We start from the raw sequence: 72,089 nt of genomic DNA, 5'->3' as shown, positions 1-72,089 counted from the left end.
TGGTTCCGCACATTAGTTTAATAGTACCGAAAATTCGATTGATCGGTACGTCACATTCGATCGATCAGAACCGCACATTCGATTGATCGATACCGCACATTCGATTGATCGGTACTGAAAATTCGATTGATCGGTACCGCACATTCGATTGATCGGTACCGCACATTCAATTGATCTGTACCGCACATTCGATCGATCGGTACCGTACATTCGATTGATTGGTACCGCACATTCGATTCATTCATACCGCACATTCGATTGGTCGGTACCGCACGTTCGATTGATTGTTTCCGGACATTCGATTGATCGATACCGCACATTCTATCGATCTGTACCGCACATTCGATTGATCGATACCGAACATTCGATTCATCGGTACGGAACATTCGATTGATCGGTTCTGCACATTCGATCGATTGGTACTGAACATTCGATTGATCGTTAACGCACATTCGATCGACCGGTTCCGCACATTCGATTCATCGGTACCGCACATTCGATTGATTGGTTCCGCACATTCGATTGATCGGTCACGCACATTCGATCGATCTGTACCGCAAGTTCGATTGATCGGTACCGCACATTCGATCGATACGGTACCGCACATTCGATTGATCGGTACCGAACATTCGATCGATCTGTTCCGAACATTCGATTGATCGATACCGCACATTTGATCGATCGGTACCGAACATTCGATCGATTGGTATCGCACATTAGTTTCATCGGTAACGAACCTTCGATTGATCAGTACCGCACATTTGATCGATCGGTTCCGCACATTCGATTGATCGGTACCGCACATTCGATTCATCGGTACCGTACATTCGCTTGATCGATACCGCACATTCGGATGATCGGTACTGAAAATTCGATTGATCGGTACCGAACATTCGATTGATCGGTACCGCACATTCGATTTATCGGTACCGCACATTCGATTGATCGGTGCCGCACATTCGATTGATCGGTACCGCATATTCGATCGATCGGTACCGCACATTCGATTCATCGGTACCGCACTTTCGATTGATCGGTATGGAACATTCGATTGATCGATGCCGCACATTCGAGCGATCGGGTCCGCGCATTCGATCGATCGGTACCCAACATTCGATTGATCGATACCGCACATTCGATCGATCGGTACCGCACATTCGATTCATCGGTACCGCACATTCGATTAATCGATACCGCACATTCGATCGATCGTTAACGCACACTCTATTAAATGTTAACGCACATTCGATTGATCGGTACCGCACATTCGATTGATCGGTACCGCACATTCGATTAAGCGTTACAGCTCATTCGATTCATCGGTACCGAACATTCGATTGATCGGTAACGCACATTCGATTGATCGTTAACGCACATGCGATTCATCAATACCGCACATTCGATAGATCGGTATACCGCACATTCGATTAATTGGTACCGCACATTCGATTCATTCATACCGCACATTCGATTGATCGGTACCGTACATTCGATTCATTCATACCGAGCATTCGATTTATCGAAATCGCACATTAGTTTCATCGGTAACGAACATTCGATTGATCAGTACCGCACATTTGATCGATCGGTTCCGCACATTCGATTGATCAGTTCCGCACATTCGATTGATCGGTACCGCACATTCGACCGATCTGTACCGCACATTCGATTGATCGAAACCGCATATTCGATTCATCCGTACCGAACATTCGATTGATCGATACCGTACATTCGATTGATCGGTAACGCACACTCGATTAAACGTTAACGCACATTCGATTGATCGGTACCGCACTTTCGATTGATCAGTACCGCACATTCGATTAAGCGTTACAGCACATTCGAATTATCGGTACCGAACATTCGATTGATCGGTAACGCACATTCGATTGATACTTAACGCACATTCGATTGATCGGTACCGCATATTCAATAGATTGGTTCCGCACATTAGTTTAATAGTACCGAAAATTCGATTGATCGGTACGTCACATTCGATCGATCAGAACCGCACATTCGATTGATCGATACCGCACATTCGATTGATCGGTACTGAAAATTCGATTGATCGGTACCGCACATTCGATTGATCGGTACCGCACATTCAATTGATCTGTACCGCACATTCGATCGATCGGTACCGTACATTCGATTGATTGGTACCGCACATTCGATTCATTCATACCGCACATTCGATTGGTCGGTACCGCACGTTCGATTGATTGTTTCCGGACATTCGATTGATCGATACCGCACATTCTATCGATCTGTACCGCACATTCGATTGATCGATACCGAACATTCGATTCATCGGTACGGAACATTCGATTGATCGGTTCTGCACATTCGATCGATTGGTACTGAACATTCGATTGATCGTTAACGCACATTCGATCGACCGGTTCCGCACATTCGATTCATCGGTACCGCACATTCGATTGATTGCTTCCGCACATTCGATTGATCGGTCACGCACATTCGATCGATCTGTACCGCAAGTTCGATTGATCGGTACCGCACATTCGATCGATACGGTACCGCACATTCGATTGATCGGTACCGAACATTCGATCGATCTGTTCCGAACATTCGATTGATCGATACCGCACATTTGATCGATCGGTACCGAACATTCGATCGATTGGTATCGCACATTAGTTTCATCGGTAACGAACATTCGATTGATCAGTACCGCACATTTGATCGATCGGTTCCGCACATTCGATTGATTGGTACCGCACATTCGATTCATCGGTACCGTACATTCGCTTGATCGATACCGCACATTCGGATGATCGGTACTGAAAATTCGATTGATCGGTACTGAACATTCGATTGATCGGTACCGCACATTCGATTTATCGGTACCGCACATTCGATTGATCGGTGCCGCACATTCGATTGATCGGTACCGCATATTCGATCGATCGGTACCGCACATTCGATTGATTGGTACCGCACTTTCGATTGATCGGTATGGAACATTCGATTGATCGATGCCGCACATTCGAGCGATCGGGTCCGCGCATTCGATCGATCGGTACCCAACATTCGATTGATCGATACCGCACATTCGATCGATCGGTACCGCACATTCGATTCATCGGTACCGCACATTCGATTAATCGATACCGCACATTCGATTGATCGTTAACGCACACTCTATTAAATGTTAACGCACATTCGATTGATCGGTACCGCACATTCGATTGATCGGTATCGCACATTCGATTAAGCGTTACAGCTCATTCGATTCATCGGTACCGAACATTCGATTGATCGGTAACGCACATTCGATTGATCGTTAACGCACATTCGATTCATCAATACCGCACATTCGATTGATCGGTAACGCACATTCGATTGATACTTAACGCACATTCGATTGATCGGTACCGCATATTCAATAGATTGGTTCCGCACATTAGTTTAATAGTCCCGAAAATTCGATTGATCGGTACGTCACATTCGATCGATCAGAACCGCACATTCGATTGATCGATACCGCACATTCGATTGATCGGTACCGCACATTCGATTAAGCGTTACAGCTCATTCGATTCATCGGTACCGAACATTCGATTGATCGGTAACGCACATTCGATTGATCGTTAACGCACATGCGATTCATCAATACCGCACATTCGATAGATCGGTATACCGCACATTCGATTAATTGGTACCGCACATTCGATTCATTCATACCGCACATTCGATTGATCGGTACCGTACATTCGATTCATTCATACCGAGCATTCGATTTATCGAAATCGCACATTAGTTTCATCGGTAACGAACATTCGATTGATCAGTACCGCACATTTGATCGATCGGTTCCGCACATTCGATTGATCAGTTCCGCACATTCGATTGATCGGTACCGCACATTCGACCGATCTGTACCGCACATTCGATTGATCGAAACCGCATATTCGATTCATCCGTACCGAACATTCGATTGATCGATACCGTACATTCGATTGATCGGTAACGCACACTCGATTAAACGTTAACGCACATTCGATTGATCGGTACCGCACTTTCGATTGATCAGTACCGCACATTCGATTAAGCGTTACAGCACATTCGAATTATCGGTACCGAACATTCGATTGATCGGTAACGCACATTCGATTGATACTTAACGCACATTCGATTGATCGGTACCGCATATTCAATAGATTGGTTCCGCACATTAGTTTAATAGTACCGAAAATTCGATTGATCGGTACGTCACATTCGATCGATCAGAACCGCACATTCGATTGATCGATACCGCACATTCGATTGATCGGTACTGAAAATTCGATTGATCGGTACCGCACATTCGATTGATCGGTACCGCACATTCAATTGATCTGTACCGCACATTCGATCGATCGGTACCGTACATTCGATTGATTGGTACCGCACATTCGATTCATTCATACCGCACATTCGATTGGTCGGTACCGCACGTTCGATTGATTGTTTCCGGACATTCGATTGATCGATACCGCACATTCTATCGATCTGTACCGCACATTCGATTGATCGATACCGAACATTCGATTCATCGGTACGGAACATTCGATTGATCGGTTCTGCACATTCGATCGATTGGTACTGAACATTCGATTGATCGTTAACGCACATTCGATCGACCGGTTCCGCACATTCGATTCATCGGTACCGCACATTCGATTGATTGCTTCCGCACATTCGATTGATCGGTCACGCACATTCGATCGATCTGTACCGCAAGTTCGATTGATCGGTACCGCACATTCGATCGATACGGTACCGCACATTCGATTGATCGGTACCGAACATTCGATCGATCTGTTCCGAACATTCGATTGATCGATACCGCACATTTGATCGATCGGTACCGAACATTCGATCGATTGGTATCGCACATTAGTTTCATCGGTAACGAACATTCGATTGATCAGTACCGCACATTTGATCGATCGGTTCCGCACATTCGATTGATTGGTACCGCACATTCGATTCATCGGTACCGTACATTCGCTTGATCGATACCGCACATTCGGATGATCGGTACTGAAAATTCGATTGATCGGTACTGAACATTCGATTGATCGGTACCGCACATTCGATTTATCGGTACCGCACATTCGATTGATCGGTGCCGCACATTCGATTGATCGGTACCGCATATTCGATCGATCGGTACCGCACATTCGATTCATCGGTACCGCACTTTCGATTGATCGGTATGGAACATTCGATTGATCGATGCCGCACATTCGAGCGATCGGGTCCGCGCATTCGATCGATCGGTACCCAACATTCGATTGATCGATACCGCACATTCGATCGATCGGTACCGCACATTCGATTCATCGGTACCGCACATTCGATTAATCGATACCGCACATTCGATTGATCGTTAACGCACACTCTATTAAATGTTAACGCACATTCGATTGATCGGTACCGCACATTCGATTGATCGGTATCGCACATTCGATTAAGCGTTACAGCTCATTCGATTCATCGGTACCGAACATTCGATTGATCGGTAACGCACATTCGATTGATCGTTAACGCACATTCGATTCATCAATACCGCACATTCGATTGATCGGTAACGCACATTCGATTGATACTTAACGCACATTCGATTGATCGGTACCGCATATTCAATAGATTGGTTCCGCACATTAGTTTAATAGTCCCGAAAATTCGATTGATCGGTACGTCACATTCGATCGATCAGAACCGCACATTCGATTGATCGATACCGCACATTCGATTGATCGGTACTGAAAATTCGATTGATCGGTACCGCACATTCGATTGATCGGTACCGCACATTCAATTGATCTGTACCGCACATTCGATCGATCGGTACCGTACATTCGATTGATTGGTACCGCACATTCGATTCATTCATACCGCACATTCGATTGGTCGGTACCGCACGTTCGATTGATTGTTTCCGGACATTCGATTGATCGATACCGCACATTCTATCGATCTGTACCGCACATTCGATTGATCGATACCGAACATTCGATTCATCGGTACCGAACATTCGATTGATCGGTTCTGCACATTCGATCGATTGGTACTGAACATTCGATTGATCGTTAACCCACATTCGATCGACCGGTTCCGCACATTCGATTCATCGGTACCGCACATTCGATTGATCGCTACCGCACATTCGATTGATCGGTCACGCACATTCGATTTATCGGTACCGCACATTCGATTGATCGGTGCCGCACATTCGATTGATCGGTACCGCATATTCGATCGATCGGTACCGCACATTCGATTCATCGGTACCGCACATTCGATTGATCGGTATGGAACATTCGATTGATCGGTACCGAACATTCGATTGATCGGTACCGCACATTCGATTGATCGGTACCGCAAATTCGATTGATTGATGCCGCACATTCGAGCGATCGGGTCCGCGCATTCGATCGATCGGTACCCAACATTCGATTGTTCGATACCGCACATTCGATCGATCGGTACCGCACATTCGATTCATCGGTACCGCACATTCGATTAATCGGTACCGCACATTCGATTTATCGGTAACGCACACTCGATTAAACGTTAACGCACATTCGATTGATCGGTACCGCACATTCGATTGATCGGTACCGCACATTCGATTAAGGGTTACAGCACATTCGATTCATCGGTACCGAACATTCGATTGATCAGTAACGCACATTCGATTGATCGTTAACGCACATTCGATTCATCAATGCCGCACATTCGATAGATCGGTATACCGCACATTCGATTGATTGGTACCGCACATTCGATTCATTCATACCGCACATTCGATTGATCGGTACCGCACATTCGATTCATTCATACCGAGCATTCGATTTATGGGTATCGCACATTAGTTTCATCGGTAACGAACATTCGATTGATCAGTACCGCACATTCGATTGATCGGTACCGCACATTCGATTCATCGGTACCGCACATTCCATTCATCGATACCGCAAATTCGATTGATCGGTACCGCACATTTGATCGATCGGTTCCGCTCATTCGATTGATCGGTTCCGCACATTCGATTGATCGGTACCGCACATTCGATCGATCTGTACCGCACATTCGATTGATCGAAACCGCATATTCGATTCATCCGTACCGCACATTCGATTGATCGATACCGTACATTCGATTGATCGGTAACGCACACCCGATTAAACGTTAACGCACATTCGATTGATCGGTACCGCACTTTCGATTGATCGGTACCGCACATTCGATTGATCGGTAACGCACATTCGATTGATACTTAACGCACATTCGATTGATCGGTACCGCATATTCAATAGATTGGTTCCGCACATTAGTTTAATAGTACCGAATATTCGATTGATCGGTACGTCACATTCGATCGATCAGAACCGCACATTCGATTTATCGATACCGCACATTCGATTGATCGGTACTGAAAATTCGATTGATCGGTACCGCACATTCGATTGATCGGTACCGCACATTCAATTGATCTCTACCGCACATTCGATCGATCGATACCAAACATTCCATTGATCGGTAACGCACATTCGATAGATCGTTACCGCACATTCGATTGATTGGTACCGCACATTCGATTGATCGGTACCGTACATTCGATTGATTGGTACCGCACATTCGATTTATTCATACCGCACATTCGATTGGTCGGTACCGCACGTTCGATTGATTGTTTCCGCACATTCGATTGATCGATACCGCACTTTCTATCGATCTGTACCGCACATTCGATTGATCGATACCGAACATTCGATTCATCGGTACCGAACATTCGATTGATCGGTTCTGCACATTCGATCGATCGGTACTGAACATTCGATAGATCGTTAGCGCACATTCGATTGATCGGTACCGCACATTCAATTGATCTGTACCGCACATTCGATCGATCGATACCAAACATTTCATTGATCGGTAACGCACATTCGTTAGATCGTTACCGCACATTCGATTGATCGGTACCGCACATTCGACTGATTGGTTCCTCACATTCGATTGATCGGTACCGAACATTCGATTGATCGGTACCGCACATTCGAGAGATCGTTACCGCACTTTCGATTGATTGGTACCGCAAATTCGATTCATTCATACCGCACATTCCATTGATCGTTCCCGCACATTCGATAGATCGTTACCGCACTTTCGATTGATTGGTACCGCACATTCGATTCATTCATACCGCACATTCGATTGATCGGTACCGAACATTCGATTGATCGCTATGGCACATTAGTTTCATTGTAACGAACATTCGATTGATCAGTACCGCACATTCGATCGATTCGTACCGTACATTCGATTGATCGATACCGCACATTCGATTGATCGGTACTGAAAATTTAATTGATCGTTACTGCACATTCGATTGATCGGTACCGCACATTCGATTGATCGGTACTGCACATTCGATTAAGCGTTACAGCATATTCGATTCATCGGTACCGAACATTCGATTGATCGGTAACGCACATTCGATTGATCCTTAACGCACATTCGATTGATCGGTACCGCACATTCGATAGATCGGTACGGCACATTCGATTGATTGGTACCGCACAATCGATTCATTCCTTACGCACATTCGATTGATCGGTACCGCACATTCGACTGATTCGTTCCTCACATTCGATTGATCGGTACCGCACATTCGATCGATCGGTACCGCAAATTCGATTGATCGGTACCGAACATTCGATCGATCTGTTCCGAACATTCCATTGATCGGTACCGAACATTTGATTGATCGGTAAGGTACATTTGGTTGATCGGTACCGCACATTCGATAGATCGGTACCGCACATTCGATTTATTGGTACCGAACATTCCATTGATCGAAACCGCCAATTCGATTGATCGGTACCGAACACTCGATTGATCGGTACCGAACATTCGATTCATCGGTACCGCACATTCGATTCATCGGTACCGAACATTCCATTCATTGGTACCGCACATTTGATTGATCAGATCTGCCCACTCGATTGATCGGTTCTGCACATTCGATTGATCGATACCGCACATTCGATTGATCGGTACCGCACATTCGATTGATCGGTACCGCATATTCTATTCGTCGGTACCGAACATTCGATTCATCGGTACCGCATATTCGATTAATAGGTACCGTACATTCGATCGATCGGTACCGCACATTCGATCGATCTGTACCGCACAATCGATTGATCGGTACCGAACATTCGATTGATCGGTAACACACATTCGATTGATCGGTATCGCACATAAGTTTCATCGTACCGAACATTCGATTGATCAGTACCGCACATTTGATCGACTGATACCGTACATTCGATTGATCGATACAGCACATTCGATTGATCGGTACTGAAAATTCGATTGATCGGTACCGAATATTCGACTGATAGGTACCGCACATTCGATTGATCGGTACCGCACATTCGATTGATCGGTACCGCACATTCGATTCATCGCTACCGCATATTCGATTCATCGGTACTGCACATTCGACTCATCGGTACCGCACATTCGATTGATGGTTCCGCACATTCGATTTAGCGTTACATCACATTCGATTTAACGTTACCGCACATTCGATTTATCAGAACCGCACATCCGATTGATCGGTACCGAACATTCGATTGATCGGTCCGCACATTCGATTCATCGGTACCGAACATTCGATTCATCGGTACCGCACAATTGATTGATCAGTTCTGCCCACTCGATTGATCGGTTCTGCACGTTCGATTGATCGATACCGCACATTCGATTGATCGGTACCGCACATTCGATTCATCGGTACCGCATATTCTATTCGTCGGTATCGAACATTCGATTCATCGGTACCGCACATTCGATTCATCGGTACCGAACATTCCATTCATTGGTACCGCACATTTGATTGATCAGATCTGCCCACTCGATTGATCGGTTCTGCACATTCGATTGATCGATACCGCACATTCGATTGATCGGTACCGCACATTCGATTCATCGGTAACGCACATTCGATTGATCGATACCGCACATTCGATTGATCGGTACCGCACATTCGATTGATCGGTACCGCATATTCTATTCGTCGGTACCGAACATTCGATTCATCGGTACCGCATATTCGATTAATAGGTACCGTACATTCTATAGATCGGTACCGCACATTCGATTGATCGGTACCGAACATTCGATTGATCGGTAACGCACATTCGATTGATCGGTACCGCAAATTCGATTGATCGATACCGCACATTCGAATGATCGGTTCCGCACTTTCGTCGATCGGTACGGAACATTCGATTGATCGGTCACGCGAATTCGTTTGATAATTACCGCAAATTTGATTCATCGGTACCGCACATTCGATTGATCGGTACCGAACATTCGATTATTCAATACCGAACATTCGATCGATCGGTACCGAACATTCGATTCATCGGTACATCACATCCGATGGAACGGTACCGAACAATCGATTGATCGGTACCGCACATTCGATTGATCGGTACCGCACATTCGATAAAGCGTTACAGCACATTCGATTGATCGGTACCGAACATTCGATTGATCGGTAACGCACATTCGATTGATCGTTAACGCACATTCGGTTGATCGGTACCGCACAATCAACAGATCGGTACTGCACATTCGATTGATCGATACCGCACATTCGATTCATTCATACCGCACATTCGATTGATCGGTACCGCACATTCGATTGATTGGTATCGCACATTAGTTTCATCGTACCGAACATTCCATTGATCAGTACCGCACATTCGATCGGTCGGTTTTGAACATTCGATTGATCGTTAACGCACATTCGATTGATCGGTACCGCATATTCGAATGATCGGTACCGCACATTCCATTGATCGGTACCGAACATTCGATCGATCGATACCGAACATTCGATTGATAGGTACCGCACATTCGATTGATCGGTACCGCACATTCGATTGATCGGTACCGCACATTCGATTCATCGGTACCGCATATTCGATTCATCGGTACCGAACATTCGACTCATCGGTACCGCATATTCGATTGATGGTTCCGCACATTCGATTTAACGTTACATCACATTCGATTTAATGTTACCGCACATTCGATTTATCAGAACCGCACATCCGATTCATCGGTACCGAACATTCGATTCATCAGTACCGCACAATTGATTGATCAGTTCTGCCAACTCAATTGATCGGTTCTGCACATTCGATTGATCGATACCGCACATTCGATTGATCGGTACCGCACATTCGATTCATCGGTACCGCATATTCTATTCGTCGGTATCGAACATTCGATTCATCGGTACCGCACATTCGATTAATCGGTACCGTACATTCTATAGATCGGTACCGCACATTCGATTGATCGGTACCGAACATTCGATTCATCGGTAACGCACATTCCATTGATCGGTACCGCAAATTCGATTGATCGATACCGCACATTCGAATGATCGGTTCCGCACTTTCGATCGATCGGTACGGAACATTCGATTGATCGGTCACGCACATTCGTTTGATAATTACCGCAAATTTGATTCATCGGTACCGCACATTCGATTGATCGGTACCGAACATTCGATTATTCAATACCGAACATTCGATCGATCGGTACCGAACATTCGATTCATCGGAACCGCACATCCGATTGAACGGTACCGAACAATCGATTGATCGGTACCGCACATTCGATTGATCGATACCGCACATTCGATAAAGCGTTACAGCACATTCGATTGATCGGTACCGAACATTCGATTGATCGGTAACACACATTCGATTGATCGGTATCGCACATAAGTTTCATCGTACCGAACATTCGATTGATCAGTACCGCACATTTGATCGACTGATACCGTACATTCGATTGATCGATACAGCACATTCGATTGATCGGTACTGAAAATTCGATTGATCGGTACCGAATATTCGATTGATAGGTACCGCACATTCGATTGATCGGTACCGCACATTCGATTGATCGGTACCGCACATTCGATTCATCGCTACCGCATATTCGATTCATCGGTACCGAACATTCCATTCATTGGTACCGCACATTTGATTGATCAGATCTGCCCACTCGATTGATCGGTTCTGCACATTCGATTGATCGATACCGCACATTCGATTGATCGGTACCGCACATTCGATTGATCGGTACCGCATATTCTATTCGTCGGTACCGAACATTCGATTCATCGGTACCGCATATTCGATTAATAGGTACCGTACATTCGATCGATCGGTACCGCACATTCGATCGATCTGTACCGCACAATCGATTGATCGGTACCGAACATTCGATTGATCGGTAACACACATTCGATTGATCGGTATCGCACATAAGTTTCATCGTACCGAACATTCGATTGATCAGTACCGCACATTTGATCGACTGATACCGTACATTCGATTGATCGATACAGCACATTCGATTGATCGGTACTGAAAATTCGATTGATCGGTACCGAATATTCGACTGATAGGTACCGCACATTCGATTGATCGGTACCGCACATTCGATTGATCGGTACCGCACATTCGATTCATCGCTACCGCATATTCGATTCATCGGTACTGCACATTCGACTCATCGGTACCGCACATTCGATTGATGGTTCCGCACATTCGATTTAGCGTTACATCACATTCGATTTAACGTTACCGCACATTCGATTTATCAGAACCGCACATCCGATTGATCGGTACCGAACATTCGATTGATCGGTCCGCACATTCGATTCATCGGTACCGAACATTCGATTCATCGGTACCGCACAATTGATTGATCAGTTCTGCCCACTCGATTGATCGGTTCTGCACGTTCGATTGATCGATACCGCACATTCGATTGATCGGTACCGCACATTCGATTCATCGGTACCGCATATTCTATTCGTCGGTATCGAACATTCGATTCATCGGTACCGCACATTCGATTCATCGGTACCGAACATTCCATTCATTGGTACCGCACATTTGATTGATCAGATCTGCCCACTCGATTGATCGGTTCTGCACATTCGATTGATCGATACCGCACATTCGATTGATCGGTACCGCACATTCGATTGATCGGTACCGCATATTCTATTCGTCGGTACCGAACATTCGATTCATCGGTACCGCATATTCGATTAATAGGTACCGTACATTCTATAGATCGGTACCGCACATTCGATTGATCGGTACCGAACATTCGATTGATCGGTAACGCACATTCGATTGATCGGTACCGCAAATTCGATTGATCGATACCGCACATTCGAATGATCGGTTCCGCACTTTCGTCGATCGGTACGGAACATTCGATTGATCGGTCACGCGAATTCGTTTGATAATTACCGCAAATTTGATTCATCGGTACCGCACATTCGATTGATCGGTACCGAACATTCGATTATTCAATACCGAACATTCGATCGATCGGTACCGAACATTCGATTCATCGGTACATCACATCCGATGGAACGGTACCGAACAATCGATTGATCGGTACCGCACATTCGATTGATCGGTACCGCACATTCGATAAAGCGTTACAGCACATTCGATTGATCGGTACCGAACATTCGATTGATCGGTAACGCACATTCGATTGATCGTTAACGCACATTCGGTTGATCGGTACCGCACAATCAACAGATCGGTACTGCACATTCGATTGATCGATACCGCACATTCGATTCATTCATACCGCACATTCGATTGATCGGTACCGCACATTCGATTGATTGGTATCGCACATTAGTTTCATCGTACCGAACATTCCATTGATCAGTACCGCACATTCGATCGGTCGGTTTTGAACATTCGATTGATCGTTAACGCACATTCGATTGATCGGTACCGCATATTCGAATGATCGGTACCGCACATTCCATTGATCGGTACCGAACATTCGATCGATCGATACCGAACATTCGATTGATAGGTACCGCACATTCGATTGATCGGTACCGCACATTCGATTGATCGGTACCGCACATTCGATTCATCGGTACCGCATATTCGATTCATCGGTACCGAACATTCGACTCATCGGTACCGCATATTCGATTGATGGTTCCGCACATTCGATTTAACGTTACATCACATTCGATTTAATGTTACCGCACATTCGATTTATCAGAACCGCACATCCGATTCATCGGTACCGAACATTCGATTCATCAGTACCGCACAATTGATTGATCAGTTCTGCCAACTCAATTGATCGGTTCTGCACATTCGATTGATCGATACCGCACATTCGATTGATCGGTACCGCACATTCGATTCATCGGTACCGCATATTCTATTCGTCGGTATCGAACATTCGATTCATCGGTACCGCACATTCGATTAATCGGTACCGTACATTCTATAGATCGGTACCGCACATTCGATTGATCGGTACCGAACATTCGATTCATCGGTAACGCACATTCCATTGATCGGTACCGCAAATTCGATTGATCGATACCGCACATTCGAATGATCGGTTCCGCACTTTCGATCGATCGGTACGGAACATTCGATTGATCGGTCACGCACATTCGTTTGATAATTACCGCAAATTTGATTCATCGGTACCGCACATTCGATTGATCGGTACCGAACATTCGATTATTCAATACCGAACATTCGATCGATCGGTACCGAACATTCGATTCATCGGAACCGCACATCCGATTGAACGGTACCGAACAATCGATTGATCGGTACCGCACATTCGATTGATCGATACCGCACATTCGATAAAGCGTTACAGCACATTCGATTGATCGGTACCGAACATTCGATTGATCGGTAACACACATTCGATTGATCGGTATCGCACATAAGTTTCATCGTACCGAACATTCGATTGATCAGTACCGCACATTTGATCGACTGATACCGTACATTCGATTGATCGATACAGCACATTCGATTGATCGGTACTGAAAATTCGATTGATCGGTACCGAATATTCGATTGATAGGTACCGCACATTCGATTGATCGGTACCGCACATTCGATTGATCGGTACCGCACATTCGATTCATCGCTACCGCATATTCGATTCATCGGTACTGCACATTCGACTCATCGGTACCGCACATTCGATTGATGGTTCCGCACATTCGATTTAACGTTACATCACATTCGATTTAACGTTACCGCACATTCGATTTATCAGAACCGCACATCCGATTGATCGGTACCGAACATTCGATTGATCGGTCCGCACATTCGATTCATCGGTACCGAACATTCGATTCATCGGTACCGCACAATTGATTGATCAGTTCTGCCCACTCGATTGATCGGTTCTGCAAGTTCGATTGATCGATACCGCACATTCGATTGATCGGTACCGCACATTCGATTCATCGGTACCGCATATTCTATTCGTCGGTATCGAACATTCGATTCATCGGTACCGCACATTCGATTAATCGGTACCGTACATTCTATAGATCGGTACCGCACATTCGATTGATCGGTACCGAACATTCGATTCATCGGTAACGCACATTCGATTGATCGGTACCGCAAATTCGATTGATCGATACCGCACATTCGAATGATCGGTTCCGCACTTTCGATCGATCGGTACGGAACATTCGATTGATCGGTCACGCACATTCGTTTGATAATTACCGCAAATTTGATTCATCGGTACCGCACATTCGATTGATCGGTACCGAACATTCGATTATTCAATACCGAACATTCGATCGATCGGTACCGAGCATTCGATTCATCGGTACCGCACATCCGATTGAACGGTACCGAACAATCGATTGATCGGTACCGCACATTCGATTGATCGATACCGCACATTCGATAAAGGGTTACAGCACATTCGATTGATCGGTACCGAACATTCGATTGATCGGTAACGCACATTCGATTGATCGTTAACGTACATTCTGTTGATCGGTACCGCACATTCGGTTGATCGGTACCGCACATTCAATAGATCGGTACTGCACATTCGATTGATTGGTACCGCACATTCGATTCATTCATACCGCACATTCGATTGATCGGTACCGCACATTCGATTGATCTTTACCGAATATTCGATTGATCGTTACCGCACATTCGATTGATCGGTACCGCACATTCGATTGATCGGTACCGCACATTCGATTGATCGGTACCGAACATTCGATTGAATGGTACCGCACATTCGATTGATCGATACCGCACATTCGATAAAGCGTTACAGCACATTCGATTGATCGGTACCGAACATTCGATTGATCGGTAACGCACATTCGGTTGATCGGTACCGCACATTCGATAGATCGGTACTGCACATTCGATTGATTGGTACCGCACATTCGATTCATTCATACCGCACATTCGATTGATCGGTACCGCACATTCGATTGATCGGTACCGAATATTCGATTGATCGTTACCGCACATTCGATTGATCGGTACCGCACATTCGATTGATCGGTACCGCACATTCAATTGATCGGTACCGCACATTCGATTAATCAGTACCGCACATTCGATCGATCGGTACCGCACAATCGATTGATCGGTACCGAACATTCGATTGATCGGTAACACACATTCGATTGATCGGTACCGAACATTCGATTGATCGGTATCGCACATAAGTTTCATCGTACCGAACATTCGATTGATCAGTACCGCACATTCGATTGATGGTTCCGCACATTCGATTTAACGTTACATCACATTCGATTTAACGTTACCGCACATTCGATTTATCAGAACCGCACATCCGATTGATCGGTACCGAACATTCGATTGATCGGTACCGCACATTCGATTCATCGGTACCGAACATTCGATTCATCGGTACCGCACATTTGATTGATCAGTTCTGCCCACTCGATTGATCGGTTCTGCACATTCGATTGATCGATACCGCACATTCGATTGATCGGTACCGCACATTCGATTCATCGTTACCGCATATTCTATTCATCGGTATCGAACATTCGATTCATCGGTACCGCACATTCGATTAATCGGTACCGTACATTCGATAGATCGGTACCGCACATTCGATTGATCGGTACCGAACATTCGATTCATCGGTACCGAACATTCGATTGATCGGTACCGAACATTCGATTGATTGGTATCGCACATTAGTTTCATCGTACCGAACATTCGATTCATCGGTACCGCACATTTGATTGATCAGTTCTGCCCACTCGATTGATCGGTTCTGCACATTCGATTGATCGATACCGAACTTTCGATTGATCAGTACCGCACATTCGATCGATCGGTTCTGAACATTCGATTGATCGTTAACGCACATTCGATTGATCGGTACCGCACATTCGATTTATCGGTACCGTAGATTCGCTTGATCTGTACCGCACATTCGATCGATCGGTACCAAACATTCAATTGATCGGTAACGCGCACTCGATTAAACGTTAATGCACATTCGATTGATCGGTAACGCACATTCGATTGATCGGTACCCAACATTCGATTAAGCGTTACAGCACATTCGATTGATCGGTACCGAACATTCGATTGATCGGTAACGCACATTCGATTGATCGGTACCGCACATTCGATAGATCGGTACCGTACATTCGCTTGATCTGTACCGCACATTCGATCGATCGGTACCAAACATTCAATTGATCGGTAACGCGCACTCGATTAAACGTTAATGCACATTCGATTGATCGGTAACGCACATTCGATTGATCGGTACCCAACATTCGATTAAGCGTTACAGCACATTCGATTGATCGGTACCGAACATTCGATTGATCGGTAACGCACATTCGATTGATCGGTACCGCACATTCGATAGATCGGTACCGCACATTCGATTGATCGGTACCGCACATTCGATTGATCGGCAGCGCACATTCGATTGATCGATACCGCACATTCGATTGATTGATACAGCACATTCGATTGATCGGTACTAAAAATGCGATTGATCGGTACCGAATATTCGATTGATCGGTACCGCAAATTCGATCGATCGGTACCGAACATTCAAATCATCTGTACCGAACATTCGATTGATCGGTTCCGCACTTTCGATTGATCGGTACGGAACATTCGATTGATCGGTAACGCACATTCGTTTGATAGTTACCGCACATTCGATTCATCGTTACCGCACATTCGATCGATCGGTACCGAACATTCGATTGATCGGTACCGCATATTCGAATGATTGGTACCGCACATTCCATTGATCGGTACCGAACATTCGATCGATCGATACCGAACATTCGATTGATCGGTACCGCACATTCGATTGAATTGTATCGAACATTCGATTTAACGATACCATACATTCGATTAATGGGTACCGCACATTCGATTGATCGGTACCGAACATTCGATTGAACGGTATCGCACATTCGATTGATCGTTAAAGCACATTCGGTTGATCGGTACCGCACATTCGATAGATCGGTACCGCACATTCAAATGATTGGTACCGCACATTCGATCCATTCATACCGCACATTCGATTGATCGGTACCGAATATTCGATTGATCGTTACCGCACATTCGATTGAACGGTACCGCACATTCGATTGATCGGTACCGCACATTCGATTGATCGGTATCGCAAATTCGATTGATCAGTACCGCACATTCGATCGATCGGTACCGCACAATCGATTGATCGGAACCGAACATTCGATTGATCGGTAACGCACATTCGATTCATCGGTACCGAATATTCGATTGATCGTTACCGCACATTCGATTGATCGGTACCGCACATTCTATCGATCGGTACTGCACATTCGATTGATCGTTACCGCACATTCGATTGATCGGTACCGCACATCCGATTGATCGGTACCGTACATTCTATAGATCGGTACCGCACATCCGATTGATCGGTACCGAACATTCGATTGATCGGTAACGCACATTCGATTGATCGGTACCGCAAATTCGATTGATCGGTTCTGCACATTCGAATGATCGGTTCCGCACTTTCGATCGATCGGTACGGAACATTCGATTGATCGGTCACGCACATTCGTTTGATAATTACCGCAAATTTGATTCATCGGTACCGCACATTCGATTGATCGGTACCGAACATTCGATTATTCAATACCGAACATTCGATCGATCGGTACCGAACATTCGATTCATCGGTACCGCACATCCGATTGAACGGTACCGAACAATCGATTGATCGGTACCGCACATTCGATTGATCTGTACCGCACATTCGATTGATCGGTACCGAATATTCGATTGATCGTTACCGTACATTCGATTGATCGGTACCGCACATTCGATTGATCGGTACCGAACATTCGATTGATCGGTATCGCACATAAGTTTCATCGTACCGAACATTTGATTGATCAGTACCGCACATTTGATCGACCGGTACCGTACATTCGATTGATCGATACAGCACATTCGATTGATCGGTACTGAAAATTCGATTGATCGGTACCGAATATTCGATTGATAGGTACCGCACATTCGATTGATCGGTACCGCACATTCGATTGATCGGTACCGCACATTCGATTCATCGGTATTGCATATTCGATTCATCGGTACTGCACATTCGACTCATCGGTACCGCACATTCGATTGATGGTTCCGCACATTCGATTTAACGTTACATCACATTCGATTTAACGTTACCGCACATTCGATTTATCGGAACCGCACATCCGATTGATCGGTACCGAACATTCGATTGATCGGTACCGCACATTCGGTTCATCGGTACCGAACATTCGATTCATCGGTACCGCACATTTGATTGATCAGTTCTGCCCACTCGATTGATCGGTTCTGCACGTTCGATTGATCGATACCGCACATTCGATTCATCGGTACCGCACATTCGATTGATCGGTACCGCATATTCGATTCATCGGTACCGAACATTCGATTGATCGGTACCGCACATTCGAGTCATCGGTACCGTACATTCGATAGATTGGTACCGCACATTCGATTGATCGTTAAAGCACATTCGGTTGATCGGTACCGCACATTCGATAGATCGGTACCGCACATTCAAATGATTGGTACCGCACATTCGATCCATTCATACCGCACATTCGATTGATCAGTACCGCACATTCGATTGATCGGTACCGCACATTCTATCGATCGGTACCGCACATTCGATTGATCGGTACCGCACATTCGATTGATCGGTATCGCACATTCGATTGATCAGTACCGCACATTCGATCGATCGGTACCGCACAATCGATTGATCGGAACCGCACATTCGATTGATCGGTAACGCACATTCGATTCATCGATACCGAATATTCGATTGATCGTTACCGCACATTCGATCGATCGGTACCGCACAATCGATTGATCGGTACCGAACATTCGATTGATCGGTAACGCACATTCGATTGATCGGTACCGAACATTCGATTGATCGGTATCCCACATAAGTTTAACCGTACCGCACATTCGATTGATCGGTACCGCACATTCGATTCATCGGTACCGCATATTCGATTCATCGGTACTGCACATTCGACTCATCGGTACCGCACATTCGATTGATGGTTCCGCACATTCGATTTAACGTTACATCACATTCGATTTAACGTTACCGCACATTCGATTTATCGGTACCGCACATCCGATTGATCGGTACCGAACATTCGATTGATTGGTACCGAACATTCGATTCATCGGTACCGAACATTCGATTCATCGGTACCGCACATTTGATTGATCAGTTCTGCACACTCGATTGATCGGTTCTGCACATTCGATTGATCGATACCGCACATTCGATTCATCGGTACCGCATATTCTATTCATCGGTACCGAACATTCGATTCATCGGTATGTGCGGTATCGATCAATAGAATGTCGGCACTCATCAATCGAATGTGAGTTACCGGTCAATCGAATGTGCTTTACTGATCAATCGAATGATCGGTGCTAATCAATCGAATGTGGGGTACCGTTAATGTGCCGTATCGGTCAATCGAATGTGCGGTACCTATCTATCGAATATGAGGTACCGATCAAACGAAGATTCGGTACCGATCAATCGAATGTTCGGTACCCATTAATCGAATGTGCGGTACCGATGAATCGAATTTGCGGTACCGATGAATCGAATGTGCCGTACCTATTATTCGAATGTGCTGTATACCGATGAATCGAATGTGCGGTACCGATCAATCGAATGTGCGGTACCGATCAATGGAATATGCGGTACCGATCAATCGAAAGTGCGGTACCGAAGAATTGAATGTGCGTTACCGATCAATCGAATGTGCGGTACCGATCAATCGTATGTGCCGTACCGATCAATCGAATGTGCGGTACTGATCAATCGAATATGCATTACCGATCAATTAAATGTGCGGTACCGATCAATCGAATGTGCTGTACCGATCAATCGAATTATCGGTACCGATCAATCAAATGTGGGGTACCGTTAAATAGAATTTGCAGTTCCGTTGAATCGAATGCCCGGTACCGGTCAATCGAATGTGCGGTACCGATCAATCGAATGTGCCGTACCGATCAATCGAATGTGCGATACTTTTAAATCTAATGTGCGGAACCGATGAATCGAATGTACGGTATCGTAGTATCGAATGTGCAGTACCGTTAAATAGAATGTGCGGTACCGTGAAATCGAATGTGCTGTTCCGTTGAATTGAATGTGCGGTACCGATCAATCGAATGTTCGGTACCGATCAATCGTATGTGCACTACCGATGAATCGAATGTGCGTTACGGAGCAATCGGATGTGTGGTACCGATTAATCGTCTGTGCGCTACCGATTAATCGAATGTGCGGTACCGATCAATCGAATGTGCGGTACCGATCAACCGAAGTTTCAGTACCGATCAATCGAATGTTCGGTACCGATGAATCGAATTTGCGGTACCGATGAATCTAATGTGCCGTACCTATTAATCGAATGTGCTGTACCGATCAATCGGATATGAGGTACCGGTCAAACGAAGGTTCGGTACCGATGAATCGAATGTGCGGTACCAATGAATCGAATGTGCCGTACCTATTAGTCGAATGTGCTGTACCGATCAATCGAATATGCGGTACCGATCAATCGAATGTGCGGTACTGATCAATCTAATGTGCGTTATCGATCAATCAAATGTGCGGTACCGATGAATCGAATGTGCTGTATCGATGAATCGAATGTGCGTTACCGAGCAATTGGATGTGTGGTACCGATCAATCGTATGTGCGGTACCGATTAATCGAATGTACGGTACCGATCAATCGAATGTGCGGTACCGATCAATCGTATGTGCGGTACCGATCAATCGAATGTGCGGTACCGATCAATCGAATGTGCGGTACCGATCAATCGTATGTGCACTACCGATGAATCGAATTTGCGTTACCGAGCAATCGGATGTGTGCTACCGATCAATCTTATGTGCGGTACCGATGAATCGTATGTATGGTACCTATTAATCGAATGTGCGGTACCGATGAATCGAATGTGCGTTACCGAGCAATCGGATGTGCGGTACACATGAATCGAATGTGTCTTATCGTTAAATCGAATATGCGGTACCGATCGATCGAATGTTCGGTATCGTATAATCGAATGTGCCCTGCCAATCAATAGAAGGTACGGTACCGATCAATATAATGTGCTGTACCGATGAATCGAATGTACGTTAACGTTAAAACAAATGTGCGGTACCCATTAATCGAAGGTGCAGTACAAATGAATGAAATGTGCGTTACCGATCAATGGTATGCGCGTTACCGATCAATCGAATGAGCGGTACCGATCAAACGAATTTGCGGTACCGATCAATCAAATGTGCCGTCCCGATCATTCGAATGTGCGGTACCGATCAATCGAATTTGTGCGGTACCCATTAATCGAATTTGCGGTATCGTAAAATCGATTGTGGGGTGCCGTTAAATCAAATGTGCGGTTCCGTTGAATCGAATGTGCGATACCGAACTAACATATTGGCCATTTTTTCCCTTGTATAATTGTAATTTGTGAGTTATTAAGGACTTCTACAGATATTGAGAAAAGCGTTTGTCTACAGTTACACCAAACCCACTAGTTTGATTTAACCAATCAGTGAATAGTTAACATGTTTAGTTATGAGCCGTTGCTAAATATAGCTTCAAAAAGTTGCTTTAGTACCATGCACTGTCATAGACAAAATATACAAATAAACCATGGTGCTATTTTACGTATTGGTCAATGAAGTTCAGAGTCTAATCGTAGGGGTGGGGTTTATTGCGCTCATAACGGAAAATATTTTCGAGAAAAATAACGTTGGATGTTGTAAATTTTTCGCCTTCCATGGCCACCATTTGAAGTAAAATTTGAATAGATAAACATCGTGGAATTAGTGAGGTTGAGAAAAATCATTTGAAAAGGACGCAAAATGCTGCTTTTTTAAAGTATTGAAGCAATCTGATAAAAATAGAATTCTGATATCAGAATTTGTAATAAAGGGAATTCATAAACATTCATCACCACCCAACTTGACTAACAGCATCTGTTCGGCCAGTGTTCAACCATTAGCATTGCCTTTACATTCTGCCCTTTGTATCCATACTACAAACTTATTTTAAAATAACCCTTCACATGTTACTAGGTCTCGTGTTAGATCTAATGCTGCATTAACAGACTTTCTCAAGTGTTGGTGTGCACACAATGAGGCATAAGTTCATGTCCTGCACGGCACACATATTTACTTTGCTCCTCTCTAACATGTCTCAGCACAAAAATTGCACTCTGATGCAAAGAAATGTGGTAACCTTTTAAACACTGCAAAACCGTCGTCCGACACATTCTGGAACAACTCCCCTTTCTCTTTCTGCAATTAGTCTTAAAAATAAGTATAAATCTCAGTCAGTATGTCAAACACCCGCGCAATGCATTTTCATAATTCAAGCCCTACTACACAAAGCATAAATATAATAAATCAATTAAGCTTGGTTCTTCCTTGAATATCGAGTGCACAAATGAAAAATGTGTTGAGTTGAATTAATCATATGGCTAGTGTTGTGGATGCTAAATATATGGCCCAAATCACTTTACATCAGTTTGTACTAACAAATAACAATTACGGTATAATAATAAAACTATGAGTCTTAAGACTTGGACTCAAGTCCAACTAGAGGTGTAGTTTGAGACCTGAGACTTGCCTTAAAGCTATGAGACATGACTTGGGATGAGCTCACAGACTTGATACTTGACTTGGGATTTGTCTTTGAATACTTGTAGACATCTCCTACAAATATTGGTGATATTTTAACAACATGAACTCTTCCAGAAATTTATGTTTATGACGTCATATGTTTATTGTTTACTCGTAAAGTATTACCTCTTTTAGCATCCAACAACTCTTCAAGTATTCTTAGGACATTTCTTCACATCATCCAACCAACAAACCTTGGTTCTAAATAGGTTTAGTAACATTTAAAAACTATTATCACGTTGCTGTGGATAGTCGTTGTTGATTTTTAATTTAGCCCACACTTCATAGTGAGGAAATTTGTTGTTTACCCGCGAGATAACATCTCTCCAAGCATCCAACAACTCCTAATATAATCTCAGGACATCCCTCTATACCTGTCAACAAAAACATCTTGCAAGGGTTCTAGTAAGTTTAAATGCATTTAAATGCCATTTTCATGTTGCTGTGACAATGAACTGCTTTGTTGTAATCGTCGTACACCGTATAAGAAGTCGTCATATGTTTGTTGTTTACTCGAAAAAATAACACCTCTCCAATCATCCAACATCGCGAAAAATGTTCCCAGGACATCCCTCTACAACTTCCAACCAACAAACCTTGGTACTATAAATATGTGCAACGAAAGTCTTTTTTTAAGCACATTTTGACGCCTGCCCAGATGGACATCCCATTACCATGAACATGCTACGACTAGCATCACAATGTTCTATCCTGCATTTGTATCTGGTTATATATACATGTAACAATTATTACCAACATATAAATATATCGTGCTTTTTGTAACTTTTTAGTGTACATTTCTAACCAGGAGATCTCAAAATTAAGAAAATTTAAATAATTAAAATTGCACAACAGCACTGGCATTAGCCTGTCCATATTTGGAAAGCGTAGTTAACATGATATGTTTAAGTGGAAAAAATATGGAACAATACAAATATGTAAAACCCATTTTAGCTAGCATAATTGAGCATATCTCACACTGAGATATGTACAATAATGTAATAGTGTTGGTTATAGGTATAGGCCTACTGACTTGATAGAATATTAAATTTAGCTAGCATAATTGAGCATATCTCACACTGAGATATGTACAATAATGTAATAGTGTTGGTTATAGGTATAGGCCTACTGACTTGATAGAATATTAAATTTAGCTAGCATAATTGAGCATATCTCACACTGAGATATGTACAATAATGTAATAGTGTTGGTTATAGGTATAGGCCTACTGACTTGATAGAATATTAAATTTAGCTAGCATAATTGAGCATATCTCACACTGAGATATGTACAATAATGTAATAGTGTTGGTTATAGGTATAGGCCTACTGACTTGATAGAATATTAAATTTAGCTAGCATAATTGAGCATATCTCACACTGAGATATGTACAAAAATGTAATAGTGTTGGTTATAGGTATAGGCCTACTGACTTGATAGAATATTAAATTTAGCTAGCATAATTGAGCATATCTCACATTGAGATATGTACAATAATGTAATAGTGTTGGTTATAGGTATAGGCCTACTGACTTGATAGAATATTATATGGCAGATGAAGTAGTTACAGAAACCCTTTATTCTTGTTTGGTTGGTGAAATGGTAATTAAGTGGAGTGATCAGATGGCAGGGAGGTTCAGGCCATTCCTTACTGTCGACACACCAATTAAAGAGAAAATGGCTTTGCTGTCTTGGTAACACATGCAATACAAATACTATTTTTTGTGTCATATATATTTCTTAGAGGTGCTTTTGTTAAGTTCTGTAAATGATGTTTTGTAGCAAAATGTCAACATTGGGATACATAATTTATTGAACACAGCATAATGTAAGTGTCTCAGATAGTATCCATTTTTTAATTTACTTATATTTTCACAGAGGGGAAGCCCTATATTTACCCGTGTCTTAATGCAAACAATAATGGATATACACTGGAAGGAACCCTTGCGAAGACAGAAAGAGATGGAAGTATGTTATAAACTATCCAGTGAATGTATGGCATATTGATTCTATCATCAACAAGACAATTTGCACCATGTCAATTCACCTTGCTGTCGTTTTTATACAGTAGTTTCTTACTGTGACTACCTATTTAAATATTGGTATGGCCATTTCACCATGGCCAAGTCGAACTGTAATTCATCAATTATGGTCCATAGATTGCCTTTGTTAAGTCAGTGTAACGTTGTGTTGTATAATTAATATGTATATGTCTCATTAATCTGAAAAAGTACATATCAATGGTGAATAATGTTGTTCCAAATATGCACTGAGGTAATCGACATGGAAACATTATGAAAGGGTGGTTACTACGAAGGGGCCTGTTGATCGATAGGGCAGAGCCAACATAGTCTGTCCTGAGAGATTTAAAGGTCAAGTGACACGTAACAGATTTCCTTCAAACTTACACAAATTGAAAAGCTTCATATCAAAACCCTATATTCCAAATTTGGAGTTCCACAATTGTTTCTTTGCTGTTTTAATTAAGTTAATAACCAAGCTAATTCCGAAAGATAATGACATCACGGGGGGAACCGCCAATGTTACCAAAACTAAGTATGCCTTATATGCTAACCGAGATCAAAGCCGTAAACAATACGTCACGAACAGTAAACAAAATATCAGATGAGAATGGGTGCACAACAGTACAAGAAAGTTTCGTGTTCGTCAAACACTGTATACAGCGATAGCTTAGTACCAGTGCACTCAGCCAGCCTAGCTGCCTATAAGTAAAGATTGGCTTGGACCTTCGAGCGAATCTTATGTGTGCAGTGCGCCCTTCACCAGTTAAAGTTTCGATTCCTATCGCCTATCCGCGCAACTTGGACTTGGAACACCAACAGCTCGCCGTCTACAAGACAATGCCGTTCCTTCTCTATTTGGAGAAAGTATCTTCAAATCTCGAGGAGATATAGAAACAAGTAGACCAGTAGTTGCGAAGCTGGATCGGAAAAGAGTAAGTGTATTTTCTGGCCTAGGCCTACTACAACAATGACTAACTTTGTATTATTACTATCTTACAGTAGGCTAATTCTTATAATTTAGTTAGGCCCTAAATTAGGTACGGCGACGATAAAGTTAGGCGTAGGCTAGGGCTATATTAACTTTCATTTGTGGTACATCATGAAAAATCCAGAATAACAAGCATAAGATGTTTACATGTCATTTTGCCCAATATTATAATGTGCTCCCACCTATCTATATACTCAGAGTCATAGCTCATATGTTTCACAGTAAATGACATCCTTATATTTTGCCATTTTTGTTGGTAGGGCTGCAATTTTTGTTGCAAAAGAAAACGCTTGTGACAGGTACTTTCAAACATATCAAACTGCTTTCTTAAATGAACTTTTATAACTTCCTTGTTATTTTCTTTCCCAATTTTCAATATTTAGATTAATCTAGAAGCTGTTCCCCAACCAACTGCAGTGAAAATAAAGGCAGGATTCTGCAGAATGTACATCTCCATCTAAAGGTAGCATGATCTTATAGACATGTGCTTGATATTACCGAAAAACAGCTGGGAAATGGGGGAGGGGAGGGTGGTGACAGGCATTAAAGATTTAAGTAGTCAGATTTGAACGGGATACAAGGAGTCTCCACCAGTAAAACATTGAGGCATGTATATGGGGGGGGGGAAGCTACCAGACAAAAAGGAGTGGCGATGATGGTCCGTGTGCTGCTGTGGCATCCACATCGGGATACACCGAAAAACCGCCAGGTAGTCCGGACTACACTCCATCAGTTAACTCATCTGAACATGACAAAGATGACCCTTCAAGGTAATTTTCAAGATTGATAGTAGATTAGTCTGGAAAATCAATTGGTGCCATAACTTTCTGGAAAAAGGATCATTTTTAATTTTGACACCAACACTGTGGGGCAGTCTGGAATGTGTGGTGAGGCCATCAGTCTTTACTTCAATTAGCATATACATACTGTATCTGGTAGAGTTGTCACAGCTGTATGTGAACAAGAAATAAAGGCACAAACAAGTAGTTGGATTTAACAGAGTATATTATATCTTCACTTGGCTGGATATCTGCTACTGAATACAAATGGTGAAAGTTGCATCTTATACACTCTCTTACCATGGATTACAAGGGGATGGGACAGGATGTTACTCTGTCCACATGTTTACTTTACTACATAAACAGTGGTTAAGCTACTGAGACAATGACCACACATCCTGCTGAAGATTACATAATTCATAATATTAGGTGCACAAACAGGTGTAGGGTTTTGTTGTAATCAGTAAAAAATATATTGGAATTGTTCAGGCACAAGTTGTCAGGTAAAACCTGACCCATGTATCCACACCAATTGAGGTGTACTCAGCTGTCGCCTTAGTTGGGCATCCAAAGACTTGACCGACAACTGTACCATGCCTATTGACCGAAATGGAGTGATTGGAATGCCTCTATCTAAATGGTATGTTTTTTATGAACTATTATTATATTATTCTTCATATCTTTACTATTCTACAGATTATGTATGGGAACTTCTTGACTGCTTGCAACAACTTCTGCAGAAGTGGAACTCTGGGAGAGGAGTGTCCTGTTCCTGTCAGAAAAGAGCCCCCACCCCTTGCAAGCTCCTATGTTCATCCGAACAATGAGGATGCCATAAAACAACACCGAAGCAGATTTCAAAAGCTTTGCTGAAGTACTGTAGTTGATGGCCTCCCAAGTTCTAATTTTGTTTCAATGTAGTGGGGAGCAATCGACTCTGTGAATCGTCTGTTCACATGGTGTATGGCACAGCTGCAGAGCAGTGTTAATTAACAGGTCGCTACCAGCCTTTAGGGAAGTTGCTAAAGTTTTACATTCAAGTTTTACTTACATCTGGTTTCCATTGTAACTAACTATTAGTAATGATAACATTATATTTAAAAAAAGGTCCAATGACAAGTATTCCTTTCTAGAGAGCTCAGACTTTATAAATATAAATTTCATGCTGACTTACTATTTGTATGCAACTTTGGTGTTTCAAACATGTTGCCAGTTTTTTGTTTTTCTCGAAAAGAATTGACAGAAATTTGCTGTTTGTTCCCCGCATGGGATAAAATGTGATTTTTTTATATCTCATTTATGATCAAGTATCCTTGATATTCCATGGATTAATGAACAATTTCAGATTGATTCTCATTACACTTTTATTAATGAAAGCCTAAGCTCTCCAGATCCCATTGACATAGTGGTTTAGGGTACTTTATTCAAACTATTCTTCTATTTTAACCTAGTATATTTGAGATTTCAATCATCCAGATTTTGTTGGCAGGCTACTAGAAGTGACAGCTTTGCTTACAAGAGAGAATACATACAAAACATTAACTTGAGTTTTTATTATTTATTACTGTTATGTACTTCCCAAACTTGAAAATGTAAAATTTCATCCAAGGTTGTAGTTAATACCATGAACCAGAAAAATGTAAGCTGGAATTCCAAAATGTTCACCATTCAGCCACAAAACAGACAGGACTGAACCCTGTTTCTATAAAACTTTGCAAAAATGATACTATGACTTGGCATAAACAGTCCACATTCTCACAGTCTTGATAATTTAAATCCTTCATACTGTTCAGATGGTAAAGCTTCTCTGATCCTCCTTACTGCATAGGATGGGAGAACAACACAAATCTCCTTCCCTAAAAACTGCTAGCTCATCCGTGCAAGTTGTCTGTATGCTGTGTGTCTGTATTTCCTGTAAAATAATCATATGAAAACCAGCTATAAAAGATGAAGACACACAAAAGCTTGGAAGCCATCTGGAGACGTCAATTTTAAAATAAATTTCTATATGATTTCCAGAATTTGCTTGGCCCCTAAATCTGCCTCCCCTAAAGTAAGCCTAGCTATGCCATTTATACAAACTGATCATTGTATCTCGGGGACTAAAATTTGTAAATGGATCGTGCACAAGCATGGTGGACATTTTTTGTGTGGCATTTGGTTCCATGGCTCAGTCTTAATGACTAATATGTCAGTCAGCATGATAAGGGTTAACCTCATGGGCATTACACCAGTTTTTGGACAAAATGACCTAATCAGAAGCAGGTTTTGAACATGGTGCACAAATTTTCTTGATCAAATCTATATCTTAATGTTATTCCTTTCACAACGAAACAAAACTAAACTATGAATACACCCTCTGTATTGTTACATCTTTCAACAGCAGGTCAGAGCAATGAATAAAGGTATACAACAAAAATAATGTATTCTATACTTACTCTTGGATCCTGTTTTCCTGTGCACGTCCACCATACTGTTGACGGTACATGTAGTAGGCTGTCTGAAGAAACAATGGGTTCAGGCACATAGCTTCAAAACCTGGGTGTAAGGTGATGCATGCAGCACCTTCTTCATCCATCACAGTCCTTACTTATCTATTTCGCTGCAGCATCTACACTCCCTTGCTGTAGGCATCACAGCACATTGGCCACAATGACACCTGTAAACAATACAAACCAGTTCAAATAATAAAGAGCCAATTCAATGACTTCATGCCAACCTCAGTTATTGGGGCATATTGTACTAACATGTCAAAATAGAAAAAGGGGCACCTCTGAAGGGCAATCTACCGTTGAAGCTCCTTACAAGTAACATCACTAGTAAGGAGGGGGTAGTGTTACGAGGGCCCATTGTAGCCTAACGCTAGTCACTGCTAGTGAGGAACCTAATGTTATAATATAGAAAGTATTTGAAATTGCCTACGTGATAAATCAGTATTTGAGAAATTAGGTCCGGTTACCGTGTCAGAATGTTATAATACACGATTGTTCTGGTATATTCCTTATGATGACGTGCTGGTCTCGGGTTAACGTCGGTTTACGTGAAATCGCGTGTAAGCTGTGCACGCATCTTCGTGGATTCTCTGGAATGTTCGCGAGATATGCAAAGGACTTCCGCGAATAGAGAGGCTGGGTCGAGATTTTACTCAGGTGTATCGAGAAAGATCTAGATGATTCTTGACCTGGCGAATCGTATAAAAACCCGCCCAGATCGGAGAGTTTCTCAGTTTCTGAACGAATACAAGCGACGACACATAATACACCATTCTACTATATATCGTCAGTGCTCAACTGCCAGTAGTTTCTGAAGGATTGAGATATCGATACCAAGATTGATTCTACACTTCCATTCAGAAGTTTGAAGAGGACTTTGCTGTGAAAGTACAGTTTTCCAGTCGTTATTTCGGAGAAGGTGAAGAGTTTCTGTCTCCGTTGAGGAAGTTCGTTACGCCAGGAGTTGGTGGCTATAAAGCTGATTTTGGACTGACTCTGGTAATATTTAGTCGGCGAGAAGTTCGACTTGTGCTTCACTCGATTGTGGCTGGAAGTCCGTCTTCTATTTTGGAGCATCGCCGGAAAGAAGGTGACTGCTGTTTCTGGGATCGCGAGAAACTTCTTCGAGGACCAGTGAATTTCGCGGTACAACGGACCGAGAATCGTCGTCATCAAGGTCGTGGCCGCTGAGGGATATCGCCGTTGGAAGAGACCAGCGTGTTTCAAAGTGTATCCTATCTTGTTAAGTTTGTGAGTAATTTTCTATATATTTGTAATTACCACTTGTTGTTGTTGGTTCGAAATCCATTGTTCAATATAGTTTACGTTCTCATTCAAATTCTCTAGACTCGTCAATTTGTCTGTGTTCCTTACGGAAACGAACCCAGGCTTGTGTCTCGTTAAAAATTAGTTATCGAGACCTCTCGTTTTCCAACGTAACAGTAGCCTCTTCTTAGAAGTCTTGCCTCTGTTGGGACAATGCTGCAAAGGAAAATAAAACAGGCCGATGTTGCCTCGTTTCCAACTCTTTCCCACTTCTGAATCCATTCCCTAGATTGAGAAAATCTGGTTATGAAATTAGCTCAAGCGGAAATGACAAAAAGCTGGTGTGAGGTGCCACCTTCTCCCTCCACCCACCCTTTCCCTGATTTGTGGTAACTTCACTAATTTGCCACTAGGCCTACAACTGCTAGGAAATTAATAATATGCCACCTCTGAATTTGTTGTGCACTCTTCCAATTGGCTCCTTCAATCTACTAACCAAATAAGATATGTCTATGTGACATGTTCCTGGGGCATGTGCTGCCACAACTTTTAAGGAAAATAGTAGCTTCCTTAACTTAACTCGACCGCACATTTTTGTTAATTTTGCTGCCCCATCAACAAATTGGCTAGCTAAGTGTATGAGCAAAGTTAGGAAGCATTTATCGGTTCTAGGCCTAACTAGTGACACAACTATCCTATATACAGTATAGTACGCTTGGCGTAACGTTACCGTTATATTCCGTCAAGACGATCAATTTCGACATCGCTGTCCGATCCCGCTTCCTCTTCGCTGGTCTCCGGTTCGAACATGTAGGGAAAAACTTCCCCACGATCGTCCACCATGTCCTCCATTTCCCTTACTTCTTCGCCGTTGCTATCTAAATACTGTGTGTCAATGCCACCGGCAGCCATTTCGCGATATGTATAAGCTATGCTGTGCTGTGTATATATGCGTACTACAGTGCGTGTATAGAAACTGTATGTGGCACAGCAATAAGCATGCAGTTCCAAGCGACGATATCATGCACTTTCGACTTGGTAAACAAATGACGTCATTTGTTTTCGGCTTTCCCTGTACGAGTCAATCTAGTCGATTTTTGCGGAGTTTATGTTGCTTGATAGGAAGAAAATGCAAAGAATTTATGAAAATAGAAGTCAATGGATGTTTTGTTCGATGTCTTATGTATCAATTTGTGTTTTTTCATCTTAATCCAAATCTTAACTTTCTTGTAACAGACTGCTGAAAAAGGTAATATTTTCGAGAAGTTTGAGATTTCTCCATACCCAATGCACTACGCAGAACATATACAGTTTGCACTCTTCTGCGCTCCCCCCGTGACGTCACTGAATCTATTACGTAATAGTACTTTTTACCAATTTCTACCCCTTTGGAGACGGGAAAAATTCGCGGTGTTGGGTTTTTGTTAATGTAAGAATTGTTAAGTTTAATATTATGTAAAGTCAAGTCTACGTGTCGCTTGACCTTTAAATTTATTTAAGAGCTAAAAGAGTATAGTTGATGATGTTTTGGCGAAAAATTTTAATGGTTCATTTTCAAAGGTTTAAATTCTCAAATTCATTGGAATAAAGAATGATTATATTATAGCTAAAGGACTATAAAGTTTATGATCTGCTGAAAAACATTGGTATGAATTTTTTTCTTCTTCTATAAACAAGGAAATATTAAGCATAACATATGTAGGTAATTAAGTTTTTGCCCTTCTTAGTAAGCATTAATGTTTATTAAGTACTTTACTTGTAGTCTCTACAATAAAAGGTTAACATTGGATACTAATGTAACCTACAAAGATGATGTTGCTGCCATTACGGTTTATTACAAGATTACATTTGTACTTTAGAACCATTACCTACATTATCTCTGCATGATTTTGGCATATTTCGCGCATATTGATTTGCTTTTTGCAGGAAACTCGGTATTTGACAGGGCCGGCCAGCATCTACTTTTGCTTGCTGCATCTGCCAGGAAAACTGTCTCCAACCCAAGTCTTGCAGATGAAGAAACTCTCGGAGATGGCAGGCGGAGTGAAGGAGTTGTATACAGACAGTTCCAGGCTGAGATAGTCAGTATGGATTATTCTCATGTCAGTCTGCCATTGTGCAAGCCATGGATTGTGCCTCACCAGAACCAATAGAATATTTAGACTTGACAAAGCAGGATCATGTCCTGTTCACAGTTTAAATACAGACTCAGCATTCTGGCAATATACATTACTCCTATGTCCAATGGGATTGCAGCATGATCAAAGTGGTTCATTCAATAACTGGTGAAGTAGCTCGGTTAGAATAATACTTTCATGACATGGGTGTAAGCTACTGTAGGTCTTGCTGCTGTGTCCCATGGAAAGGTAGCAGACTTATGGAAGGTGCTTCTCAGTTGATTTCCACGCTTCTAAAGTTTGCCACATTAGTGATACCTTGAAATCCCTAGTCTGCTGGCTGCCTATTCAACAAAACAATTTAAAAATAAGTTAACTTAAAAGTTCTTGCAACTTTGCAACTAATTAAGGACTTTGTATGATATGATTGATATTAACAGACATCATCCTGTGGTTTATGCGCATGTTCGATGATTCTTCTACAAAGAGTCAGGGTATTAATGTTGTGGGTATATGCATGGATTTGTGAAGGCTAGCATTTATGCTTGTTTATTTACACATGTAATCTGTGTAAGGGAGAAATGCTATAGAAATGATATTCACGTGGATAGTCCATGCAGTCAAGCAATCATGGCATTTAATCCCGACTGACATTGCTCCAATCATGTGGCTGTGAATTCGAAGAGGAATTTCTGGTTTGGCGGCAATTATACTATATTCCATTTGCACCATTTCAGGAAAATCATGCAGGAAGAGTTATCACTGAGCTGTTAATTATCTTTGTAAATTAGCCATTTAAAGTTAGCTTGATTAGTATGTTGCTATTAATATGTTGCAATTAATATGTTGTCGTGTTTTTCTAATATTGTTGCAATTGTTCTTGCTGTTATAGTTGTTTTTATCTGTAATTTATTTTTAAATTCTCTGTTCTTCTCCTATTTAGCTATCATTTCTTGCCTAACATGCTGTGACATTGGTTGGTTTGGAGGAGTGCTATCAAAACAATTCAGTAACATTGCCTCCATGCAGACAAGCCATCTTTGGAGAAGTTCTCACCTACCATTTCAATGTTCATATACTTTACTTTTAATACAATATTTATTGTCTTGAGTAACATATAACAGGGCACGTCCACTTGGTATAAAACCAAGCCTAGTCCAACTCACCATGTACTGAGTATGTGCCATATGTTAGAGTCAGATCAGTGAAAACCCAAACCAAAATATCCAATTACAAGTCAAAGAGTACAGCTGAAACACAATTTTGATTTTGTTGCTCAAAACAAACTTGGCTTGCCTTGAGGTATTTCTTGTAGTTGTGTGATTTTATTTGCGACATATTTGATTACCACTGTGAATAAATGGTAAGTATGGACAACTCAACAAAGTAGCTGCTAGTGGTGATTGGGATAAAACAATATCTTAAAGTCTTGCTTATCTACAGTAAGTATCAACGAAGCAGTCTTTAACTCATCTATTATCAGTTCTCATTTTCCTATTGCATATGAGGGGGCAGGTATAAGAAATTGTGGCTGTAGGGGAATGGTGGGTATTGGTTTGATTAATGGCTATGGGGATGATGTTGCTGCTATATTTGTTGTGTTGCTGATGCAGTATTATTTTTATCTGCCAGATCTTATTTCTGTCTTTTCTTCTTTAATCGATTTCCCTTCCTTGCGCAACATGCTGCTGTAGCATTTGTTTGATTGGAAGAGTACTTTAAATGATGTGCTTCATCATTGTATGTAAACAATTATTTTGTGGCAATCCAATATTTTGGAAATATCTGAGTACAATGCCAAACTTCAGTAGCGATAACTCCATGCCAGCTAGGTTTGAAGAAAATTTGATTTAAGTTTATAACCTTATTAACATCTATGGTATAATCATTATACATTGAGGGAGAGATACTATAGCTTCCAGTTAAAGTCAAGACTTGGGTTGTCACAATGTAAATAAAAAGGAATGGTTAGTATATGGACAATGGTAAGTATATGGACAATGGTAAGTATATGGACAATGGTGAGTATATGGACAATGGTAAGTATATGGACAATGGTAAGTATATGGACAATGGTAAGTATATGGACAATGGTTAGTATATGGACAATGGTGAGTATATGGACAATGGTAAGTATATGGACAATGGTAAGTATATGGACAATGGTAAGTATATGGACAATGGTTAGTATATGGACAATGGTTAGTATATGGACAATGGTAAGTATATGAACAATGGTAAGTATATTGACAATGGTTAGTATATGGACAATGGTTAGTATATGGACAATGGTAAGTATATGGACAATGGTTAGTATATGGACAATGGTAAGTATATGGACAATGGTAAGTATATGGACAATGGTAAGTATATGGACAATGGTTAGTATATGGACAATGGTAAGTATATGGACAATGGTAAGTATATGGACAATGGTAAGTATATGGACAATGGTTAGTATATGGACAATGGTAAGTATATGAACAATGGTAAGTATATGGACAATGGTTAGTATATGGACAATGGTTAGTATATGGACAATGGTAAGTATATGGACAATGGTTAGTATATGGACAATGGTAAGTATATGGACAATGGTAAGTATATGGCCAATGGTAAGTATATGGACAATGGTAAGTATATGGACAATGGTTAGTATATGGACAATGGTTAGTATATTGACAATGGTTAGTATATGGACAATGGTAAGTATATGGACAATGGTTAGTATATGGACAATGGTTAGTATATGTACAATGGTAATTATATGGACAATGGTTAGTATATTGACAATGGTTAGTATATGGACAATGGTAAGTATATGGACAATGGTAAGTATATGGACAATGGTAAGTATATGGACAATGGTTAGTATATGGACAATGGTAAGATTGTTAAATTTTCCCATCCCAAGGTGGGGAGGGGGAGGGAAGCTTACCATTTGACATCCCAATTGACTTTGGACTGTATTGTATATTATCACGTTTACCCCCTGCCTCTCGCACTTGTTAAAATAGGCAAGGGCTGGGGGTTGGGGGCTATTTAAATCGTCCTGAAATGTCTTTCGGAAGGTAACATTGTGGTAAGATTTGATGTTTTGTTATGTTTTGTTCTTTCTTTCTTTCTTTCTTTCTTTCTTTCTTTCTTTCTTTCTTTCTTTCTTTCTTTCTTTCTTTCTTTCTTTCTTTCTTTCTTTCTTTCTTTCTTTCTTTCTTTCTTTCTTTCTTTCTTTCTTTCTTTCTTTCTTTCTTTCTTTCTTTCTTTCTTTCTTTCTTTCTTTCTTTCTTTCTTTCTTTCTTTCTTTCTTTCTTTCTTTCTTTCTTTCTTTCTTTCTTTCTTTCTTTCTTTCTTTCTTTCTTTCTTTCTTTCTTTCTTTCTTTCTTTCTTTCTTTCTTTCTTTCTTTCTTTCTTTCTTTCTTTCTTTCTTTCTTAGTATTTATTATTGTTTAGCCTTACCGTTTATATAGAGTACCATCCATTACCTCCGTCACCTCAAACCTTTAAACCTTACACGGCATTGCGTCTTAAAAATGCAAACAGAGGTACAACAAATTCACTGCTGAGATCGTTTTATTAGCCAAGAAAAGAGTTCCCAATCACCAAACTACTCTACCACTGATTGGATTTCAATTTTAGAACTTATTCATTATTATCATCCTAGTATTCACAGATGAATGCCCGGCTGTTGCCGCATCCTTCATCATCCCATTTTCCGTAATCAGTAGATGTTTTCCAAATCACCGCACAGTGCTGACGGCTTCCGGCATTGTCCGGCTGACCACTATCCCATCTGGTGTGAGAGCTAGTACTTCCATCGATCCACCGCCATCTTCCCTCTGAACCACTGTCAGTGTAACCGATTCTGACTTGCTTTTTAAAAGATATTATAACGAGAACTTGTTAAGAAGATAGTCCAGAGGAAAACTTTACAATTTACAGATGAGACAGGAATTAATATTATAAGCATCCTGGTGAAATTTGCATTCGGTTCCTAGCAACATTTTGCAGCAGAAGTGAACTTGAAGTAAGCAGGCGTAATGTCACTCTCTTAAAATGATAGACTGAAGAATTCAGTCTTCTGTGAGACTGAAATTTTTTTCAGTGTTAAACACTGAGCTTAGACTGAGAAACACCTACTTAGACTATATTATCAGTTACACCGTTCAGTCGCTGTTTTGGACTGACTGTATTAACCAATCAGCTAATCACATGTGGCATGGCATCTTACCATTTTCAGTCTCTGTATTCCACTGAAAAATGTATCCAATCAGAGAATATAAATGCGCCTACGTCATCCGAAAACTTGCAAATACGCCGCACAAAAATAAGTGACAACGAGCGCTACAATTTGGGAACATATATACCAGGGTTGTCCAACCTACGGCCCGCGGGCCACAGTCCGGCCCGCCGCAGGGTTGCGTCCGGCCCGCCAGAGATGCTCTACGGTGCGAAATTTTAGTGAGCAGATTTATTGATAACAATTTGAAGCTATATAATCAATCATTCGAACCTTCTGGGTCCAAAAAACTGCATACAGGTCAGTTTGTGTGACACTCTCTTAGCGGAGGTGGGGGGGGGGGCGGCTGAACTTTATTCATCTGTTTTATCAGGAAGGAAAATAAATCAGTGCGCTCCGCGCGCAGTGCTCACATTTTGTTGCCTTGGGCTTCGGGCAAAAATATCGAAAAATCGAGCGTAGGGTTCATGCGGCCCCCTCCTTCATCATAATCATTCCATGTGGCCCTCCTCTGCAAAAGGTTGGACAACCCTGATATATACTACTATATTCTTCGCTTAGCCAGGTACTCGATGTACTGTACGTACGCACGCCGTACACACAGCTAGGCATGAACGAGACAGACGACCGTATGTCTAAGCTAGAGTAAAGGTTATAAATTAGCAATGGCTGAGTCTTTAAGAACTTTTCTTACAAATAAAGGTTTCCACGAAGAAGTGATAACAGTGTTCGAGGGTATGTATGTATTTTTTTCTCTCCAATTAATACAGAATAAAAGCTTGACAGTTCGTAACGTTGGTTATTCTAGGCTTGTGCGCGAGGTAGGCCTAGCTAGGCTGCACTATAGCAAATAGGGCCTAGGCTATTGTTATAATTGGTGGGGCCTATCTACATGATCGTCGGGCGAATAAGCATGCCGGTCCTGCATATGTTCCCGATCGTCGGGCAAATCAGCCCGCCTGTCCTGCATATGTACCCGATCGCCGGGCGACTAAGCACGCTTGTCCTGCAATATGTAGGCCTACTCGATCGTCCCAAAATGAATCTAGCCTAGGCCTAGGCTAGGTTAACCTCATAACAAATACTTGAACATAATAATGCTCAAGAAATTACCCAACTGCTGTTGGGCAAACTTTGCCCATTTTTTGAGCGGTTACATATGTACCCAGTGTTGGTTGAAAGTTGGTCAATATTTTTACCCAACTTTTTAAGAGTGTACAGCCATTACAGCATGAAGCTATCATGGTACCAGATCGTCGGGCAAATTAGCCCGCCGGTCCTGCATATGTACCCAATCGTCGGGCGAATAAGCACGCTTGTCAGGACTGCATTATGTACTCGATCGTCCCAAATGAATCTAGGCTAGGTTTACCTCATAACAAATACTTGAACATAATAACGCTCAAGAAATTGCAAAACACAGTACTATTATGCATAGATTGTACGCACCTTTAATTATTTGTAAAATGTAGTTACTGCTACACTCTTAAAACGTTGGGCAAAAATTTGTTGGGTAGAGATGTTTTAAGAAAATGTTGGTTTTTTCCATTCTTTAACCATTATGGGTAAAATGGTGTTGGAAACATTTATCCAACGTTTATCCTGTATATATACGAGTCCATTTGCCCAACGTCTGGGCAATGTTCCCGCCAAAATATTGTCGTACAATTCGCACTGCAATGTGATCATTGCGTACGTACATCCGTGTATACTAACTACGCTGGCGTACTAGTGAAGGCATGTTGCGCGCTGCGACGTGATGCACACTTCTACTAGATACGGTACATATGGATCGAAATAGAATATGCAATAGAATATTCTTGAGTATATTCATGAGTATATTTTGAATTATGTCTTTCTCGTCGCCGGTTGATGATGGTGATGTGTTGACACTTTCAACGAAGTTGGGGGTAGAAGACTTGAAGGAATCATTTGAAGGTATAGTATAATGTATTCATACCCCCAAACGGATTTGCTAGTATTACTTGGCCTAGCCTAACGTTAGGATGTGTCCATCTACAGACTTGGAAATATCCAAACGTTAGGTCAACAGTATATATTGTGTTCGTAGCCCAGACTAGCCCGTGCGTAGGCCAGGCCTAACTCTGCTGCACAAGATAGAGCGCGCTTTGCGTGTATGTTAGGCTACGGAGGTAAAGCGTTATGCTTGTGTTTGGCGTGGGATAAGTAATGTTGATGACACTTGACAGTCCTAGTCTCACATTTGTCAGTTTTCAGAACAAAGTTAAGAAAACTATTAAGATGTCACTAAGGATAGGCCTAACTTAGTCCACTTCATACTAGCTTGCAGAAAATTGTTTTGGAAAACTTAGTTTGAGTGTCATATATTACTTAGGCCTACAGTACTATTACAAATATAGTTGTGTCATATATTACAAATATAACTTAAATAAATGCTAGTATTGCCTGGGCCATATTGATCACATTTGTATAAATAAAATAGTTTCTCGTCCTAACTGTTCAGAAAAGTGAGGGTGCAGGCAATTAACCTACAGAGAGTGTGGTAAAAATTTGGGTAAATTGGTTGTTCAAATTTGAAAATTAAAAAAGGGAAGGAAATTGACCCAGTGGGCAAAAGGATGTAGGCAGGACAAGAAACTACTAATTTATACCTCGCCATAGTATAACAAATGTTTATTTTTATTGGGGGTCACAATATTCATAAATTTATGGTTTAAGTGTAGATCCTACGTCTGCAAAATTTCCACAAAACTGGTACAGTAGGCGTATCTGTAGGCCCGAGACTATGTGATCAGAAAGACAAGACATTGACATGTAAAAATATGTCTCATCCTTCTATCATTTTCTTTTTCAGGTATAAATGAATTGAGTGATAAAACTTAAAGGGGCCTATGCTAAGGCTAGGTGTATGCATTTATCCACAATATTAAAACCATAATGAACTTTTGATGACCTCTTGGTTTGGTTAACCAAGTTGTGTGGCATAATAAAAAAATTGTTTGGTAATTTTTTGTTGATATATTTCAATTTCCAATCCCAGCCGTGTCCTACCAAAACTGTTATGCATGTTGATGTCTCGCTTGACCTTCACTGCAGAGTCTAAGTATTTGGTTGAGGAAAAACTAGTAAGATTACTGTAATGTATGAATGTTCAAAGTTGCTACATGAAATAAATACTAAAATGGCATCATGGCCAAAAGGTTATTCTCAATCTGTTTAAAGTTGCAAGGTCACTTATTTTATGAATGTGAATTTACACCTATTATGAGAGAAAATATCTTGTGCTTAATGTGACGGAAATTCCAGGTTCTCATAATTTGTCTATTCTGGAATCTGGTCAGAGATGCTGTTACAGTAGCTGTGTGTGCTCAGCAGTTACATTCTTTCTTGTCCTGTCTAACTAAGGTTAGTACTTAGTAAAAAGGTGTCACATCCTGATTTGCATTTTCTTTGATTTGAAATGTCCCTGTCACAGATAGGAATAAATTACAGTCACAATCAGGAATAAATGGTACCTTTTCTTTTATACCTGTAGGAGGATGTTGCCATAGAAGAATACGCAAAGGACTGTCGATGTGGACATGACGCCACAGCCCTTTGTAGTGTGCAGAGGCACCAACCTAACACCATCCCAGGCCTATGTTATTCTCAAGAGACATGCTCTGCCACAACCATCCCTACTGAAAGCAATAGGTGTTTGCTTTAAAGGGTGTGAAGACTCGCGCAAAAAGAAACGTCTAATGCCGGTAATCTGACCTAGTTTCGAATGAGGTGTAACAGAAGTGTTAGGCACCACCATCGATCCCAGAAAATACACACACAGCTTGCTACCGTCGGTAATTAGACACTAGTATACAGTCAGTACATACAGCTGTGGTCATTTTCTAACATTGAGCCATATTTGTTTCCACTACCAGTTATATCTATATAATTATCATGATATAATTATGAGGACTTGCCATTTCCTGTTGAACTTCTTGCTTCTGTGCTCAAATTTCTTAGCACTTAATGGAGTGTGTAGTGAAAACAATCACCTATAACTGCTAAAAAAGGCTCAGCTGTAAACAACACTTGTTACAAATTGGTCAGTGGACAAGAACCAAACAATGTTGTGTATGTTAAGGTTAATTCTATCCATGAAGAGAATAACTTGTAGTTTCATGATGAACTTCTAAGTCAATATTCATGTTCCAAGTCCTAAAGCAAATTTGCAAAGCATATATTGATACATTTTCATAATGAACATATTGACACAATATGATATAAAGTAAGTTAATAGATTACTGCAATCAACAATACCATGTTGCTAAATTTTGTGAAACCATTTTATGTGTTGTTAGTTCTAGTGAAGCTTTTTGAAGCTGTTTTCATCAATAAAATGAGAATTTAATACTATTTTATGTGTTAATATATTAAAACCCTAGTGTACTTTTCATTCATCGACCAATATTGGGTAACAAATTGCCCAATTTAACTGTATCAATCAACCAACATTGGGTAAAATCACTCAAATAAAATTTGATTCATTAACCAATGTTGGGTATCAAATTACCCAACTAATTGTAACAATCAACCAACATTGAGTAAAAACAATCCAATACAATTTCATTCATTGACCAATCTTGGGCAACAAATTGACCAACTAACTTTATGGATTAACCAATAATGGGTAAAATAATTTACCCAACTACATGGTAAATGCATTACCCAACTGCTGTTGGGCAAACTTTGCCCATTTTTTGAGCGGTTACATATGTACCCAGTGTTGGTTGAAAGTTGGTCAATATTTTTACCCAACTTTTTAAGAGTGTACAGCCATTACAGCATGAAGCTATCATGGTACCAGATCGTCGGGCAAATTAGCCCGCCTGTCCTGCATATGTACTCAATCGTCGGGCGAATAAGCACGCTTGTCAGGACTGCAATATGTACTCGATCGTCCCAAATGAATCTAGGTTATCTAGCTAGGTTAACCTCATTACAAATACTTGAACATAATAATGCTCAAGAAATTGCAAAACACAGTACTATTATGCATAGATTGTAAGCACCCTTAATTATTTGAAAAAAATGTAGTGACTGCTACAGCCATTACAGCATGAAGCTAACACGATTCTGTTAAACCATTACCATTGTATTTAAATCATGTTGAAACTGGAAAAGAATTGGTATGCTTTTGTTATTTTATTAAACATATAGTGGGCCATCAGTCTTTATTATAAGATTTTACAGTAATATTACCATCCACTAATCTTATGAAATCAGTTTCTTTTACAAGCAGATAGACATATTAGTGAAACCAGTCGGCTAAAATGTAAATCATATTCCTTGTTCACTGGTTTTCTATGCTGATGTAATAGAATCAGGAGATGTCGTGAACAATTTATCCTTAAAAAGAGAAATTTCTGAAAACAACTAATAACAAACCTTGCTTGGTAACCATGTACCTGCCAAAATCAACATGATAACCCGTAAATGTTAGGTTGAATTTGAATCCACCTTCACACAACACATCTCACCCGCCATGGATGACATATTGCTGCCTATCGTGAATTGATATATCTCCTTCGTACAATGCCAGTCATGTTCTTGTTTCTCCATTCTCTCCTTAAAATTATTCTAGTCTAGTCCACATCGAACTCTACCTCTCAACATATCTTTTTTAAGAATGTTTTGATTTATACCATTTTGCTTTCTCACATTTATTTTTATCTTCACCAAACAGGAGGGCACAGATATTGAGAGCGCAGCACAGGGCAGACAAGGACAATATTGGCAGCCTTTCATCCTATCTCTCGGACCAGAATTGAACCTCAAACAATTCTTCATTGTGGCAGATAAACTGGCCATTCCAGCAGGGACAGAGGCGTAGAACATACATTTAACATAGACTTTGCTCCCCCTCTACAACACTAGTTTTGTGAGTTTCATGCTTCCATGGTGTATGGAATTTTGCAACCAACAGAAGTGAAGTTTCTCGTCCATATCCTTGCCACATCTATAAGGGCAACCAGCATGGAGTAACTTCAAGGAGTGAATGTTACTTTTTTATTGCTCTGTAGTTCTGAACCACGTGTGTCAGCATGGACTAGCTTTAAAAGGGTGTGAAGACTCGCGCAAAAAGAACGTCTAATGCCGGTAATCTGACCTAGTTTCGAATGAGGTGTAACAGAAGTGTTAGACACCACCATCGATCCCAGAAAATACAAACACAGCTTGCTACCGTCGGTAATTAGACACTAGTGTACAGTCAGTACATACAGCTGCGGTCAATACCCACATGACAGTGTATAAACTATACAGCGATGAACATCTCAGGTCCAGCTAAAGATATCAAGGTATCACGTTTCATTACTGTCTGTCTTTTTTAGCGACACGAACAAACATCACTTGCAAGCAAAAGAAAGTTAACTTTTTCAGATGGCTGCATGCTGTTGGGACAACAGTCTTCAATGCCTTTAAGGAGTAACTAACACATACCCTAAAACGTTAAATTGATTACCCGGAGTTTACCAACAGTTTTATATAAATAGGGAGGGCTCCAGAAATGCATATTTAATTGATTTTTGGTTTTTAAAAATGTTTTTTAATGATACTGATCTAATTATGAATGTAATTAAACAAACACCTAGTTGCCAAAAAAACTTTGTTGTATGATTTTTCGAGCATGTTATTTTAATGTTTACTTTAATGTGTCCACATTTCACTGCACTCACTATGTTGAAGGTTTATTTAATTAAGCAATTAATTAAGCTAATATTATTTATTGTGCACAATATTCCATAATTTGTTCCATGAAAAGCAAGTAACCTGATTATTATAAAGTCAGTAACTGTAGAAAATTCCATTTGAGAATATCCTTTCCTCATTATTCCCCCGCCCCAATTTTTTTTTAAAATTTTAGTGATGTAATGAGTCAAAACTGTTTCAATTTTTTAGTCGACTCTCGAGTGACATTTCTTTTTCAGCTAGAGGCCGACATTAAATGATTCACGTCAGATAATTTATAAAACTTCAAAATTTGATTAAAATCCCAATCACAATCACTATATATGATTACTATCAGAAAGTTAAGAAATAATTGAGGGTGGTATAATAGTCACATGTACTGTTTTTGCATACAAATTTGCTTTATATGAATGCCATATCATGAAATCGTGAATGCAGTATATAATAATTCATGTTTATCTAATAGCCATTATGAAGTTAGTGCCATTCTGTCAACTGCTTGTAATATTTTGTTTTGTGTGTGCTGGATAATGACTTTCAGCAATCGCCAATCTATATCATTGAAACACAAAGCATTAAATGTTGACCGCACTGATATATAGTTTAACCATTCCTAATATTTTATAAATAACCTGCTGAAAATTTGTCACATGTTTTCCCCATTTTGAAATCATTCTAAGAAATTGTTGCTTCTATACATTAATGATTCACAACTGGAAAATAGGCAATGTACCAGATCAATTGTACTATCGTCGTGTTTCCATCCTATCCCTTTTGTAAAGGCAGGATCGTATAGTTACTATATCCTTTACAGTGGAAAATTTAAAGTTCAGTGAGATCGGGAGATGGGGTCAGCTGGGTATATAACGACTCAATTTACAGCTGTGTTGTCAATGAATTCCAGGGTATTACCACCTGGTGGTGACATACACAGAATTTAAAGTGCTTTCTGTTGCAGTGGTGTTGCCAGACATTTGAATCTTGGTTGGTGATATGTCTATTTGTGAATTCCCTCTCGGGGGAGGGGTTCCCCAGGCGACCCATTGGCGACACCACTGATCTGTTCTCAGCTCACCTAATCCTTTTCCAAAAAATTAAAGAACATTTTAGATGGCCCAATTCAAGCAGAAATTTGACAGATTAATATTGAACTGAAAATATGTCACTGTTATGCCGGTAAAGTATCTTTATAATTTGAACGTTTGTTGGAAAGATAACATGTTTTGTTGAACATCCCTCAGAATATTGTAGTTTTTTTTTTTAATATGATAACGAAAATTATATAAGAATATATAAGTGGGTTAGTGGAAATAAAATTACTGTTCTGTGGATATTGACAATTATATTTCTTGATGGAATACCATTTTTAATGTACTTTGTGTGTGGCTGTTACAACAATTTTCTGGTCTTTATAGTCTAACATGATTTGATGTGAAGGCGAAGTCACTCCATGAAGTAGCACCTTTCAGTAAATTCCCCTGCATTAACAGATCATTGAATGTTGTCTTTGATGACCTTAACTGCATCTATATTGAAGAATTCCAGCACTTAGCCAACACGGAGGATCAATAGAAAAGCTTGTTCAATCCAGAATTTGCAGTTTATAAAATTGATAGTATAGCTGTGATGTGTAATAATTCAGTCTAAAGGACCGACTGTCCAGTCTGATATCAGTCTAATAGACTGAAAGTATTCAATCTAATTAAGACTGGTGCTGCAATAAATCAGTCTAAACTGCTGACTGTTCAGTCTAAAGTGGTTTGATTTTCAGTCTATTAGACTGAAGAGTATTTAGTCTAATTAAGACTGACCTTCAGTCTTTACATTTCAGACTGGAATTCAGTCTAAGTAGTCTGATCCCTTATCCCATCCATCGTTAGACTGAAATTTCAGTCGATTAGACTGAAATTTCAGTCTCTCATTTTAAGAGAGCATAGAAGCACACTAACAACTATGTCTTTTTCTTAAAAATGTAATGGCAATTTTCAAAATTGAGATGTATCTCAGTGTGAATACACTAGAGATGGGTGTTTTGCTAATAAAGCAGGTGTAATATCACAAGCGCTTCAAAACTGAGTTGCATCTCACTATGAATTCGCTATCATCATTTGTGTTTTGCTAATGGAGCACAAAGCTCAAGAACCGGCACGTGCTTGTAATGCAACCACAACATACAGTTGATCAAGGGAAGCAGGGTGGCAACTTCTGTAACGAGTCACATACCTTTGCGAGAATATGACTACAAGCAGGGCTATACCGACCCCCCCCCCCCCCCACCTCACAACATATTCACCCATGAGCGGCAAAATGAAGGAAAGACAAAACGAGGTGAAGGAGAGAGAAAAAGAAGAGAAAGAAGGAAGAGAAAAGGAAGGGAGAATTAAGAGAAAAGTGACAGTGACGTACGATGTGGGGAGGGGATGGGGCGGTTCTTCGGGTTCCAGTCAGGGGTTGCCATGCCGCCCTCCCCCCAAATAAAGTTAGTAACATTCACTAAAGAATGATAATTCCCAAGCATATAATCAGTTCAATCCTTTGCCAAAGCTAGCACCATTTTGCATCTATAAGCCAGCTGGTACATCACAAACATTTCTCAAAGAGGAGGGCGACATACACCCTCTTAGTAAGGGGCTGCTGTTCTGTGTGCTCATTGCCATCAAGAAACTATTATATAATATATTGAAGGTATGCACAATGAAAAAGACTAGGCTCCTGAGAGGTCTGGGCAATATTAAAGGATGAACTCTTACCTGTTTGGAAATTAATATTATTAATTTCTATAATTTTCTAGATTGCAGATGCATGACAACTTGGAGTCTCTTGCTTGCAAACTTAGGCGTTTTAAGAACTATTAAAGCAAAGAGAAGCTTTGAAAGAAATGAGTTTTCCCACTCTACCAAACAAGATTTTACTTAAGACTTGGCCACACATTATCCAGGAATTAGACACAGAGATTACACAGAGCATGAAATTACTCTTAACACTTCAGGGAAGAATAAAACAAGGCCATGGCCTATTAATACATGGACTCGGAAAACTGTGGTTAACTACACAGTCTCCCACTTAAAAATTAAATAATAATTAATATAAGAGTAAAATATGACACTTAACAGACAAGGCCTAACATTAGCTTGCGGTAAAACCTACCAGAGACTACAACAGGGAAGAGTGCGCTCCTCTTTAGCAGAATTGAAACAAGCAAACAATGGGGCTTATACGGATACAGAGTCAGTGAACTGTGGGAACATAGCTATGTAGGGGACAACAAGGAAAATAAAAAAAAAGTGAAGAGGAGGAGGTACGCCGTACAGAGGAACAAAACTATAGACACTGAAACTGGGGGTGCTATACACTAACTTCACACCCTCTTGAGTAAAGTTAGAATCCTTACCCAATCCAATTTCAAAACTATAAAGTGAAGTATTAATTGAAACAAAACATTTTGTTGTCAATGTGCAACTATGACATTACACTTGTTTGCCTCAAGTCCATTGATGGTACGAACTATGACAGTTTCAATTATCTAAATCTTGAGAACGACATGTAGTGATGGTGAATAGGATGCAAATTTCTCCGGGATTTTTAAAATGTGCTCCTTTTTCATCATTCAATCAAATAAATTTTCCTCTGGAGTGATATTCAATAAGAAGAATAAGAAACACTTAGGTTGCATACTTTGCAAAAATGCGAGTTAAAGGGTGAAGGCCAATCATAATTGATCAAATAAACTTTCTCAACGTCAAACGAAAAGCATGGGTTAACTCTTTCGTATATCTTTTTCTTTCACTTATTGTTTGTTTGCATTGTAAGAAACGGGGGGGGGGGGGAGGGGCGCAACCTAAATCACCACCCTGTCTTGCGGTCCCTTTGACATGTTCTTCAGGATATAAAATACTCCTTTAAAAATATATCTGAAAAAAAGCACAAAGAATAGCTAATGATCCAGCAAGGCCATGAAATACTTCCTTAGCTAGAAAAGGGAAAGCAGAAACATAATCCTGCCACCCCACCCATCCACCTTTCAAATGATGTATAAATTGTGTCTAGATTGTCTCACACGTTTACACAACTGAGGCTTTCAGTACGTGGAACCATGGAGCTATATAGCTCCATGGTGGAACAGATAAGACCATCTTGAAGCATATGTTTGATATACTGCGTTCAAATTGTAAGCATCAACACCCCAACCCACTCCACCCCACACCTGACTTGCTTTCATACCCCAGACAGATAAACCTGGTAAAAGCGGGGTTAACTATCTTTCTAACATATTGATGAAGTACCTGTGTGTAGGGAATTGGTTCTCTTACTGACTTCCACCATTCATGGAGAAAGGTGTTCTCTTCGGATGAGTCGACAGTCACAAGACTAGCACGCCTACAGGAGTAGTTGTCAGAGTCCAATCTGAAGTTTTGGCAGTAGGACTGCGATGCGTCAAAGTTTAGGCGAGGCTGGTTGAAATACCTGGGTGTTCCAAACAAATCAAGTGCTACAAAGAACTATCTACTGTTATGACTTCTCTTTACCACGTCTGTGCTCTTAATGTCATGTATTTTTGGTTGATGTCTTTCTTTCTTATTGGCGTGTTTCTATTGTTTTCATTTCTGTACCTAATTCTTGTATTTACTTGTTACAATGTTAATGAGGGCTGAAGGCAAGATATTAACTTCTGACTACCGAGTAATCCAACAATTACACCATTAGAAAAAGTTGTATTTTTACGTGAACTACCGGCAGCTAGGAGTACGCATGTGCCTTCATGTTATTTAACAGTGCAGTTTGTGAAAATCGGTGGGACGGTTTCTACAGGTACATTGAAAACGAAAAATAACGTCGTTAGAATTCCGTCAAAAGAACTTTACCTACTGTCAAAAGGTAACTTTCTGTTTAATTGTATACTAACTTATTAATTCGGCAATTAATTTCGTGTAGATACGAATGAATACCACAACTGCTCAACGTGTAACATCTAATGTTTGGATGAATTTCAGTTTTATAAGTTTTATTTGCTTTAAAGCCAAGTGAATACATAGGCCTATACCGATTTTGTGTTTTTATGATAATAGTGAACACTTTCACTTTAGTTTGAGCACAAACAAGTTTTCAAGCAATAGACACACATCCTTTCATATCAAATGTATTATTTCTAACAACCTAAATCATAGATTAGACAAATTATGTGCATTATTAAGCAACGAAATTTGGGTAACACCTTTACTATGAATATTCAAATTGAACAGTGTCTCGGTGTATGTTAATTCATACAAAACGGCAATGAAGTATAACGCTACATACAAATAAAGGTTGAATAATGGGTATCGAGTCATTATATCCACGATTAAGATAGTTATTCTTCATTAACGTTATTTAATTAAAAGTGCGTATTCACTGTTATTCTACGACAAATGTTGAATGTTAATTTAATATGGTATTATGATACTTTTACGTCGAAAACGTCCTGTCATTAAACAGGACGGGCAGTGAACGTAAATTTACGGCGAATGCACATGCTATATACGTCCTGTTATTTTAGCCATAAACACTGTTATTGATACAAACGGCGAGCTAAAGTAATATGACGTCAACATTTCATCTTTAATTTTATATATAATATTTTTTTTTTTTGCAACAGTGTACATAAAGTATTAAAATGTGAGATTTGGAAATTAACATCTCTTTCAGCGAGACCATATTGGATTGAAATTTAATTTTAATTAAAATTGATATTTTAATCTGTTTTCAGTAAAGAGTTTATTAACTCACCTGTAGCAATGTGCTTTGAATTCCGTCCAAAACTTCGGACATCGGAATTCACCGTAAGTTTCCGCGAACGCAGAAACCAACAGAACAACAATGACAAGACTGGTCTTCATGTTTCAGTATTGATGGAGAAAAAGTGATTGAAATCCAGAGAGTCATAGCTTTATATACGGTAAAACTCGTCTACAGTTAAGGGGTGTATACGCTTACAAATTGGCACTGTCCCAGCGTTCGACAGCCTGCCAGTTTGGCGATAATCTGGCAGATTGGTTATAAGGAAGATAAAGTGATGACAGCTTTTTTTGTTAAAATACTTTTCAAATCGAACCAATAGTACATATATATGTCATTATTATAACTTAAGTACAGAACATGACCAAACTTTCAATGCATCATGATGAGTTGATTTCAATTAGTTTTTCTAAAATTCCATAACAACTAAAGGTCAAGGTCAATTTGAATAGTACAATGAAACTTTTTATTTTTCCAGGTGACCTTTAAATTTGTACACAACTTACTAGTATGAAACTTGTTCGGGCGATCAAATGTTAATTTTAAGCAAACTATATTGAGGGAGCGGAGGAATATATACCCCGTTAACTCTTGTCTTCAAGTCCCCAGATAACGTTTACTCGGAAAATTTGATATATTGATTAGCATTATCATTACATTGGAGTATACATATGGAGATGTGCAGCCTACTATACGATTATGACATAACAGAACAGGCTCTCTGGTAAACAATTTGAAAGCTCAACAACATTGCCCCACAGTTGGCTAGGAAGTAAAATGATATGCTAGTTGCTTACGAGCTTTGGCATTTCAGCAAGCAAGCACCCTCCCCCAAACTAGAACAAATGTATTTGCATAAAAATAGGCGCTGGTGTCTCAGCATCCCAAAGCACGTATAATACGCCATACACGGCCAACCCTATACGTACGGAGCAGCAAGCTGTGTAGTATATAATGCCATGCATGTCATTACGGACTAGATGGACGTGGCTGAGATCACCAAATAAAATTAATTAATCAAATAATTAATTGTTTTGATTCGAGAATGTTGAACCATAGTATTTAATTAGGCTTACTGTTTTGGAGTAGTATGTCAGTTCTCAAAGTGATATATTTTTCTTTGCGTACATAGAGTCAACACTGATCCGCTACAGATTTAGTGCGTAACGAACCTGTGCAATTGAAATACCTTCAGAATGTATGCCAAGCTCCATTGAAAGTTCACCGATCAGCCAAGCAGATGATTGAACAGGACTGCTATAAGTCCCACTATTGTAGAGCGCAAGCGCACTACAATAACAAATGAAGGAAAAACTCTATACATTTTTAGCTCAGCTAATAGCTTTCAACTGAGGTATAGTTATCATGCATGCGATTTTCCCGAAATTCTTTCACTTTTTGCACCGTGTTTGAATGGCTACCATTTCGTCATTTTTCATTCGATTTGGCTGAAATTTCCTAATAGGTTTGTGTTAATTTTCATACACGGGATCATATTTTATAAATTTGAAGGTCATTGGAGTTGACGAGAGGAATACGCTACTCCTCCCAGAGCTTTTGTCCAAATTTGCTGAAATGTTGTGGATATAACGTTTCAATGGTTGAACCAAAGTTTTTCAGGGGAAGAAAAGGTCGTCACGTCAGTGCTTAAAACATGGCATTCTGTATAATATTTATTGTGCCCCCCCCCAACATCTTCCTCGTGGTGATTGTCCTTGCAACAATCTTGAATGTAATTGACACTTGAAAGGAAATCTACTTTTGTCAATCCTTGAAAGTAAATGGATATGGCCGCCAAGCTCAAATTTCAACAACCATACCTTATTGCCAACAAGCTAATCAGTGTCCTCGGAGACTTGTTTTAACACACCTAGCATGAGGAAGACCGCTTTGTCCTATACTGCTGTGCCGCATAGAGCAAACATTGCCCCTGGAGAGCCCCCCCCCCCCATCAAGAGAGGGGAGGAGCGCTACCATTTTTACTGCCCATTATCCTCTCATCATTCTTACCTCTCCTTTGTTGAATCTATTTTTGCTATATCCATGGCTCATTTAATTGTCCAACTTAACTATCTGTCCATCTGCATCTCTTAATGTCTAGGTACTCCTGGGGGGGGGGGGTATTGCCAGGCTGTGCCACCCTCCCAGTGAAGTCAGCTTTCTCCTCCTCTGGCTAACACCAGAGTTTCTTTATTCTATATTTAGTTTTACGCTTCCAGTCTGAAAATTGATTTGCTTGTCTTCTTAACAACGACTCTATCCTCCTCTGTAAATTACTAATATGCTTTATTTTATTCCTCGATCATACTTGTCAACAACCAACCCCCCCCCCCCCCCTACCGCCCGCCCCGCCCCTCGTCACTATTCTTATCGTCTTCGGTTAAGTTCGTTTCAGCTAGCCTCTGAACAATATCCTACTAGAATCGAAACGTCAGGCTCTCTAACTTTCACATGCAAATTTGAATGTTCAGAAAGTTTCAGTAAAATAGTTTTAAAACGTGTTGACGATATTTGGCAAGTTAACAATTTTGTGGCAAATATAGGATGACCTTCATTGATTGTGTTATATTTGCGGTGCACTGGTGGACACTGGTAGATGTTCAAATTCGAGGGTGGTGTGATTTACTTGCTTTTCTTGGTAATATGTTGAGAAAATTTTTTTAAACATGTATGCCAGGTACGCCCCTCATATCAAATTGATTTTCACGTGATAAATATTGGTGATAAATGTCTTCATTTGAAAACTGGTTTGCCTTTAGGAAACACCCGATTGCGTAAAGCAAACAGTCAGGTGTTTTTAATGGTTTATAAACCAAGCATTAGGGGAAGTTAACGGGAACCTTAAAACATTCGCGTTTCGTGTTAAAGAAAGAAACACCCGATTAATGATAGTCGTTGTTGCGTAAAGCAAACAGTCAGGTGTTTTTAATGGTTTATAAACCAAGCATTAGGGAAAGTTAACGGGAACCTTAAAACAATCTATAATGAGTAACTGTCAAAAATATACCTACGTGAAAATTCTAGACTTAATTTAATATTATACTATATGACAATCATCTGCATAAGGCCCAAACTAACAAATGAAAAGAACTGATATTTATCTTTTCCAGTAGATTCAACTTTCGCGTTTCGTGTTAAAGTTCAGTAATGCTATGATACCTCGATGTACGTTCCACATCTGTTGGCTGACATTGGCAGGAAGGTTATATATCAGATGACACTTGCAGCGGGTGCCCTTACACGAATTAAGAGTCATTTCCTCTTTCTGACAGTGTACGTTAAAGGCGCTACGAGAGAACAAGAATTATCCGAAATTCAGAAAACGTCTCAACAACGTCTTTTGAAGTTGACCTTTATATATTTATTGTAGTTATATTTCTTTAGCTGCTCAGATTACATACCATTTCCATGATCAATTTTGTCCAGGTATTATATATCGTAATCAAATCTTTACAAGTTCGTAATAAAGAATGAACGTGCACGTGCCGAGCCCCGTGGCATTACAAATCAGGACATGGCGACACTTGTGTGAGACAATGGCAGGCGTTGTTTTCGCCTATGGCAAGCCGCGTGGGACAAAATCAGTATTAATATATATTGGTTTTAATTGAATCAAATTATAGTAACATTAATACATCCCAGTATTAAATAGAATATATCGCAGTACTAAACCGAACATATCCCATTATTAGATAAAATATATCCCAGTATTATAAAAACCAAGTATATCTCCCCGTATTAAATCGAATATAGGCCTATCCCAGTATGTAAACATACACATCGTCGGTACAGCGCTAACTTAGTGATGGTTGCAACCACTGACACTAAAATCCTTTCATAGTCGTCTGGGCGGGTGGTCGTCTGGGCGGGTGGTCGTCTGGGCGGGTTGTCGTCTGGGCGGATGATCGTCTGGGTATAGTGGTCAAGGCGGATGGTCGTCTGGGCGGATAATCTCTAAAATTAATAACACTTTATTTGTCATATGCAAAAATTGTTATTTGAGCCCCGTGGAATGGCATTGTAGATTTGGTAGTATTACGTACTTGAGTGAAGTGGTAGCATACTTTTAACCAGTGTGGTTTTTCCCAATTGGTTACTGCCGTTTGACGGGACGGGACTCAGTAGACAAGAATTCTGTGAGTTTAATGGGCAGCAGAATTTCAAGGAGAGACAGCAACAATTCAAGCCGAGGTAGAATAATATCATTTGAACTGTGATATTTTTGTATATGATGATGGGACAGATGGGAGGCACAACATTTTGCATGGGGGGGGGGGGTTCGGGAGGGGGGTACAAGGTCCATGTGGCAATCCTGGCTATACGGGTCTGCCGGTAAGTAGCGTAGGATAGCCTAGGATTGAGAGTAAAGAACACGGGACTTGCCATGTAGTTTGGTTAATTGTGAGGATACTAAACATATAAATTACCACCACTTCCATCACATCACAAAATCCTAAATGATATAATTGATTTTGTTTTCATTCATTGCCTTTCTCCTCTTCTCAAATAAATATAAAATAAGTTCAATCACATATAGAAAACTATAAACCCGGCCAAAAATGATTTTAAACAAATTTGAAATAAATAAACATATTAGAAGCAAACTACCTCTAAATCACAATTGAAGTCATGCAGTTTGTACATTTCTTTCTCACTGAAGTTCAATACTGAATCGATAAACTTGGGTATCATCTGTGTACCGATCAATTAGGACGGGAGGTATAGTGTGATAGAAGATTTTACCCCTTCTCAATCAGAAGATAAGACCAAATAAAGTTATTAAAAATTAACACGCACAGAATACAGACAGGTGAATGAGCATGGTGAGCACAAAGAGATAGGTGTAAGGGGATTTGTAGACAAGGGGTGGAGAGAAGAAAGAAAGAAACCAACAGGGGAAGAGGAGATGTAGGAGATAATCTGTAGAGGGACAAAGAGATGATTAAGGGAAGAGGGTAGAGAATAAACTAGAGAAGAACAAGGACAGAAATGTGTGGAGAAAAAAGGGTGGAATAGAGCTACGAGAAGAGGAGTGACAAGGGGGACAAGGGGAGATGGAGGGGGGGGGGACAGAAGAAAAGTTAGTAAATCCTTCCTGAATGTTGAGCCCATGAGGTTGAATGGTACGAAGGCGTTGCATCCACAGTCTCTCTCTGCTGATTCGTACTATGTCAGGACGGATACCAATTGATTAAATCCCCTGTAGGGACATGTCATTAATGGTATGGTTGGGAAGGTTAAAGTGTTTTGTAACCGCGGGGTCTCAGTCTTCATGGTGTTGACTGTGGGTCTGTGACCGATGGAACCGCTTCTTGAGGGTGGTTTTGGTTTCACCAACATACTGGATGCCGCAAACTCTACTACAAGAGATCAGATAGATGACATTACAGGTTGTGGAAGTGATGTGACCTTTGGTCTTGTGTGTGAGTTGCAAGCTGTGGCTGGTGATGGAATTGGATTCAACAAGGTGGTGGCTGCAGACGATGCATCTCGAAGTACGATCATGCTGAATGGGTGTAGAGTTAGAAGTTGGAGGTGGAACAGCAGCAAGCACAAGAAGGTCTCGTAGGTTGCGTGGACGTTTGTAGGCGATGGTGGGTATTGCAGGGACGGCTCGTTGGAGTCTATCTGAAATGAGGAGTATTTTGTGGTTGTTATTGGTAATTTGCTGAAGAGGAGTAATATTTGGGTGGAAAGTAACAACCAGAGGGAGCTTGACGTTGCAATCTCTTCCCTTTCTGTCCTTAACTGCCAAGGGGGGCGGAACCGGGGGGGGGCACACGTGCCCCCACTTTTCCTCAGGTTAAAAATGTGCCCCTTTTCTACATAAAAATTGTACTCTTGATCACCTTATTAGGTCAGCGATATTTCAGTAAGAGATCTAATCCTAATTTAGAACTATTAATGAATTTCTGTGGACTCAAAGCTATTTCGAATGGAAAAAATTGTTAAGCTCTTAACAAGAAATAAACTCTAATTCGGCAGATTCCTACTTTAGCAATTTGTATAAGTACCTGAATGGGTACGCCAATCAAACATCAACTTGTAAACATAGACTGATGAAAGAAGGTGATACGTGTTGCTGTTGCTACACTGCAGAGCTTGGGTCGATTTGAATGTATAGGACTAGGAGCTTTATACAGTAGCCTATACTACATGCATCGGCTTAGTTCATCTTAAGCTGCGTTTATACAATCGTACAATTTTCACAGGATTTACCTCATTTTTTCTCGAAAGAAAACTTGTTCCTTGTTTCCCAATTTTCACAATGGATATTGCAGTGCTAGTATGCATTTTTTCCTTGAGGGGGGGGGGGCGTTGGTGGAGTGATGTGTATGCGCAAATAAGATAATACAATAAGAGTTATAAAGGGTACTAAATATCAGGCTGCATCAGTCCAATCGACTTTCTGCAAAGTGCCCTTCGACGTCGGTGCCCCCCCCCCCCCAGATTAAACGTGCTTCCGCCGCCCTTGTTCACTGCCAATGTAGATGATCTTTGTAGGGAGCGGACTCTCTGAATGGCTTCAAGCACCCTTATGGCACTATGGCCCCTGGCAGTAATTAAAGGTGTTTCTACAAAGCATGTATGACGAATGAAAGAGGGATTGTTAGAGCAAATGCGACGAAGACGAAGTGCTTGACTGTAGGCAATTCAGACTTGCAGTAGCGGGGATGGCAGCTACAAGAACTTTAGAAATTTTTTTTATAGAAAATTGTTAACTTGGTTCGACAGTCCCTCTCCACGAAGTGCCTCATATGGGCTTGTTTATAGGCCGAAGCATGATGGTGAAATCCCAATATCACAGGTAGTGTGATCAAACTCAATATAATGTGTATGTTCTATGTAATTTAAGTGAGTGTTATCATGAGAAAGTCCTTAATTATTTGCAGTATTATTACACTATAGTACACTAAGTAGAAGTCACATACTCTACAATGATCACGAAGAAGCCGGTGTGACAGTACAGAGTGTCCCCTGTACAAAGTGTCCGCGGGGACACTATGTACCAGCACATTTAGTCCGGTCGTACATTATCTGCTGAAAATTCTGTCCCCACCTCACATCAAATATAGTCCCGCCCGACGAAATGTCCTGGTACAGAATGTCCGCAAATATATATATTTTGTCCCGCATAAAATTTAGGCATTTCGACATTCAAAGGGCAATTAAGTTCATTATATCAATAATTAGAGCAGATGCATACATAGTTAGATGTTACAGGAAATAAATGAGACGTTGTGCGTTGCTGCAAAACAAAAAATAGATGGGGAAAAAAAGTAATAAGTCTTCCATCTGTAAAAGATGTTAATCATGTTCTTGTTGTGATTGCTGCTATGTAATATTCCGTATAAATTTTGCATGTTGTATTCGGCCACTACATTGCGTTCATAGTCATCTTTACAGAGGGAGAGATCGCATAAACCTAACTTCCTCCCCAACGGAGGGCGGTTACGGGATAGGGCAGGCAACAGCTACAACAAAAAATGATAATTGCAGAGGTAAAAGATTACGAACTTAAAGGAGTTAAAAGTTTCATTGTAGCCGTATTTCCCCAACACTCAGTGGGTAAGATTTGGCAATTATGGTAACTGTACTTCATAGGTCTACGAGAGTTGCCTAGCCAATATGAAATTTCATTCGTGCATAAAGCTCATTATTGGACGGGAACCGAAGGATTTTTCAAGTTACATCTTAAACGAAATCGGCAATGCTGTATACAACACTCAGGCCCATACACATAATTTTGAGTGCAAGGATGGGGGGGGGGGGGAGGAGTTGGGATGGTAAGTTATCGATTTGTGTCCTGAGGAAGAGTCTTCTTAAGTCCGTGACCTATCTGTGATGAGTTCCAAAATATTTTTGTTTGCTAATAGCAACCCTGAAGTAGATGGAAGATACTTCTCTGACCTTGAAAATCATCACTGTCCCAACCCTCTCCGTACGGGCCTCAGTGACACCTATTTATTGACTTTCATTACTACTTCATTGTTTCCTTTTTTACACTTCCTTATTTGTGTCACTCAATCGTTGAGTCAAGGTTTTCTCCCTCTCAACAAGGTGGAGGGGCATTCCCCCACCCCCTGTCCCCTAAGCCCCGTTGTGATGGCCATGCGTGAAGCAAATTTTCATTTGTATAGACAAATGGCATTCCTGGCAATTCCAGTGATAAAGGTTCGTTGTTTCTTATTATGAATGTTTCTTATTGGACAAAAGTGGTTCAAATTAGAAAAGATATTTTAGAACGATATCCTCTTCAAAAGAGCTGCAAACATACAGGAAACAAAACAAAGCCAAACAAGGGAAAGAATAAAGCAAATAGGACAGAGCAGGATGCAATATGCTAGATTTTTTTGTCTCATCATGTTTCTCACACTTTAAATATGTCATTCTTGTGGAGAAAAGTTTGTTCAAAGAAAGTTAATATAGTAAAAATCAAAACATGAAATTGGATGATAGTCAATATTCTGAATCTATATCAGACTGGGCAAAGAGTGAAAAATGATTATACATGGGATCAGGGAGATAGGAGCCGGGGGGGGGGGCACTGTCTGTACATGCTATTTTTAAAGTGGCATCCCATATCTTTTTGTAGCACGGTTAACAATAAACAATCTCAATAAATAGTATTGATAACATACAGTACTAACACATCATATATATTTAAGTGATATGGCCGGTGTGTATCGGTTTATAGCATAACGAGTGGTGGTTGTGGAATGAGAAAATGTCCCTCTGATGTTGTGTGCCCACCCCACCCCCGCTTCCTACCCCCTGCATGGGGAAATTTAACTGGAATGATGACTCTCCCTTTGTAGCTCTGATGCAACTAAAGATAATCCATGCTTTATAGAGCATCCTCCAAGCAGGGAGGTATTGCTGACTTAGAATGATATACTACTGTCACTCTTCTTCAAACAATATGTACTTGAAACTCTCATAATCCACATGAAGAACATCCTCTTTGGAGTTTGGTAAAGACCTCAATAAAACCATGCAGTTTCCCTATTAAAATTCCCCCTTGAACTACTTTCCACAAACAGTAGGATTACCTATATAATGCTTTAATGTGCAACTTGATACCGTCAAAAGTTTATTCTTGATTGTAAATTACAAATAAAATAGCTGATTCTCATGTATCCAACGGGTTTTTCGTTAAGACTGACACAGAACTCCATAACAGCAAAGGTTAAAACAGGAAGCAGAATATGGTCGGTTATATGTTTTACTATGAGAACTTATCTTGAACACAATTTCCAGAACCAAGAAACACGCCTTCTTATTTGTTATTTAATGAAGTAATGAGGTGATAAAGAATTTCGAGCGTCACATCCCTTCAACTTGAACTGCAAATATATGATTTTCCACCGAACGACTGGCAGTGAAAAGTCAATAGCCTGTCTTTGCTTAATCGTGTAGCAGCCGACGAAATTTTCTCTGATGATATGTTAGAGTGAAAGACAAGATTATTGTCGGTAACAAGTTAACTGCTAAGAAAATCGTCTAGACATGTCTTCTGTTAACTTCATACATACTCCCCCCATTGGTGGTCAGAGATGAGAATGTCAGTACAACCAAATATGTGCAAAATAATAGTTGAAAGCAATATTATGAGTAGTGAATGCCACACTGTAAGTCATATATAAAATAAATTATCATCTTGAGAGGTTTATGTGTAAGCTCCACTACAAAGATAATTAACATTCACCATGTTGGTTAAGTGTAGACTGTTTAGTGTACAACTGAACTATGCTTAGGCATTGAGTTAATTGGATGATCTTTTATTGTGACACCTACATGTTTATGGGATTACTGGCTCCATTTTTTTTTATTGGAGATTGCATGTCATAATTTTGGCGCTATATTGTACAGTTCACTACCAAACCTGAAAAGTTTTAACCACATGAGCCAATACAACATTTGTGACATATTAATTAATTTAATATCAGGCATTTATCAAATTAGAGTAAGCTAGGATACAACAGAAGTTTGATGCCTTTTGGTGCTCTATTGATGTATGTGTGCATGGTATGATTGTTTAATGCCGATCAAACATTAATTGTACTGAATCAGGATCCATGGGGGTTCAAAACACCCTCTGTATGACCCAAATGCAAAAACAAATAATGCTAGCTAACCATTATTATAGTAAAATGTACTAGTATACATCATTTTGCATCAAGAGACCTAAACATTGCCTTATTTTGCCAAAGAAAAGGGGGTCCCTCTGCCAGGTTTCAGGAAATATCCCCCACCACACACACAAACACATTTAGCAATTTTCCACAACGGACCTAACAGAGAAATGGTACCAAAACTCAGTTGATACATTATCTCTCTTATCTTGTCGAAGTTCCTGTCAAAACAGCCAAGTAGTAATAAGTTCACACTTTCTAAACAGAAAAGTTCCCTGTGGTTACAATATCAAACTGTCCAACACCTTTTTGAAAAACAACACACAATAGGTGGTGTCTAGCTGTGGAATGTGGTCTTAATTATTTACTCATCACTTGTTTGAACAAATAAGCTGTGTCTGCTGCAGTGAAACATGTCCAGCCAAAATCACTTTTTGGGGATGTAAATCAAATGACAATTGTCAGGCTATGTATGCTACTTAAGAACCAGAGGTAGAACATTTGCAAGTAAATATAGTAACAAAAACTACGTATATATAAACTTGTTAATGGGGACTTAACCTGCAAAGATTTACAGTACGCTTTCTCGGTTCTCACCTACTGTACCTTCGTGACCTTTCTGTATGCTTAATACCTATTTGGAAATAATTTATACTCAAACACAGCATTCTGCCATGCACTACGAGTTATTTGCATCCTACAAATAACAGATATGATGCCATTCATATTGGAACTAACTAAAGAAAATTATTCACTTTTTAAGACATGCTTACCTCATCATCACATCAGTAATGAAATTAGAAGTTGATGCTGCAGTCTTGTCAGGCACTGCCTTAGTCTCAGGCCACTTTGAATAGAAGTCAGACAGTGTTATTATGTACAGTCGCTTGGCAGCTGTCACTGGTAGAGGACCAATCAGATCTACACCAACCTGTTAAGAAAGAAGACAGCATTTAGGTGCTAATTTCAAAAACATTTACAAGTTGCAGGCTTTGCCTTGACTGTTGTTCTATTCCATTGCTTCATTCTGTACACAGATCTAGATAAAAAACAGTGGGATATCTGATCGAAACAGGGTGTTGGTGGATTTAAGCCAATTATTTTTACCTTGCAAATATGAAAATGTAACTTACACCATACTGTACCATATATTTACAATCGCTTCAACCACTAAACCAGAAAGTGGTATGTCCCCTTTTTGCAACTTACAATAATATGCCTATATTGCTGGTTGCTCTGCAGTTAGGCCAGAGTGTGGCTTAAAGGTATGCTGTATTGGCCCTAAATATGCCAAAATTCTCACAAATTTCAAACAAAATTCAAACATTTTTAAGTATGTTTATTTCCCTGGAGGAAATTTACCTCACTGGGACATTCAATCATCTCGTGTCATCATTTAGAATGTCTGAGCACAATTTAAAGGGTTATTACCCCCAGGGAAGTAATTTTTGAAAACTTCTAGCAATTAAAGTGGCCAAAATTTAGGGCCAATACAGACTACCTTTAAACTTGTAAATGTTTAATTTGTCCAGAAAGAGTGACATTAACTAAACTAGACCTTCACTGCATACTGCGGACATCCTGTACAATTAAAACAGATTGAGAATTTACCTGTTTCCATAATCCAGTTACAGGAATGCTATGGAGACTTGTTCGTAGGTCTACAGGACAATGACGCTTTGACATCCTGTTGAACATACCTTGTGACATCAACGTTGATAGTTTTCCAATAGAATCTAGACATAGTCTGTGGTCTGGTTTATCTATGCCAAGATGAAAACCTTCAAAGAGATAAGAAAATTCATGATCAAGGAGATATCATGTGTTTTTGTCCCCCTTCCAACCCCCCAAAAAAAACACACACACACACACATAAATATATGGGATGCAGAATTGGTAGTTCTAGCTGAAGTGCCTTAAAATTGAATTACAACTCTATATCAGTGTTTGAAATGGAATATTCCAATTATTGTACATATTGCATGGCCACTATTGGGGTCTACAGATATTTAAGAAGTTTTCTTCTGCAGTGAGGTTTGGCATGTAGAGAATATGCCACACCTAAAAAAGTACTATCAGGCCTTCAATATCTGTTCTTACCAACCAACATTAATGAACGTGAATTTGTTACGTACAGTATTAATGCCATTTTCCCTCTAGAAGTAGGCTAGGCTATATGCTATAGTCCATTAATTGCATTTTATAGTTAGCATGCAAACCAGACTATCTATGTAAGCTTTGGTGATCTGTTGTTATCTTTTATGATAGGCAGGGCGATAAAAGGTGGAAATTTAAAATGTTTTTCACAAAAATTTGTTATGACAATTGGGTAAACAAAACGAAAAGAACTACTGTAGGCCCTAATAACTTTGTTCATGCACTTACCACTTTACTCAAGCGTACAACTGATTATAATGTTGCATAAGCAATTGCTTGACTTTTGCGAATGAGTTTTTACAACTAACCAAACGTGGTAAAAGAATATCATGATTTGTGCACCAATCAGTCCTAGAGGCCTGGTTATAGTTTAACTGTGGAATGGCCGTTCGCCATTTAACAACCAAAGGCATATTGTGTAGTGTTACAGAAATTTGACGTATAAGCCTAGCAGATTTCTTACTGTTAATTTGTTTCGTTCTGTATTGAGCTCGGACTGTTTACTATTCTTATTTTGATTTCCCCGTCTCGGGCCCCAGACCTTTAACCCTTTCTCTTTAGATCTAAGGAAGCTCACCGTGTTTTCCCAGCAGTGTAGACAGTTTTCCAAAACAAAAAGGAAGCCGCTCCCTGCGTGCGCGCGCTTCGGCATACATCAAAAACATAAAAGGGGATCACCGAGTTCAGCTATTCAAGCTACTTGGTATCAAAAGGATTGGTTTATTGTTCGTAAGAGGCAGACACCCAAAAGTTGTGAAAGTAGTCAGTTAGCGCTAAGTTGCAATCGTTTACTGCAATATTACTCATGTGTACTCTCTACACGGATCTCTACTGTGATACTTGTGTATCAAGGAACCGTTATTGTGTTTCCTGGCTCTACCTGGTGACCGGTGATTCTAGACATTTTACTTGGTAATGATTTTCATTTGTTTTCTTTTATGTGTTAAGGTAACTTGAGAATCTGAAAAAGCTACGAATAAGCCGTTAGTACCCGTCAATGTTATATCGACCGTGTCAGCGAAGTGAACCAATAACGATAGTATATTTGTTTGTCTATCTATCTCGACCAAATATAATATTAAAGTTGCCAGAATTACTTGTGATGTTACCCTAAAATTTACAAGGCTGGAGCATTATCCTAGCTCAGAATTCAATGCGGTATATTGAGAAAGATTGACGTACAAGTACTGAAAAATAACCTAAGGCTGAAGCTCGACCATCTCCCTATTTTGTGAATATGTGTATTTAAGACCCGAAGTATACCTGGGTTTCAGTTTAAGCTCTCGGGATTTGCGAGACACAGTGCAGCTCGCACTATTTGCGAGAAATAGACCAGCTCGCAAGCTGCAAGACACAGCCCAGCTCGCAGGATTTGCAAGACACAGCCCAGCTTGCAGGATTTGCGAGACACAGCCCAGCTCGCACTGATTTGCGAGATACAGCACAGATCGCAAGCTGCGAAAGACAGTCCAACTCGCACAGATTTGCGAGATACAGCACAGATCGCAAGTAGCGCGAAACAGATCAGCTCGCACTGATTTGCGAGATACAGCACAGATCGCAAGTAGCGGGAAACAGATCAGCTCGCAGGAATTACGACTTTTAGGGTTCGCTCGCATATTGCGAGTTATTGTCAGAACTCACAGAGGCTGCGAGGTTTGGTCTACACTTGTATTTCTTTTGGTACTGCTTTACTTCCAATAGTGTTGTAAATGAGTTAAGCCATGTATTATGCCCAAAGATGTATTGCTACCATTTAACTCATCTTAAAGCGTTTAAACATTGATTGGAGGATTAATTGATGTACTTCATTAACCATTGTAACAGGCGAAAGTGTTTTCTTTTTAACAAAGTTTTTAGACATTACTTGAACTCTTTGACTGATTTTTCAAGACTCTGTGTTCCGACTTGACTGTATACAATTCGGTCGGCGTTACACGATCCTATACTGTAAGTTACGGACATTACCTTATAGATGTCACTAGTCAGTATGAGCTGCCTCGATTTGGGCGAGTTGAGAAGCCCTAGATAGCAAAACTTTCCTTCAATTTCGGTACGCAGGAGTTCCATTTTCAGCCAGTCTGAAAGACTGATTTTGTCTCCGAAGATCCTTCTCTGTTTTATTCTTGTAAACCCACTTGGATAGCTCTCCTCTCTTAGAATATCCGCAATTTGTCTCACGTTTTCTGCTAGCTTTCCCATTTTTAGTTGTCGCACGACTTTACTGCTAAATATACGGAAGCCGAAATGCGACAATTTGCTAATAATACGGATACTGCCAGAGTCCATTACTAATTAAATTTTTGCTAGTCGAACGTACATGCTACGGCGGACATTGTGTTCAGGGGGACACAATTTACAACAAAATATATGACCGTCAAATAATGTCCCCCTCCGTGTAACCATAGCATATACTGTCTGGGGAGACAGTCTGTACCAACTGGCCTTGTACAATTGGTCCGGGAGACCAAACGTACTGGTAAATCCAGTATAAACTGTCCTGTGGGACTAGGACAGTATTCACTGAATATTGCATATTTGCGACAGTTTGTACTGCTACACCGGTGTGACAGTACAGAGTGTCCCCCTGTACAAAGTGTCTCCGCGGACACTTTGTACCAGCATATTTAGTCCGGTCGGACATTATCTGCTGAAAATTGTGTCCCACCCTCACAGCAAATATAGTCCCACCGGACGAAATGTCCTGGTACAGAATGTCCGCAAATACTTCATAGCATCTTTTGTCCCGCATAAAATTTAAGCATTTCGACATTCAAAAGGCAATTGAGTTCATTATATCAATAATTAGAGCAGATGCATACGTCAGAGTTTAATGTTACAGGAAATGAATGAGACGTTGTGCGTTGCTGCAAAACAAAAAATAGAAGGGGAAAAAAAGAAGAAGAAAAAGAAACAAGTCTTCCATCTGTAGAAGATGTTAATCATGTTTTTGTTGTGATTGCTGCTATTTCATCCTCCGTATATGTTGCATGTTGTATTCGGCAACTACATTGCGTTCATAGTCATCTTTACAGAGGGAGAGATAGTATAAACCTAACTCCCCCCCCCCCCCAACGGAGGGCAGGTACGGGATAGGGAATGCAACAGCTACAACAAAAAATGATAATTGCAGAGGTAAAATATTACGAACTTTAGGAGTCCAAACTTCATTGTTGCCGTATTTCCCTAACACACAGTGGGTAAGTTTTGGCAAGTATGGTAACTGTACTTCATGGGTCTACGAGAGTTGCCTAGGCAATATGAAATTTCATCCGTGCGTAAAGCTCATTACAGGACGGGAACCGAGGGTGTTTTCAAGTTACGGATAAGGGGGGGGGGGAGTTGGGATGGTAAGTTATCGAATTTGTGTCCTGGGGAGGGGTCTTCTTAAGTCTGTGACCTATCTGTGATGAGTTTCAAAATATTTTTGTTTGCTAATAACAACCATGAAGTAGCTGGACTAGATACTTCTCTGACCTTGAACATGTCAACACTGCCCTAACCCTCTCCGTATGGGCTTGACACCTATTTATTGACTTTCATTACTACTTTATTGTTTACTTTTTTACCCTTCCTTATTTTTGTCACTCAATCGTCAAGGTTTTCTCCCTCTCAATAAGGTGGAGGGCCATTCCCCCACCCCCTAAGCCCCGTTGTGATGGCCATGCGTGAAGCAAATTTTCATTTGTGTAGACAAATGGCATTCCAGGCAATTCCAGTGATAAAGGTTCGTTGTTTCTTATTATGAATGTTTCTTATTGGACAAAAGTGGTTCAAATTAGAAAAGATATATTAGAACGATACCCTCTTCAAAAGAGCTGCAAACATACAGGAAACAAAACAAAGCCAAACAAGGGAAAGAATAAAGCAAATAGGACAGAGCAGGATGCAATATGCTAGATTTTTTGTCTCATCATGTTTCTCACACTTTAAATATGTCATTCTTGTAAAGAAAAGTTTGTTAAAAGAAAGTTAATATAGTAAAAATCAAAACATGAAATTGGATGATAGTCATGCACAAACACAATATTCTGAATCTATATCAGACTGGGCAAAGAGTGAAAAATGATTATACATGGGATCTGGGAGGTAGGAGCCTGGGGGGGGGGGGGGCACTGTCTGTACATGCTATTTTTAAATGGCATCCCGTATCTTTTTATAGCACGTTTAACAATTAACAATCTCAATAAATAGTATTGATAACATACTAACACATCATACATCATATTTAAGTGATATGGCCGGTGTGTATCGGTTTATAGCATATCGAGTGGTGGTTGTGGAATGAGAAAATGTCCCTCTGATGTTGTGTGCCCACCCTCACTTCCTACCCCCTGCATGGGGAAATTTAACTGGAATGATGACTCTCCCTTTGTAGCTCTGATGCAACTAAAGATAATCCATGCTTTCTAGAGCATCCTTCAAGCAGGGAGGTATTGCTTGATTAGAATGATATACTACTGTCACTCTTCTTCAAACAATATGTACTTGAAACTCTCATAATCCACATGAAGAACATCCTCTTTAGAGTTTGGTAAAGACCTCAATAAAACCATGCAGAAGTTTCCCTATTAGAATTCCCCCCTTGAACTGCTTTCCACAAACAGTAGGATTACCTATATAATGCTTTAATGTGCAACTTGATACCGTCAAAAATTTAATCTTGATTGTTAATTACAAATAAATTAGCTGATTCTCATATATCCAATGGGTTTTTCGTTAAGACTTATACAGAAATCCATAACAGCAAAAGTTACAACAGGAAGAAGAATATGGTCGGTTATATGTTTTACTATGAGAACTTATCTTGAACACAACTTCCAGAACCAAGAAACACGCCTTCTTATTTGTTATTTAATGAAGTAATGAGGTGATAAAGAATTTCGAGCGTCACATCCCTTCGACTACGACTGGCAGTGAAAAGTCAATGGCCTGTCTTTGCTTAAACGTATAGCAGCCGACGCAATTTTCTCTCATGATATGTTAGAGTGAAAGACAAGATTATTGTCGGTAACAAGTTAACTGCTAAGAAAATCGTCTAGACATGTCTTCTGTTAACCTCATACATACTCCCTCCATTGGTGGTCAGGGATGAGATATCAGTACAACCAAATCTGTGCAAAATAAAAGTTGAAAGCAATATTATGAGTAGTGAATACCACACTGTAAGTCATATATAAAATAAATTATCATCTTGAAAAGTTATGTGTAAGCTCCACTACAAAGATAATTAACATTGACCATGTTGGTTAAGTGTAGACTGTATAGTGTACAACTGAACTATGCTTAGGCATTGAGTTAATTGGATGATCTTTTATTGTGACACCTACATGTTTATGGGATTACTGGCTCCATTTTATTAATTGGAGATTGCATGTCATAATTTTGGCGCTATATTGTACAGTTCACTACCAAACCTGAAAAGTTTTAACCACATGAGCCAATACAACTTTGGGGCATATTAATTAAATTTAATATCAGAAATTTATCAAATTAGAGTAAGCTAGGATACAGCAGAAATTTGATGCCTTTTGGTGCTCTATTGATGTATGTGTGCATGGTATGACTGTTTAATGCCGATCAAACATTAATTGTCCTGAATCAGGATCCATGGGGGGTTCAAAACACCCTCTGTATGACCCAAATGCAAAAACAAATAATGCTACTGTAGCTTACCATTATTATAGTAAAATGTACTATTATACATCATTTTGCATCAAGAGACCTAAACATTGCCTTATTTTGCCAAAGAAAAAGGGGTCCCTCTCCCAGGTTTCAGGAAATATCCCCCACCACACACACAAACACATTTAGCAATTTTCCACAACGGACCTAACAGAGAAATGGTACCAAAACTCAGTTGATACATTATCTCTCTTATCTTGTCGAAATTCCTGTCAAAACAGCCAAGTGGTAATAAGTTCACACTTTCTAAACAGAAAAGTTCCCTGTGGTTACAATATCAAACTGTCCAACACCTTTTTGAAAAACAACACACAATAGGTGGTGTCTAGCTGTGGAATGTGGTCTTAATTATTTACTCATCATTTGTTTGAAAAAATAAACTGTGTCTGCTGCAGTGAAACATGTCCAGCCAAAATCACTTTTTGGGGATGTAAATCAAATGACGACAATTTTCAGGCTATATGCTACTTAAGAACCAGAGGTGGAAACTTTGCAAGTAAATATAGGAACAAAAACTATGTACATATAAACTTGTTAATGGGGACTTAACCTGCAAAGATTTACAGTACACTTTCTCTGTTCTCACCTACCTTCGTGATCTTTCTGTATGCTTAATACCTATTTGGAAATAATTTATACTCAAACACAGCATTCTGCCATGCACTATAAGTTATTTGCATGGTACAAATAACAGATATGATGCCATTCATATTGGAACTAACTACAGAAAATTATTCACTTTTTAAGACATGCTTACCTCATCATCACATCAGTAATGCAATAAGAAGTTGATGCTGCAGTCTTTTCAGGCACTGCCTTAGTCTCAGGCCACTTTGAATAGAAGTCAGACAGTGTTATGATGTACAGTCGCTTGGCAGCTGTCACTGATAGAGGACCAATAAGATCTACACCAACCTGTTAAGAAAGAAGACAGCATTTAGGTGCTAATTTCAAAAACAATTACAAGTTGCATGCTTTGCCTTGACTGTTATTCTATTGCTTCATTCTGTACAGAGATCTAGATAAAAACAGTGGGATATCTGATCGAAACAGGGTGTTGGTGGATTTAGGCCAATTATTTTTACCTTGCAAACATGAAAATGTAACTTACACCATACTGTACCATATATTTACAATCTCTTCAACCACTAAACCAGAAAAATGATACGCCACTTTTTGCAACTTACAATTATATTCCTATATTGATGGTTGCTCTGCAGTTAGGCCAGAGTGTGGCTTAAAGCTATGCTGTATAGGCCTTAAATATGCCAAATTTTCACTATGGACAAAGTTCTTTAAGTATGTTTATTTCCCTGGAGGAAATTTACCTCACTGGGACATCAATATCTCGTGTCATCATTTAGAATGTCTGAGCACAATTTAAAGGGTTATTACCCCTTGGAAAGTACTTTTTGAAAACTTTTAGCAATTAAAGTGGCCAAAATTTAGGGCCAATACAGACTACCTTTAAACTTGTAAATGTTGAATTTGTCCAGAAAGAGTGACATTAACTATACTAAACCTTCACTGCATACTGCTGACATCTTGTGAAATTAAAACAGATTGAGAATTTACCTGTTTCCATAATCCAGTTACAGGAATGCTATGGAGACTTGTTCGTAGGTCTACAGGACAATGACGCTTTGACATCCTGTTGAACATAACTTGTTACATCAACGTTGATAGTTTTCCAATAGAATCTAGACATAGTCTGTTGTCTGGTTTATCTATGCAAAGATGAACACCTTCAAAGAGATAAGAAAATTCATGATCAAGGAGATATCATGTTTTTTTGCCCACCCCCCCCCCAAAAAAAAAACAACAACAAACAAACACACACAAATATATGGGCCGCAGGATTGGAAGTTCTAGCTGAAGTGCCTTAAAATTGAATTACAACTCTATATCGGTGTTTGAAATGGAATATTCCCATTATTGTACATATTGCATGGCCACTATTTGGGTCTATAGATATTTAAGGAGTTTTCTTCTGCAGTGAGGTTTGGCATGTAGAGAATATGCCACACCTAAAAAAAGTACTATCAGGCCTTCAATATCTGTTCTTACCAACCAAAATGAATGAACGTGAATTTGTTATGTACAGTATTAGTGCCACTTTCCTCTAGAAGTAGGCTAGGCTATATGCTATAGTCCAATAATAGCATTTTATAGTGTCCCATGCATGCAAACCAGACTAGCTCTGTAAGCGTTAGTGATCTGTTGTTATCTTTTATGATAGGCAGGGCGATAAAAGGTAGAAATTTATAATAATTTTCACAAAAATTTGTTAAGACAATTGGGTAAACAAAACGAAAAGAAATAGGCCCTAACAACTTTGTTCATGCACTTACAACTTTGCTCAAGCATACAACTGATTATAATGTTGCATAAGCAATTGCTTGACTTTTGCAAATGAGTTTTTACAACTAACCAAACGTGGTAAAAGAATATCATGATATGTGCACCAATCAGTCCTAGAGGCCTGGTTATAGTTTAACTGTGGAATGGCCGTTCGCCATTTAACAACCAATACCATATTGTGTATCCTATACTGTAAGTTACAGACATTACCTTATAGATGTCACTAGTCAGTATGAGCTGCCTCGATTTGGGCGAGTTGAGAAGCCCTAGATAGCAAAACTTTCCTTTATTTTCGGTATGCAAGAGTTCCATTTTCAGCCAGTCTGAAAGACTGACTTTGTCTCCGTAAGATCCTTCTCTGTTTTATTCTTGTAAACCCACTTGGATAGCTCTCATCTCTTAGAATATCTGCAATTTGTCTCACGTTTTCTGTTAGCTTTTCCATTTTTAGTTGTCGCACGACTTTATTGCTAAATATACGGAAGCCGAAATACGACAGTTTGCTAATAATACGGATACTGCCAGAGTCCATTACTAATTAAAATTTTTGCTACTCGAACGTACATGCTAATGCGGACGTAGTGTTCAGGGGGACACAATTTACAACCAAATATGCGACCAACAAATAATGTCCCCCCTCGTTTCATCATAGCATAAACTGTCCCGGGAGACAGTCTGTACCAACTGGCCTTGTACAAAAGGTCCGGGAGACTAAATGTACTGGTAAATTCAGTATAAACTGTCCCAGGGGACTGGGACAGTTTATACTGAATATGGAATATTTGCGACAGTTTGTACTGCTACACCGGCAGTCGGATATATATACACTCTGCAAATACATTCAGCTCCAAACAATGTTGTATTTTGACAAACTCTGGTCCTGAGGTCACAGGAGTGAATTCAGTCGGCTGGGTAGGAAGGGGTGACGGAGTTTTTGCTCTTCTTAGTAAGCATTAATGTTTATTAAGTATTTTACTTGTAGAGCATAGTCTCTACAATACTAGGTTGACTTTGGATTTGCTTTTTGCAGGAAACTCGGTATTTGACAGGGGGTGCATCTGCCAATAAGACTGTCTTCAACCAAGTCTTGCAGATGAAGAAACTCTGGGGGATGGCAGGCGGAGTGAAGGAGTTGTATACAGA

At 40.2% G+C, this 72,089-nt stretch overlaps 2 protein-coding genes and 3 long non-coding RNA genes across 10 annotated transcripts; 2 read left to right on the top strand and 3 right to left on the bottom strand.

The window, feature by feature from the left end:
• The first annotated feature begins 23,225 nt into the window (after positions 1–23,225).
• Positions 23,226–28,840, top strand: LOC139967665 (uncharacterized). Its single transcript, XR_011793071.1, has 3 exons — positions 23,226–27,177; positions 27,617–27,696; positions 28,709–28,840. It is a non-coding gene; the product is annotated as an uncharacterized lncRNA (long non-coding RNA).
• Positions 28,841–29,785: 945 nt separating this feature from the next.
• On the bottom strand, positions 29,786–31,747 carry LOC139967654 (uncharacterized). 3 transcript variants are annotated; one of them, XR_011793065.1, is made up of 3 exons: positions 30,972–31,747; positions 30,451–30,671; positions 29,786–29,924 (listed from the first exon to the last, which is right to left on the bottom strand). It is a non-coding gene; the product is annotated as an uncharacterized lncRNA (long non-coding RNA). The 3 variants fall into 3 exon arrangements; XR_011793066.1 differs by lacking the exon at positions 30,972–31,747 and adding an exon at positions 30,935–30,952; XR_011793068.1 differs by lacking the exon at positions 30,972–31,747 and adding an exon at positions 30,931–30,948.
• On the top strand, positions 30,755–35,553 carry LOC139967670 (uncharacterized). Its single transcript, XR_011793072.1, has 2 exons — positions 30,755–30,842; positions 31,948–35,553. It is a non-coding gene; the product is annotated as an uncharacterized lncRNA (long non-coding RNA).
• LOC139967634 (echinoidin-like) lies at positions 35,149–50,935 on the bottom strand. 3 transcript variants are annotated; one of them, XM_071971619.1, is made up of 3 exons: positions 50,599–50,935; positions 49,119–49,299; positions 35,149–37,753 (listed from the first exon to the last, which is right to left on the bottom strand). In XM_071971619.1, exon 3 carries the CDS (start codon positions 36,826–36,828, stop codon positions 35,797–35,799), a length of 1,032 nt encoding a protein of 343 aa, XP_071827720.1. In that variant the 5' UTR covers positions 36,829–37,753; positions 49,119–49,299; positions 50,599–50,935; the 3' UTR covers positions 35,149–35,796. The 3 variants fall into 3 exon arrangements, with proteins under 3 accessions (XP_071827720.1, XP_071827717.1, XP_071827728.1); XM_071971616.1 differs by having other exon boundaries at positions 35,149–37,757; positions 50,599–50,931; XM_071971627.1 differs by having other exon boundaries at positions 37,445–37,757; positions 50,599–50,842.
• A 3,011-nt stretch (positions 50,936–53,946) lies between these two features.
• Positions 53,947–71,296, bottom strand: LOC139967598 (uncharacterized). 2 transcript variants are annotated; one of them, XM_071971566.1, is made up of 6 exons: positions 70,161–70,306; positions 69,343–69,500; positions 64,869–68,014; positions 62,355–62,524; positions 61,517–61,674; positions 53,947–56,231 (listed from the first exon to the last, which is right to left on the bottom strand). In XM_071971566.1, exons 4-6 carry the CDS (start codon positions 62,451–62,453, stop codon positions 55,871–55,873), a joined length of 618 nt encoding a protein of 205 aa, XP_071827667.1. In that variant the 5' UTR covers positions 62,454–62,524; positions 64,869–68,014; positions 69,343–69,500; positions 70,161–70,306; the 3' UTR covers positions 53,947–55,870. The 2 variants fall into 2 exon arrangements, 1 of the variants encoding a protein (XP_071827667.1); XR_011793052.1 differs by adding an exon at positions 71,157–71,296 and having other exon boundaries at positions 55,273–56,235; positions 62,355–68,014; positions 70,161–70,330.
• Positions 71,297–72,089: the final 793 nt, after the last annotated feature.

The sequence above is a fragment of the Apostichopus japonicus genome, chromosome 1, assembly GCF_037975245.1.
Source record: "Apostichopus japonicus isolate 1M-3 chromosome 1, ASM3797524v1, whole genome shotgun sequence".
NCBI classification, from domain to species: domain Eukaryota; kingdom Metazoa; phylum Echinodermata; class Holothuroidea; order Aspidochirotida; family Stichopodidae; genus Apostichopus; species Apostichopus japonicus.
The sequence above is the reverse complement of the archived record's forward strand: the minus strand, read 5'-3'. Positions and strand labels throughout refer to the sequence as shown.

Bases quoted from the DNA above. Each gene is read 5' to 3' on its own strand.
- LOC139967634 (XM_071971619.1), bottom strand. From the start codon at position 36,828: ATGGTAAGCTTCCCTCCCCCTCCCCACCTTGGGATGGGAAAATTTAAC.
- LOC139967598 (XM_071971566.1), bottom strand. From the start codon at position 62,453: ATGTCACAAGGTATGTTCAACAGGATGTCAAAGCGTCATTGTCCTGTA. The intron at 61,675-62,354 runs GTAAATTCTCAA...CTTTCTTAACAG, and splicing joins TAACTGGATTATGGAAACAG to GTTGGTGTAGATCTGATTGG. The intron at 56,232-61,516 runs GTAAGCATGTCT...CATTTCAGATAG, and splicing joins ATTACTGATGTGATGATGAG to ACTCCAACGAGCCGTCCCTG.